Genomic DNA, 72,089 nt, shown 5'->3' on the forward strand with positions numbered 1-72,089 from the left:
CGTGCTTTGGAGATGAAGATCGAAGGCGCAAAGACTAAAGGGCCATATCATATCACATATGAATTGCATGTGATGTTAATCCTTTATGCATCTTATTTTGCTTAGATCGCGACGGTAGCATTATAAGATGATCCCTCACATTAATATCAAGATAATAAAGTGTTCTCCCCTCGTATGCACCGTTGTACAGTTCGTCGTTTCGAAACATCTCATGATGATCGGATGTGATAGATTCAACGTTCACATACAACGGGTGTAAGCCATGTTGCACACGCGGAATACTTGGGTTTGCTTGACGAGCCTAGCATGTACAGACATGGCCTCGGGACAACGGAAACCGAAAGGTTGAACACGAGTCATATGGATGATATGATCAACATGATTGATGTTCACCATTGAAGCTACATCATCTCACGTGATGATCGGTTTTGGTGTAGTGGATTTGGATCGTGTACCACTTAACAACTATGAGGGATGTTGTATTAAGTGGGAGTTTATCAGTAATTAGATTAAAACATGAACTAATTATCATAAACATAGTCTGAGTAGTATTTTGTATTAATTTTGTAGTATTGACATCCGCTTTCTACCATGCGCTAGTCTTGTTATTGAGATAGAAATACTGTTAAAATCTGACAAGAAACTTTACGGATTGGTACCGTATTGTTAAAGAATCAAGTATTGATTAAATCCTATTGCAAACTTTTAGGTAAACCTCACATTGTTGATTCAAAGAGCTATGGTTTCAATTAGTACCTAAAGTTATCTTGTCTCCGTGAAACTTGAAGTTCAAATTTGTTTGAAAAGTAAGGAGCTGAAAATTTAGTTTTCAGAAATAATCAAGGTATGAGATATATGTGATATCTAAGACCTTATTGCAAGATGATAGAATATAAATTTGGTGAGACTACATAAACTCATAAGTTTTATGGGAATGTATGAAGGTTGAAGACGCCAGGCGTCACAATCCTCCAACTATTGGGGCACTAATAATATTCGCATATCCATGAAGTTATCATCCTTAGTATGCACTGTTGCTAAGACTCGTCGTTTCGAAGCATCACGTGATGATCGGGTGTGATAGATTCTACGTGTGCATACAACGGGTGCAAGCCAGATTTGCACATGCGAATACCAAGGTTAAAACTTTACGAGCCTGGCATGTACAGACATGGTCTCGGAAAGTCGTCATGATATAATGGATAAAATTATGAGTGAAATTGTTCATCATATTACAAAGTTACTAATAGTGAAATCTAAAACACTTGTCATATGATGATCAACTTAAAGTAAGAACCTCAAGGTTATTGGTATTTGACCAACAAACCTAGAAGTTAATAATGTTAAAGTGTTTTTCTGAATAATGAGGAAAGCTAAAAGAGAAACTGCAAAAGATATTTTGGAAAAAATAAAAGAAAAGACTAGAAAGTCTAGCTCAGGTGTATATAAATGATATACATGTTATGGTTGTATTCCTAGTTAAGTCACACTATGAAATTCTTGGGTATTAGTACTATATTGGTTGGTATGAAATGTCATACAAAACAACGCAATACAAGAATACAATGGCCTAAGTGACTGACAAGGAATATGATAGGAATGCACGTCTGGAACAAAATAAAGTGTTATTATGTTCGTCGTTAGCATTCTATCTAGCCCTTAGAATTTATAATAAAGAACTTAATAATTGTTATTTTGCTCTGGTCAAATGAAAACAATGAGTTGTTCAAATTATGACATTAATCTATGTATGATGGATAAGTTAATATAAATCTTAATGGTGAAACACACATACATAACACTGACGCTAAAATGCCATAAGGCAAATGATTTGAATTCCACTTATTTGTGGAACCGCTATTTAGGTCATGTTAGAAAGGAACGCATGAAGGAACTCCATGTAAATGGATTTTTGGAGTCATTTGATTTTTGAATCATTTGGCGCTTGCAAATCTTTTCTAAAGAGAATGATTAAAATACCGTTCATAGGCCAAGAGTTGAACGGGCAACTAACTTAGTGGAAAAATACATGATGATGTATGTGGTTCACTAGACATAGTTGTGTGCGGGAGATTCTTCTACTTCATGAAAACTTTCAACAATGAATTGAGTATATGTGGATATATTCGATAAGGAAGAAGTTTGAAATTTTTGAATGGATTCAAATAAATTTCAATATGAAGTGGAAATCATCGTAATAGAAAAATCAAATATCTATGATTGGATCATGGTGGAAATATTTGAATTACGAGTTTTAGCAAACATCTAAGAGAGTCATGAAATTGTTTTACAACTCACGTTTCTTGGAGTATCATAATGATGATATAGTATCCGAGAGATGTATCCAAACCTTGTTGGATTAATGATGAGATAAAATATTATGACGCCATTATATTTTTGTGGATTATGCTTTAGTGACTACCGCTTTTACACTAAATAGAGCATCATCATGATCCGTAGAAATGACACCATACGAGTTATGGCATGGGTATAAACCCTAATAGTCCTTTCTTTAAATTTTGGTCTAAAAGTTTACAACCAAAATCGGATGAATGTCTTTGTTGGTTATCCCAGAGATTTAATTGGGAATTTTTTCCCACGAGACAAAGACAAAAGTGTTTGTCAATGTTTCTTATTTCCGAGAAATTGTTTCTAGTGAAGTATTTGAGTGGGAGGACAATATAATTTGATAAGGTTTATGAACCTGAGCATAATGATCAGAATAGCGCAGCATCGGAATTGGTTTCGGAAACGGCCACGACGATCATGGCTCCCATGACTACAAAGTGTTTTAGCCATGGAGATCAAAGCATATATTGAACCTTGTAGGTATGGTTTACTTTGTGATCAAATACATGATTTGTGGACAAAGCATTGATTTTGAACAATGATAAACCAACTACAAACAAAGAAGTTATGATGGGCCCTGACTCCGTTAAAATGGCTATACGCCATAAAATCCAAGATAGATGAATACTTTTTGAAAGTAAATAGATCTATAAAATTGATGGACTTGGATGAAATATCCTTGAAGAAGCTCGACTTGTTGAAAAGTTGTTTACAACAAAGTTCAAAGAGTTGACTACGATAAGATTATATCTTCCGTAGCGATGCTTATTGTCTATGTGGATTGTTCTAGAAATCGCTACATATTTCTTTATGAGATTTGCTAGTAGGATGGCAAAATACACTACTTAACAGAAGTGTGTATTAAAGGTGTATACAAGATACAACCAATTGTTTTGCTAGTCCGTAGAATACTAGATAGGTATACGAACTTCAATTGGATGAAGTGAGTATCACGGAGTTGGAATCTTCACCAGATGAAATAGTCAAAGAGTTTTTGATTTCATCAGAGACAATGAAGAGGCTTGCATTTGCAAGAAATTAAGTGGGAGCGCTGAGACATATTTATAATACTTTATGTAGATGACATATAGTTGGTTATAAATGATGTAATTGTATACTTGATTAAAAGATTTCATTGAGAATTAACTTCAATGAAAGGATATGGACTGAAACAAATTTAGTGTCAAGATCTATGAAGATAGATTGAAACACATAAATAAGTTTAAGTCAAAGTACATAGGATGGATATTGAAGTAGTTCAATATAGAAATATTAAGAAAATGTTCTTGTCATGTGAAGGTTTAACAAGACTTGAGTGTATCTGACACTCAATGAGTAAAAACACATGAGTGATTATAGATCACGAATAATATGTACACAATCAGATGTCCTATGCTCTAAAAGTGTTATGAGCATGTACCAGAATGATTCATGTGATGATCATTGAAAAACAGTAAGAATATTCTTGAGTACTTAAGAAGAACCAAGTATATATATATATATAATTTTGTATGGAGAAATGACAAACAAATCGCTGTAAGGTGTTACACCGATATTGGTTTTGTCACATATAAAATATAATTTCAATCTCAAATTTGACTAAGTGTTGTTTAAAAGGTAGCACAATGAGTTAGAAGTTGTCTATGTTAGATTTAGAAGAGTTCTAAATATTGTGACGGATTCTACAAACGAAAGGCAGAGTATGTCATTATTTTGACAATGATTGAGGATGTTAAGTCAAGAAGTTCTTTGAGGACTTGGTGTAGTTCCGATAGTGTCAGAACTTTGAAGCTATATTGTGTGTGACAATATTAGTGACATATTTCAGACCGCGGAATTAAGGTTCCACCAGAAGACCAAACATATTTAATGCCGACTCATTTGGAAATGAGTGATGCGTTGAGACGCAAATGAATTACAAAATACATACGGTTCTGAGCATGTCAGATCCGTTGACTAAAACCTCTCTCGTGAGAAAAACATGATAAAGCACCGAAAGGCCAAGGTGTTATATCTTTACAAATGTAAACTAGATTATTGACTCTAGTGCAAGTGGGAGACTGAAGGAGATATGCCCAAGAGGCAATAATAAAAGTGGTTATTATATATCTTTATGTTTATGATAAATGTTTATATATCATGCTATAATTGTATTAACCGAAACATTGATTCATGTGTGATATGTAAACAACAAAGAGTCCCTAGTATGCCTCTTAACTAGCTTGTTGATTAATGGATGATTAGTTTCATAATCATGAACATTGGATGTTATTAATAACAAGGTTATATCATTGTATGAATGATGTAATGGACACACCCAATTAAGCATAGCATAAGATCACGTTATTAAGTTATTTGCTGTAAGCTTTCGATACATAGTTACCTAGTCCTTATGACCATGAGATCATGTAAATCACTTATACCGGAAAGGTACTTTGATTACATCAAACGCCACTGCGTAAATGGGTGGTTATAAAGGTGGGATTAAGTATCCAGAAAGTATGAGTTGAGGCATATGGATCAACAGTGGGATTTGTCCATCCCGATGACGGATAGATATACTCTGGGCCCTCTCGGTGGAATGTCGTCTAATGTCTTGCAAGCATATGAATAAGTTCATAAGAGACCACATACCACGGTACGAGTAAAGAGTACTTGTCAGGAGACGAGGTTGAACAAGGTATAGAGTGATACCGATGATCAAACCTCGGACAAGTAAAATATCGCGTGACAAAGGGAATTGGTATCGTATGTGAATGGTTCATTCGATCACTAAGTCATCGTTGAATATGTGGGAGCCATTATGGATCTCCAGATCCCGCTATTGGTTATTGGTCAGAGAGAAGTCTCAACCATGTCTACATAGTTCACGAACCGTAGGGTGACACACTTAAGGTTTGATGTTGAAATGGTAGAACTTGAATATGGAATGGAGTTCGAAGTTTTGTTCGAAGTCCCGGATGAGATCCCGGACATCACGAGGAGTTCCGGAATGGTCCGGAGAATAAGATTCATATATAGGAAGTCATATTCCAAGTTTGGAAATGATCCGGTGCATTTATGGCAGGTTCTAGAAGGTTCTAGAAAAGTCCGGAAGAATAGCACTATGGAAGGTGGAGTCCCGGAGGAACTCCACTAGCATGGCCGGCCAGCCCTAAGGGGAAGGAATCCTAGGTGGATTCCACCTGAGGTGGCCGGCCACCCCACCTAAGGAAAAGGTGGGAGTCCCACCTTGGGTAGGACTCCCTCCTTGAGTAGGTTTCTCACCTTTGGGAAGTTTTGGTGTTGGGGTCTTATTCGAAGACTTGGACTACAACTCTTGGGGCTTCCACCTATATAATGAGGGGCATAGGAGAGGGGGCTGACCACCACAAGCCCATAGCTTGGCCGCACCCCTAGGTGGCCGGCCACCCCCTCTCCCAAACCCTAGCCGCCCACTCTCTCCTCCTCTTCTCCCGCACGCTTAGCGAAGCTCCGCCGGAGATCTCCACCGCCACCGCCACCATGCCGTCGTGCTGCCGGATTCAAGGAGGAGCTAATACTTCCGCTGCCCGCTGGAACGGGGAGAAGGACGTCGTCTTCATCAACACCGAACGTGTGACCGAGTACGGAGGTGCTGCCCGATCGTGGCACCGTGATCAAGATCTTCTACGCGCTTTTGCAAGCGGCAAGTGATCGTCTACCGCAGCAATAAGAGCTTACTCTTATAGGCTTTGGAAATCTTCAAGGGTTAGTCTTGATCATCCCCTCGTTGCTCCCGTCTTCTAGATTGCATCTTGGCTTGGATTGCGTTCTCGCGGTAGGAAAATTTTTGTTTTCTATGCAACGAATCCCTACAAAAATAACATTTGTCACCCCTGGAACATTTGGGTAGGAAGAAAAAAAATACAGATTCTTTTTACCAGATCAGAATGAGATCAGTGCAAATCTGTACAAACCCAGCACGACCAAGCGAAAACCAGCAGGAATAGGAATAGGCATTACGACCGGAAAATCAAGAGAAATCAAACACATCAGACGACTGCGGCGCGCTCGATCAGATAGATAGAAGTCGGCTTCTTGGGCACGGGACGGCACCGCCACCGTGGTGGTGATGGGTCTTGCTGGTGGGGCCGTAGGGCCTCTCGGAAGACGAAGACGGAGCCGGGGCTGCCCCCACGACGGCCAAGCGCCGCATCAGCTCATGCCAACCACGGCCAGTGCGTCCCGCTGAAGATCTTACCGGCCGAAGGTCTGGACGCGGGCCATGCGCCGGTTCGACTCACCGGCCGCTGCGCCCCGCGGAATCCCTCCACCACACGAGCTAGCTCGAGCTCAAGGGCGCATGCCCGCACGACCACGCCGGCAACATCGACGACAAGGCCCTAGCCGGCGCAGCCCGGTCACCCGCCACCGTTGGTGCCATGGCTGTGTCGGCGGCGAGCTTCTCTGGGGAGTTCGAGCTGCTGTTCGGCATGAGAATTAACCAATATGCACGAAATTGAGTTTATTGATGAAAAAATGTGTTTACTAATTTTGTGTTCCAAAATTATTGATTTTGACTATCCCATCATTGATTATTTTGGAGTACTCCCTGATACGTCTCCGACGTATCGATAATTTCTTATGTTCCATGCCACATTATTGATGATATCTACATGTTTTATGCATACTTTATGTCATTATTATGCGTTTTCCGGAACTAACCTATTGACGAGATGCCGAAGGGCCAGTTGCTATTTTCTGCTGTTTTTGGTTTCAGAAATCCTAGTAAGGAAATATTCTCGGAATTGGACGAAATCAACGCCCAGCATCTTAGAATCCCCGGAAGCATCCAGAACAGCCGAGAGTCGCCAGAGGGGGCCACAGGGGCCCCAGATGATAGGCCAGCGCGGCCCAGGCCCTGGCCGCGCCACCCTATGGTGTCGTCGCCTCGTTGACCTTCTGATGCCGCCTCTTCGCCTATATAAAGGTCCCAGACCTAAAACCTCGATACGGAAAAGCCACGGTACGAGAAACCTTCCAGAGCCACCGCCATCGCGAAGCCAAGATCTGGGGGACAGGACTCTCTGTTCCGGCACGCCGCCGGGACGGGGAAGTGCCCCCGGAAGGCTTCTCCATCGACACCACCGCCATCTTCATCACCGCTGCTGTCTCCCATGAGGAGGGAGTAGTTCTCCATCGAGGCTCGGGGCTGTACCGGTAGCTATGTGGTTCATCTATCTCCTATGTACTTCAATACAATAATCTCATGAGCTGCCTTATATGATTGAGATTCATATGATGATGCTTGTAATCTAGATGTCGTTATGCTAGTCAAGTGAGTTTTACTTATGTGATCTCCGGAGACTCCTTGTCCCACGTGTGTAAAGGTGACAGTGTGTGCACCGTGTGGGTCTCTTAGGCTATATTTCACAGAATACTTATTCACTGTTATGAATGGCATAGTGAAGTGCTTATTTATATCTCTTTATGATTGCAATGTGTTTTGTATCACAATTTATCTGTGTGCTACTCTAGTGATGTTATTAAAGTAGTTTATTCCTCCTGCACGGTGTAATGGTGACAGTGTGTGCATCCATGTTAGTACTTGGCGTAGGCTATGATTGTGATCTCTTGTAGATTATGAAGTTAACTATTGCTATGATGGTATTGATGTGATCTATTCCTCCTACATAGTGTGAAGGTGACAGTGTGCATGCTATGTTAGTACTTGGTTTAGTTGTGTTGATCTGTCATGCACTCTAAGGTTATTTAAATATGAACATTGAATTGTGGAGCTTGTTAACTCCGGCATTGAGGGTTCGTGTAATCCTACGCAATGGTGTTCATCATCCAACAAGAGGGTGTAGAGTATGCATTTTTCTATTCTGTTATGTGATCAAAGTTGAGAGTGTCCACTAGTGAAAGTCTAATCCCTAGGCCTTGTTCCTAAATACTGCTATCGCTTGTTTACTGTTTTACTGCGTTACTACTGCGTTACATTACCGCTTGTTTATCGTCCCGGGCAAAGCACTTTTCTGGTGCCGTTGCTACTGCTCATATATATATTCATACCACCTGTATTTCACTATCTCTTCGCCGAACTAGTGCACCTATTAGGTGTGTTGGGGACACAAGAGACTTCTTGCTTTGTGGTTGCAGGGTTGCATGAGAGGGATATCTTTGACCTCTTCCTCCCTGAGTTCGATAAACCTTGGGTGATCCACTTAAGGGAAACTTGCTGCGGTTCTACAAACCTCTGCTCTTGGAGGCCCAACACTGTCTACAAGAATAGAAGCACCCGTAGACATCAAGCTATTTTCTGGCGCCGTTGCCGGGGAGGAAAGGTAAAAGGCACTCATACTCCGGTTCCTGTGTAACAAGATTTTTTCAAGGCGTCATTGTGTTTGTGCTCGAAGCTATTTCCTTTTGATCCTGCAATTGCATCTTTTTGTTTCTTGTTTACACTAGTTTGGCATAATGGAAAACAACAAAAATATGAGAGATCTTTATGAACTTTATCTTGAATTAGGACATGATGTGTTTGAAGAGAGAATTAAAAAACCCATGGAACTTTATATGCATGCTAATGGGAATGTTATTAATATGAATGCTTTGAACACTATTGTTGCTAATGCTATGGAAAATTCTAAGCTTGGGGACGCTGGTTTTGATGAGCATGATCTTTTTAGTCCCCCAAGCATTGAGGAGGATATTTTCTTTGATGATACTTTACCTCCTATTTATGATGATTATAATGATTGTAGTCTTTTGGTACCACCTGTTATGGAGGATAAATTTGATTATGATTACAATATTCCTCCTATATTTGATGATGAGAATAATAATGATAGCTACTTTGTTGAATTTGCTCCCACTATTACTAATAAAATTGATTATGCTTATGGGAGTAGCAATAATTTTATGCATGAGACTCATGATAAGAATGCTTTATGTGATAGTTATATTGTTGAGTTTGCTCATGATGCTACTGAAAGTTATTATGAGAGAGGAAAATATGGTGGTAGAAATTTTCATGTTACTAAAACACCTCTCTATGTGCTGAAATTTTTGAAACTACACTTGTTTTATCTTCCTATGCTTGTTACTTTGCTCTTCATGAACTTGTTTATTTACAAGATTCCTATGCATAGGAAGCATGTTAGACTTAAATGTGTTTTGAATTTGCCTCTTGATGCTCTCTTTTTCTTCAAAAACTATTTCTTGCGAGTGCATCATTAAAACTGCTGAGCTCATCTTAATGGCTAAAAAGAAAGAACTTCTTGGGAGATAACCCATGTGTTTATTTTGCTACAGTGCTTTGTTTTTATTTTGTGTCTTGGAAGTTTTTTACTACTGTAGCAACCTCTCCTTATCTTAGTTTTGTGTTTTGTTGTGCCAAGTAAAGTCGTTGATAGAAAGGTTCATACTAGATTTGGATTACTGCGCAGAAACAGATTTCTTTGCTGTCACGAATCTGGGAAAAAATTCTCTGTAGGTAACTCAGAAAATTATGCCAATTTACGTGAGTGATCCTCAGATATGTACGCAACTTTCATTCAATTTGAGCATTTTCATTTGAGCAAGTCTGGTGCCTCAATAAAATTCGTCAATACGAACTGTTCTGTTTTGACAGATTCTGCCTTTTATTTCGCATTGCCTGTTTTGTTATGTTCGATGGATATTTCGATTCCATTGACTTTCAGTAGCTTTGTGAAATGTCCAGAAGTGTTAAGAATGATTATGTCACCTCTGAACATGTATATTTTTGATTGTGCACTAACCCTCTAATGAGTTGTTCTAAGTTTGGTGTGGAGGAAGTTTTCAAGGATCAAGAGAGGGAGATGATACAACATGATCAAGGAGAGTGAAAGCTCTAAGCTTGGGGATGTCCCGGTGGTTCACCCCTGCATATATCAAGAAGACTCAAGCGTCTAAGCTTTGGGATGCCCAAGGCATCCCCTTCTTCATCGACAACATTATCAGGTTCCTCCCCTGAAACTATATTTTTATTCCATCACATCTTATGTGCTTTTCTTGGAGCGTCGGTTTGTTTTTGTTTTTGTTTTGTTTGAATAAAATGGATCCTAGCATTCTTTGTGTGGGAGAGAGACACGCTCCGCTGTAGCATATGGACAAGTATGTCCTTAGGCTTTACTCATAGTATTCATGGCGAAGTTTCTTCTTCGTTAAATTGTTATATGGTTGGAATTGGAAAATGATACATGTAGTAAATTGTCTTGGATAATGTGATACTTGGCAATTGTTGTGCTCATGTTTAAGCTCTTGCATCATATACTTTGCACCTATTAATGAAGAAATACATAGAGCTTGCTAAAATTTGGTTTGCATAATTGGTCTCTCTAAGGTCTAGATAATTTCTAGTAAAGAGTTTGAACAACAAGGAAGACGGTGTAGAGTCTTATAATGTTTACAATATGTCTTTTATGTGAGTTTTGCTGCACCGGTTCATCCTTGTGTTTGTTTCAAATAGCCTTGCTAGCCTAAGCCTTGTATCGAGAGGGAATACTTCTCATGCATCCAAAATACTTGAGCCAACCACTATGCCATTTGTGTCCACCATACCTACCTACTACATGGTATTTCTCCGCCATTCCAAAGTAAATTGCTTGAGTGCTACCTTTAAAACAATTCAAAATTTATCACCTCTGATTTGTGTCAATGTTTTATAGCTCATGAGGAAGTATGTGGTGTTTATCTTTCAATCTTGTTGGGCAACTTTCACCAATGGACTAGTGGCTTCATCCGCTTATCCAATAGTTTTGCAAAAAGAGCTGGCAATGGGATTCCCAGTCCCAAATTAATTAACAAAAATAGACACTCCTCCATGGTATGTGATTGTTGGACGGCACCCGAAGGATTCGGTTAGCCATGGCTTGAGAAAGCAAAGGTGGGGAGGAGTGTCATCATAATAAAACTAAAATAAAAAGGCACTCCTTCATGGTATGAGATTGTTGGCAGGCACCCGAAGGATTCGGTTAGCCATGGTTTGTGAAAGAAAGGTTGGAAGGAGTGCCACCCAAAAATAAAATAAAATGGGAGCCTTTGAAGGTTTGTCTGGCAAGGGCGTTAGAGTGCCCACTACCATTCGTTGACAACAACAAACACCTCTCAAAACTTTACTTTTATGATCTCTATTTGTTTTCAAAAACCAAAGCTCTAGCACAAATATAGCAATCGATGCTTTCCTCTTTGAAGGACCTTTCTTTTCACTTTTATTGTTGAGTCAGTTCACCTATTTCTCTCCACCTCAAGAAGCAAACACTTGTGTGAACTGTGCATTGATTCCTACATACTTGCATATTGCACTTATTATATTACTCTATGTTGACAATATCCATGAGATATACATGTTACAAGTTGAAAGCAACTGCTGAAACTTAATCTTCCATTGTGTTGCTTCAATGCCTTTACTTTGAATTATTGCTTTATGAGTTAACTCTTATGCAAGACTTATTGATGCTTGTCTTGAAGTACTATTCATGAAAAGTCTTTGCTATATGATTCATTTGTTTACTCATGTCATATACATTGTTTTGATCGCTGCATTCACTACATATGCTTTACAATAGTATGATCAAGGTTATGATGGCATGTCACTCCAGAAATTATCTTTGTTTATCGTTTACCTGCTCGGGACGAGCAGAAACTAAGCTTGGGGATGCTGATACGTCTCCGACGTATCGATAATTTCTTATGTTCCATGCCACATTATTGATGATATCTACATATTTTATGCATACTTTATGTCATTATTATGCGTTTTCCGGAACTAACCTATTGACGAGATGCCGAAGGGCCGCTTGTCAAGTCATTGTTTTTGGTTTCAGAAATCCTAGTAAGGAAATATTCTCGGAATTGGACGAAATCAACGCCCAGCATCTTAGAATCCCCGGAAGCATCCAGAACAGCCGAGAGTCGCCAGAGGGGGGCCACAGGGGCCCCAGATGATAGGCCGGCGCGGCCCAGGCCCTGGCCGCGCCGCCCTATGGTGTCGTCGCCTCGTTGACCTTCTGACGCCGCCTCTTTGCCTATATAAAGGTCCCAGACCTAAAACCTCGATACGGAAAAGCCACGGTACGAGAAACCTTCCAGAGCCGCCGCCATCGCGAAGCCAGGATCTGGGGGACAGGACTCTCTGTTCCGGCACGCCGCCGGGACGGGGAAGTGCCCCCGGAAGGCTTCTCCATCGACACCACCGCCATCTTCATCACCGCTGCTGTCTCCCATGAGGAGGGAGTAGTTCTCCATCGAGGCTCGGGGCTGTACCGGTAGCTATGTGGTTCATCTCTCTCCTATGTACTTCAATACAATAATCTCATGAGCTGCCTTACATGATTGAGATTCATATGATGATGCTTGTAATCTAGATGTCGTTATGCTAGTCAAGTGAGTTTTACTTATGTGATCTCCGGAGACTCCTTGTCCCACGTGTGTAAAGGTGACAGTGTGTGCACCGTGTGGGTCTCTTAAGCTATATTTCACAGAATACTTATTCACTGTTATGAATGGCATAGTGAAGTGCTTATTTATATCTCTTTATGATTGCAATGTGTTTTGTATCACAATTTATCTGTGTGCTACTCTAGTGATGTTATTAAAGTAGTTTATTCCTCCTGCACGGTGTAATGGTGACAGTGTGTGCATCCGTGTTAGTACTTGGCGTAGGCTATGATTGTGATCTCTTGTAGATTATGAAGTTAACTATTGCTATGATGGTATTGATGTGATCTATTCCTCCTACATAGTGTGAAGGTGACAGTGTGCATGCTATGTTAGTACTTGTTTTAGTTGTGTTGATCTGTCATGCACTCTAAGGTTATTTAAATATGAACATTGAATTGTGGAGCTTGTTAACTCCGGCATTGAGGGTTCGTGTAATCCTACGCAATGGTGTTCATCATCCAACAAGAGGGTGTAGAGTATGCATTTATCTATTCTGTTATGTGATCAAAGTTGAGAGTGTCCACTAGTGAAAGTCTAATCCCTAGGCCTTGTTCCTAAATACTGCTATCGCTTGTTTACTGTTTTACTGCGTTACTACTGCTGCGTTACTACTGCTTGTTTACTGTCCTGGGCAAAGCACTTTTCTGGTGTCGTTGCTACTGCTCATATATATATTCATACCACCTGTATTTCACTATCTCTTCGCCGAACTAGTGCACCTATTAGGTGTGTTGGGGACACAAGAGACTTCTTGCTTTGTGGTTGCAGGGTTGCATGAGAGGGATATCTTTGACCTCTTCCTCCCTGAGTTCGAAAAACATTGGGTGATCCACTTAAGGGAAACTTGCTGCTGTTTTACAAACCTCTGCTCTTGGAGGCCCAACACTGTCTACAAGAATAGAAGCACCCGTAGACATCACTCCCTCCATACCGGATTAATGGGCAATTACGCACTTTGACAACATGTTTAACTACAAATTTGATCAATAAAATATGAGATATATGCCATAAAAATTATATCATTGGATTCGTATTCAAAAAATGTTTCTAATAATATAATTTTTTGATATATATTTTATATTTTGTTAACCAAATTAGTAATCAAATTTATTTCTCGAAGTGCGTATTTGCCCATTAATCCGGTATGGAGGGAGTGCCAATTGACTATTTCCATCCTCTCCCCTTGAGTATCGGTTGAAGTAGCATTAAAAACACGGATAATGCATGTTGTATTCCTATTCCAGAAATCAAACCAACCGTATTCATTGGGGGCTATATTAAATCCGAATTTCAGACAACCTATTCGACGCAGCTGATTACATCCTCGCGCGTTACCAGGTTTCAAAAGTGCGGGTCGGTCTCTAGGTGGGTTATGTTAGGGCATGTACAATGGTATGGAAGGCACATCTTCTCTTAGTAGTCCATGTCATCTAGAAAAGACGTTAATATTAGTGGTGCAATGCATTATCTCTTATTGTTATCCCTTACAATAAATGAGAATTAATTATTTCTAAAAAGAAATTGTGTGGCTAAGGGAATGCAAGTCGTACAATGGGGAAAATAGCTTTCTCTTATTTCATAAGAGATCATCCCTTAGCTAAGGGAAGACAACCTTCTCTTTCTTACTTCTCTCTCCTCCAACTAAGCAAAAATCTGATGTGGCAAGTCTAAGGGAAGGCTCACGTCACCGCATTGTACATGCCCTTAGGATAATTTGGCTTCCGCTACATTTATGAGATAAAGTAGTATCTATACTACCATATCTGTCGGATATCCGTTCAATTAATACCCTCATTTACATCCATAACTAGCAAAATTTTAAAAAATGACATACCATATCCTAAAAAGCAGACAAATTTGTGCTCAGGTGTTCTGCTCTTGTAACTAAGCCTTCTAGACAGGCATATTTTCTGCACCTTCTTCTCGAGAAAGAGATGAGAAAAAGAACAAGCATATTACGCGCACTGAAACTGGGAACGGATTGCTCGGCCGTGCAAAAACCGCAAGCTCGTGAATTTGACCGGCGCATGAAAGCGTGCTTGACCCACCGGTGAGCGGTGAAGAGCCCCGGATGGCGCCATGGCGGCTCACGTGCAAGGGAGCCGGGAGGAAGCCGCTGGGAAGCTTCATGGGCTGGGAGGTATCGCCGGCCGTGTCTGTGGCAACCACGGCGCCACCACCGACCACCTCGGCATGCTGCCCACAAGATCCAATCTCTCATCTGTGCTCGAGCCTAGTATATACTCCCCTTCCTCTTTGGACCACACTGCTCGAGGAACTTGGGCCTGTGTGAGTCCAGCTTGTGCCACTTACAGCCGGACCCACCAGGGCTTGACATGTGGACATCCATTACAGATTTGTTGTCCTACCCTAACAAATTTCTCTTCCGTACTCGAAGACGATTTATTTGAGGAAAGAACAGCCGTGCTCGTGCATACGGCCCGTACAGTCCGTGCTGTCTGGATCTCCATTAGTCCACTAGCACCTGTGTTCCATTTAGTTAAGCACGATTTCTGGACATTTTTCAGGTGGTCCGGGCGATGGCTGATGGAGTGGTGGGAGAGACAGCACATTTCGAGCTTACCAAATGCAGAACTGAATCTCAGGTTTGCATGGCCAGAACACGCATATGCACGTCAACAGCAGCATCGCCGGCGCAAGGCAATATTACCAAACCACTAACAACACGAAGCATGTAGGAGAAGAGCCAGGGGGAGACCCTAGCGCCGTTTTTATTTATCGTACACGACCATGTTTACAGAGCATGTAGGGAGCACGCTGATCCCTCCATGGCTCCATCAGTCCTCACTTCTTCAGCACCCATGCATTATTCAAGTCATGCCCACCTCTTCAACATCACAGGCTGCAGCACGCGAGCTCAGTTCTCGTGATCCCACACCTCCGATGCGCTCTTGTACGGCCCGTGGGTCTTGTTCACGAACAGCTCCTCTCCGGTCAGCACACGCTTCTGCAACACCAGGGATTATTCACGTTATCACATCAGACTGGAACGGATACTTGCTGCTAACTTGACAGGGTTTGTGTTGTGTAGTTTTTCCATAGTGCAGCAGGACTCCTACTGTACGAGTAGTTAAGAACTGACAACACTAAGCAGATCGAGTGATGCTCTATCTGAACACCACATTGTTTTTCACGCGTGAGCTGGCTTCCGCCTGCAAGATACCCTGAAGAAACGACTAACTAAACATAGTATGCAGCACATAAACTAGCTGATGGGCCAACTGCGGACTCTAGATCCGGCCTACTGCTTTGCATTACCATATTTAGTGTTACAGATTTCTAGGGAACATAGATCTCGTTTCACGTTCGGGTGGGTAGGCGCATCAAGTGTCTTCTGCTCTCCTCATTTTACCGATGGCTCAAACATTTTCAAATAATGTCAATCTTAGACAGAAAGTAAATGCGCAACAGTCGGAATGTACCAGCCTCACTCACCTCATCTTTGATGCCGCACAAGACCTGGAAGTCTTCTTCGGGGATCTCCCATCCAAACACCTGGATATTCTCCTTGATCCTCTCATCTTTACTTGATTTCGGGATAACACTCGTTCCCCTCTGCAGAGCCCACTTGATGAGCACCTGCCCTGGGGTCTTGTTTAGTTTGTTGGCTACCTGCAGTTTCAATAGTTGAATTAAGCTATACATTATTTGAATAGCTTGAACTGAACAAAAAAATGACTTCTGAATATACATACCTTTTCAACAACAGGGTCATGAGCAAGGTTCTTCTCTGAAGAACCCAATGGAGAGTAAGCCTGCAAACAAGAATACCATTAAGCGCTTTTGTTTCCGAAATGAAAAAAGCTGCTTAGGTATAATATCAGAGATGTCACATTATCATGTCCATTTTTCAGAGGAATAACTTACAGTAACATGGATTCCACGCTTCTTGCATGCCTCAAAAATCTTATCGTTCTTCCAACCAGGGTGCATTTCCATCTGCCAAGTTAAGCGAATAAAGGGTCAGAAAAATAATTCCGATATTTGGACTACTCATCAAGTTTGAGAGTTCACAACCTGGCATACTGCCGGTGCAATTTTTGCACATCGTAGCAGCCGGTCCAGCTTGGTCACTGTGTAATTGCAGACGCCAATGTTCTTAACTAGTCCATCTTTCACAAGGTTTTCCATTTCCTTCCATACTCCCTCCATGTCGAATTCTAACACTTCCCCAGCTTCCGGAGGCTGGTGTGCCCCATCTTTTAGTCGGAACGGCCAATGGATCTGCATCCATTAGGTAAAATTAAGAGTTTTCGCTATAAGCAGATTCTGTATAAAAATGCATGTGAAGTATTTTTAAAGAAGGCACATCGTATGAAATATTTAATCAGACCACATATATGTTCATCGGTGAAGTGCAAAACCGCGCTACGAACTATTTCTAGCATGTAATATGGACAAACATGCATTTGGGGTGCATGTGTAGTGGGCTCTAAGAAAAACTTAAAGTACTCCCTCGGTCTATAAAAGGATGTCGAAGATTCGTCTAAATTCGAATGCATCTATACACTAAAAAGTGTCTAGATGCATCTAAATTTAGACAAAACTTTCGACATCGATAGAGGTAGTATTATAAGATAACACATACCAGACATAAGCACTAATCAGGGTAAGTTAGTTGCAAACAAAATAAGGCATTTTTTTGCGGCAAGACAAAATAAGGCATTAGTTGTGATTTCTTACAAGGTAAAGATCAATATAATCCAACTGTAAATCCTTGAGTGTGTTCTCCAATGCTGGTCGCACCCTCTCAGGAGTCAAGTTTGTGCACCTAGAGCAGACAAATATTGATCAAAAGTCACATATTACAAACACACTATTATGTTACTGACAATTAATTTTACATCAAAGGACAATCTATGGTTGTGCACACAAGTACCATAGTTTTGACGTCACGAACAAATCTTTCCTGCCGATTCCATTTTGCATTGCAGCCTTAAGCCCTTTGCCGACCTGAAATCAACATAGGGTGTTCAAAGACATGTTTAACCGCTAGCCTAGTACAGAAACAGAGTGTCCCTTTAATGTATATACCTCCTTTTCTATGCCATATTGAGCAGCTGTGTCGACATGCCTGTATCCAGCCTGCAGTAACCATATATTCAGATTATTACAGAGTTCTACCGGTTTCTGTAACTGTGCCCACATGTCTAGACCAAGAAGCTGCAGTAACCATGAACAGAAATTTCCTAAGATGTTGCAGCTTCTTGGTCCAATAGTAGCACGATATCATGACTTTTCTGAATTCAGACACTGCCCCAAGAGCACGGAGTCACTGAACGTACTTCCCCAGAACAGACCAGGATAATGGCATGATGATGTTACCTCAGTGATGGCTGTTTGAACAGAGTGAGCAGTATCGGAGCCGGCTCTCCAAGTGCCTAATCCAACGGCCGGCATAGCATGCCCGCTCTTGAGAACAAAGTGATCTCTCTCTGCCTGCCCCATTGCCTTTGCACTCGCCATGATCTTGTCACTCTAAACCTCTTTTCTGACTGGTGTCTCTCCTTTCTTGTCTTCTTGGGCAACTTGTTTATTCCAGAGGGGATGTGGCTTCGCACCTCAATATATAGAGAGGAACTTCTAGGAAGAGATGCCACGTACATCTGTATCCATGGACAGATGGCGAGAGAACTCCACCTAAAGAACATCTGTGTCCCATGCAACGGTGCACGAAGCACGGATTGCACTGGAAGAACTTGCCAGAACCCACAGGTGTCCAGCAACACAACAAAAGTTAACAGTTAACCGATGGTACCAGAAATGAACATGCTTACCTACCTTATTTCTCTGGACGGTGACGAGGCTTGATTAGACTCTGGCAAATCTGGCCTTATATAGCAAGCAGAAAGGTTTGGCTGCAACAGGTCAGACCTTCCAAACTTTGTACTGTATCATCAACCCAACGTTCTTTCAAACTAAATCTGAATTTACGTCGTGGTTAAGTTACAAATGGCATCCCTTGCTGCTGCGAATCCACTAGATACTGATGGTGTCCTCCTTGAATATGTTCTTTCACACTAAATCTGAATTTACAGCATGGTTAAGTTACAACTGACAGCCCTTGCTGCTGTGAATCCACTAGATACTGATGGTGTCCTCCTTGAATATGTACAGAGTACAGATTACAACAATATATTTATATTTACTCTAGAGAAATGACTATTAGCTGACAACAACAACATCACAGCCTTTGTTCCAAGCAAGTTGGGTCGGCTAAAATGACTATACTTGAAAATATAGTAATTTCTGTTTTCTCCCAAATACAAAATTCCACTCCTTTTTGATTCAGGAGTGAGGCTCAACATTGTCTTGATCCTATCTGGTTATGGACTTTGAAGGCGCCGCAAAGTGACCAAATCACTTGGTCAGATCACTCGATTGGTCAATATTGCTGTTGTCATCCGAATTTTGTACTTCTGTTCTACCGCCCTCTAACTGGGACACTTCTAGCTGGGATGTTTCAGGTGGTGTGGGAACCTCTTCAGAAGGAAGCGGTTCCTTGATCTTTTGTAGCCCAGTGTACCGAGCCAGATCAACCCATTGCTGCAGAAAACAGAATTGTTAGTAAGGAGAAAGGCAGAGGTACCAATATGTGTTAGGGTTAGGGACCTTCATTGTTATTGTGTTTGCTTGAAAGATAAAAACCGATGTAGATTACTTCCTAAGATAGCATATAAGCAATAAATATTAAGGAAGTTCAGAAAATGCATAAACTAATAGAGAGAACTAACAAATAGTGAAAGGATGACTAATCTTTGTTACATCATAATTTGTCTCGTCTGAGTGCCGAGCTAGCAGCACTATGAAACAAAATAGGAATGGAAAATTTAAATGGACATTACTCTTCTCCAGTTTTTCTTTATGAAAATTATGTTGCATTGCACAACGAACTTGAGAGTGTTCTGTTTGTTTAGTGTAAACAGTTTAAGAGTAGTAGAGTACAATATGCTACCAGCAACTAAAGATGAAGAAGTGACCAACCTGAGTTCCCAAGTATGAGTTAACCGTCCTTGCAACAAAGGACAAGAGACCAGCAAGAAATGGCTGATTATAGCGAGTTGCCAAGCTCTCTCCTAGCCGATGCTCCAATAAGCCAGCAATGATCTTCAACATAAATATAAAAATATAGATAAATTGCCCTAGAACTGAAGTAGTAGATACACTTCATTTTTTTTAATTTAGTAGATATGGTCTCCTAGTACAGATAAGTATGTGACAGGAAAATCACTGAACAATAATACTTCCCCACTCGTAAGGCAGTAAAGCTTGGTTTAGGACTATTTTATATACAGACAAACAAACAAGAGCGGCGTTTTGGCTCTACGGTGCATATGCTCCCTTTATTTAAAATGTATTTTACACGTATTTTGAAATGTCAAAAAAAGTCCAAAAATATATGTCGAGTGGACATCTTCACAACCTATGTGCCGACCAAGTCGTTTCACAAAAAACCGACTTTATGCGTGGCGTATGTAAAAAAGACAAAGGTGAGGAAGGTTCAGGGGCTTACTGGCTAGCACATGTGATGGTGTGCTAGATAGCCTGAGTTCGACACTCACTTCTATCTTAATAATTTAGAACAACAGGTTTCCTCCCCTGTTGGTTCATTTTTTAAAAGGAAAAGACAAATTTCGGTGCTAAAATAAGGGTTTACACGAGACACTTTTCTTTTGTCTTTGTTACACATAGCACAAAAATTGTCGGTTTTTTTACGTGCGCACATAGAATGTGCATATGTACGCGTGAAATATATTTTCGGAATTTTTTTCACATTTTGAAATGTGTCTTTTTGGTAAAGGGAGCATATGCAGCTGAGATCAAAAGTGAATTTCGGCAAACATTACCAACATACTAAGATATATGCCGTTATTACCACATTCTGGAGCATGGTTACAAATAAACAAGATGTTTCAATTTCCGTTGAACTGAGACTTAAACGCAGAGAAGGTTATTTACAAGCAATACATTTAAATAGTGATCAGGGTTCATGATGGTTAGTTAGAGACTTTGGGTGCCACTCCGGTAGAAAGAGATTTGAAGTAGAGATTTCATACTTTCATAAGTAAACATAACCTAGGCCTTTCAACTGACAGCAATTAAGCTCATCAAATAATTTACCTGATACCGTAAATTTGCTGATGTTCCAAGAAAGCAACCATAAACAGCTGCTGACTTCAAAATAGGAGCTCTCTTTCGCCCTGTTTGCGCACTCACTGAAGGTTTCAGAACTCCTCGAACAGCATACAGGAGATCTGAGGAAACTCCAGCCCCAACACTAGAAACAAACCCGACACCAGCAAGTTTTAGACCGCCGATTATTACTGCTGCAACCCTCTGGTTCGTATTCCAATTCTGACCAAAGGCATTCTTCTGGAACGCATTATCTGGCAATGATCCCAAAAGGCCTTTGACAAAGTCCAAGCTCTGACCAGAGTCATTATCAGTATAAGAAAGCACTGAAATAGTTGGAGCAGGAAGCCACACTGTAAAGAAATCGACAACAGAGCCTCTGACAGTATCAGTGATGACATAGTCAATTTCTTCAAAAAATCGTCCTTTCCGTCTTTCGTACTGTGCTAACAGAGTGGTTGTAATTGATATAGCCTCTTCAATGGCTAGTCTTTGAAGGAATTTGGGGTCTGCCAGCAATCTTTCCCGGAAGCCCTGCAGAAGTTGACTGACTTAATGAATTTTTGTATAAGGGATTCATATTTTTTTATGAATAGCTTACAGCAGTTATTATGTTTCTAAATCGATAATGCATGTGCTTCAATGAGGCATTCCCAGAAACTAGATAAACTAACAAGATACATGGAAAGGACTAAGGAGCAAAACGAAATTAATGGCATAGTTTCTTTACTTGGAATCGGTGAATCAGTTCAGTCATAACGGGGTATTTCTCGAGGTCAAAGAAGTTCTGCAATATCTCAGGAGAAACAACTCCAAGATCTAATCCTTTCTGAAGATCCTGCGATAGTTCAGTAAAAGAGTAGCATTATCCAGCTGATAAGGAATATGATAGTGCCATAACATCAAAACGTTTTGGCTACAGAAAAGTTTTTACTAATACAGCTCTGACCATGGCTAGTTTCAACAAATACCTGAGGTAAAGCTTCCGGCCTCCTGCCAGCAGCATTCATAACTCTAGCAATTTCAGCACGGTCAAAGCAGTTTCTACTGCAAGGTTTAGCCGCTGAATACCATAAGAAATCAGCAACTGGAATTTCACCTTCCCTCCTTATACTTTGTCTTTCAGGATCAAGAAGTACCACAACTTGTTCTTTCTTTGCTATCTTTTTAGATATTCTGGCAGGTACACCAATACCTCGTGGCCCATATATAAGATGACTGGCGCCCGTCACAACAATTAGCATCCCTGAAGGACCTCTGTCTTTAAGTTCTTTCATAATTATCTGAGACATGGTATAGTCATCAACTACCCTTGCCTGTGCTGATAAATATGAGTCCGGACCAAAAGAAGAGTCGCGGGTTGATGTGATCTTGTCTATCAATGACCGACCCGAGATAGATGTAAAACCAGAAATGAAGCCAGAGCCTGCTGGAGGAGCATACGCCTTTCTTTCTGCTTTTGAAAGACCACTAATCCCCTCTGCTTGGACAGTTCTTTTCACCTACTCAGTATAGATAATTTAAATTATATATGGTGGACTAGGATGGAACTTGGAAGCATATATATTCATAACATAAAAAATACAGAAAAGAAAGTCATAGATCAAACAGAATGTACACCATAACAGTGTATATAAAATCGTACATCATGGTTTTGCATAACAGGACCATACAATATACTTTACGCCAAATTGTCTGGCACCTCGATAGCAACATGCCTGCTAAGAGGTTATGCAGAGAGACTGTTTCATGGGATGTGGCACAAGATTTAAAATGTATAGCATGGAATGTATATTCACGCGTATGCATTAAGGAAAAAAGTTTGCAGGTGAAAAATATTAAGACTTGGATAGGTGCTGCAGCATGGAGTTACTAAACAAATCTGTAAAAAAATTGTGCTATTGTATCGACGCTAAACAGAATATCTCAATCACCTGCAGTGGGGTTCCACAAGCAACAAGCTTAATTCCATTATCACGGCAGAAATTAAGAAGAGGTTCGTATTCCTGCCAGCGCTCTGCTGGCCAGTGCACCGTGTACAGCTTTAAGGTGCTGCCATCAATCCTACACAAAGCATAAGCTTGCAAGTGTTATAAAAATGAACTTAAGCCTTACTCAAGAATGCATTTTCATTTGTAGGCAATGAACTTATTTTCTGGAAGATGAAATCAATATTAGGACTTCAATGAAGTCCATGTGCATTAAAACCCTCTGGCTTAGATTGTGATAGGAATATTACGCTGTTAATTAGAAGCAGAGATTTAACTCACAGAAGTTGCATTATTCTTACAGTAACGGTTGGGCGTCAAGGAGCAAAAGATGCATAGCTTATCCATCTATGAAATGGACACCAAGTGTATTTCATCTAATGAAAAAAACTTTGGAACGAAAACAAATCAAATGGTAATAGATTAGCCCCGTAGATAGGGTTAACGATAATAGCTATTTAGTCCATTGCTCGTCTTACAACAAATAGGAAAGGTGCAGACAAGTCCACAGCCCCACATCACGAATCAGCACTCCAAGTTAAAGGTAGCTAAATCCCAAGCTCAATCTGTTACCCAAACCGATCTGAACCATCCATAATGCCATATGACTGTGATGGTTCCAGGTGATACAGTTGTTCGGGTATGATCCTCGCAATCTCTTGTTAGTCGCACATATGACATTATTATGTTCCTAAATGGTGATGGAAATTAGAGTGATCAGAGTTCATTTCTACCCACACCCATCTCCTGTCCTCAGACAACGATATGCCAAATTGCCAATGAATCATTACATGAACGCAATGTCAACAGAGCTGAAATTCTCCCTCCAAATTGTTTGGATATTATAGCTTAATTAAAAAAAAAGGTAGAGCATAAGAGCAGCGCACCTTCCGGTCATGAACTGGTCGAGCTGCTGCTGGAGGTCGCAGGGGAAGGCCTCGAGCGCGAGGGCGAGGCCCCTCTGGGCCTCCTTGCAGCGGCCCGCGAGCTTCTTGACGATCTCGAGCTCGAGCACGCGGTCGTCGGGGTCGGGCACGAGCTCGGCCTCGCCGAGGTACACGACCTTCGCGGCCGCCAGCTTGTCCCACACCCGGGGCCTGGCCTCCTTCCCCACCGCCTGCGGCTCCCCGATGACGGTCGCGTCGTACACCCTCGACATGGGCGACTCGTCGGGCTGCTTCGGCTCCGGTGGTGGAGGCGGCGGGGTGGGGGCCGGAGGATCGGCGGGAGGAGGTGGTGGGGACGCCACTTCATCGGCGGCGGCGGAGGGGAGCGGGCGGAGGATGGCCGAGGCGGCGGCGAGTGAGGGGACGAGGAGTAGGAAGTCGCGGCGGGAGGAGGCGGAGGCGGATACGCTGCGGCGGGGAGAGGTGGCGGCGACGGCGCCGGAGGTGAGGGGCTTGGCGCGGAGGCGGGAGCTCGGGGACGGGAGGAGCGGTTTGAAGGGGGCGGCGTTTCGGGACATGCTCGCGGCCGAGCTGCGGTTGTGCTTCTGCTTCGAGGTAGCAGAGCAGCGATCTCTGGCTCTGCACAACTTTCCTCGCTTATTTTTGTGTGATGGATAAACACGCTTATATTTTCTGACCGAAGAATTTCAAAAATAAGCAACAATTCAGAGGCTGAACTAGAGGCCACATCATGTAGCTAGGTATCAGGCCATCCACATCGATAAAGATTCCTACTGGACAAGAGGACGAGGCAAGCAAGGTGCAGATAACAACACGCTACTCATTCTGGCAATCCGATCCAGAGGCAAGATTCAACTTTCCTGACAAATAGTACAACGAAATGGCCAAATGGGCATACATGACAGAAGTGGACAACTAGGTTATGGGAAGCCTGTGTGGATAAGCAGACACCAGCCACTAGCTCGTCAGCCAGCCCAGTCAGCAAAGGTACGGAAAACGGATTAGTTGTTGTACCACTCGCCGCAATTAAATTTCACGCAATTGTACAGAACTCAGTTGTCATTACAATGAAACCAGGGTGGCAAAACTGTTGAGAACAAGAAAGGTTGTGTCGGTGTTAAAATCGGAGCAACATAGGTCGATCAAAATCCACTGCTATGCTATCACTGTACACAAATCCGCCGCATGCCTGAATGGCTGCATCAGTTAAAATCAGAGCAGCATCAGTTGCTCCTGTTTGCAAATACTTTAGTTTCCTCTGCTACCTTTCCCCACATAGTGGCAAAATGGTCCGAATACGAAACCTGCGAGTAAGTAAGTACATAAGAAGACAGTTAGTTTTCGTTAAACCAATGTTGTTAGATCTCTATGTTTTCTTCTGTCCATCAGCAACTATATATTGCAGTTTCTGCGATGAATTTCCTGCTCCTTTCATACCTGGTTTACTACAAATCCTTTCAGCATCTCGATAAGATCCCGGCGCCTATCATTGTCAAACCTTCTAATTTCAATCATGTTGTTTTCCTGCATTATAATATATAAGAAGTTAATAAGTGCAAGACAAAACAGAATTCGTTCGGATACAGCATGGATTCAAAGTTCAGTAACAAACACTCCTAGCATTCCCAAAGTTCTGCAAATCGATGTGCCAGCTCCACTCACGAAATCAGCCTGCAGACGTTTTCTAACTCAAAAAATGATCCTAAAGTTCGTAGCATGGTTTGCCAGCCCGAGACTACATGTTGAAAGTCCAAAGAAGAAGCATATCTGCTCCATTAGCAGAATCTTAGCAAACCCACAAAGACAAAGACCACCTTCTAGGGTCTCTTAAAGTGAAGTACTGATACATTATCATACAAAACCTAGTATTCATACTTAACATCCCTGAATAGCCATTAAAATTTTTGGGAAGCTCTAAAGGGTTGCTTCTAGAACTCAACTAACACATTACATCTGGATTAGCATGGATAGTTTCACTAGCTAAAACTCGTTATCCCCAGCTGTAGCTATGCTATGATAAAGAGGAGCATCAACAAGAATGACTATAAAACCATCCTTGGCTAAAATATTGTTTTACGAGTAGCTAAACTATATGCTTTCATAAGTATGTGGGTTGGTAGCTAAATTATTGCAATTGAACTATCAGAATAATCTAGCTACCAACCCACATCATGGTGACAGCAATCCTAAATTTTATTCTAATTTTCAAAGGCAGGACACAGAAAAATTCTGAATTAACTTGAACAAACTGCTTTCTAGTTGGTACTTTCTATGAACATAGACCAAAAGCCATGCAGTTGAACTAGTGTAAAGTGATGCCAGTATAAAAACAAGGGTGATTTATAGTTATGATGTTTACATCAAACTAAATGTTGCTCATACCTAATACTATTTGAAACCCTCACAAGAAAATAAACTTTTTTGCATAAGTATGTGCATGTACTGTCTTGGTCAACAGACTTGGTTGAGGAAATGCAGTTAGAGTAATTAAAAACTATAACCGTGAGCTGATTTTCATTAATAAGCAATGCCAAAAGAAAAATATTACTTCACATTTTTTGGCAATTACCTTGATACTTTCATATTCTCTAAGAGCGTTGTTTTTCGCTTCTTCTGTTGCGCTTATTGTTTCTTTTAATCCTTCTATCTTCTGATACCGGGTCCATTCCTGACCAATACCTCTTGATGATACAGATTCAAGTCTTCCTGCCCTGGTGTGCAAGAAAAATAGATCTGCGGACAGACTTTGCACATGTTGTAAAGCGTTTGAACGATCAGTAAATGCATGATGAACAGATATCATCATCTCCAAGTAATCGTGGATACTATCCTGCAAGTCATAAGTAATTCACTGTTATAATGAAATGCATAAGAAAATTCAAGATACGCTCCCTTTAAGTTTGTGGTATATGCACATACCAGGTGATGTACAATTTCAGAATTTAATTTTGCGTGAGATCTGCTGAACTTGACAACAGAATTTGCAAAATTGTGGATATAAACAGCTCGTCTTTTCTGGGAAATACATGTTGCCTGCTCCCTTTCAAACTTTGCCAGCTTAAGCAATGTCATTCCCAAATGAGCTGTAGTTGTTCGAAGATCATCCTGAGCTTTAACAAGTGATTCTGCCTACATAAAATGTAAAATTAGAAGATGATAATAGCACTTTTGTGGACCAATCTGAATAGTTTCACTTAAATGGTGAGCGAAATTCCAAGACTTGTTCAACAGATAATAAAAAGGAAGTGCCGAAGGTGGAACATAGTGCATTTCTATACCTAAGTTCTTATGTAAAATATCTATTCAGAGGCAACCATGCAATATGTCATGCTATCTACTAGGCATCATAAATTTCACAATGTTACTACTGTTTTGTTAATAGTTGCCAGACCCAGCTCAGCAGATGGCCAGACTGTAAAACCAGTCTCGACAGCGCAACCAGGCAAGGCTGGTCCAGCCCATTGGATTCTTACTATGTTTTACTTACAAAATTAGGTCTAAACAGGCCAGTTTTCAAGTGGCCCAGCGAGTTGAACAGAAACCCTAACAGACCATTCCCTCAGAAACCAAAAAAAAAGTGGAACCAGGCTTTGAGCCCAGCACATGGCAATGCAAAGGTAAACTACGCTACATGGAACATTGTTTGTTGTTGTGGACACGCAATATAAGTCATCAATACGAAGTACCAACAGCATGCATCTATATTCAAATACTCTTATAAACATACATAAATTATGTAGTCCGAAAAGTGAACTGAGAGACTAGACTAATTTCCAGGTCGGTGGAAAGGACGGTCTAGTAACGCCCCTTCTGATAGGCCAATTTGTCAACTCCACAGAAAACAAAACTTAATTATCATCCTTTTGCAAACCACGAAGAATTAGATAAATACCATTAGACTAGACTAAAGTAACCCTTTTTTTTTAGGTTTAAAGTAACCTAATTATCCATTAGAAAAATGAAGGTAAAACGGTCCACATAGGAATTTCGTTTGGTTGATGGAAGTGTGTTCATGTCTGTTGGCTGCAGCTGGTTCCTCTCAAAGTAAGTGAAGGCGGGAGCTGACATAACTCACAAAAAGAAGGACCGAAAGAGTGTAGCCTTCTCTACACAAATACATTATTAGATATTTAAAGATGAACCGGACGAACTGAGATCAGAAGTTATCAACAACAGATCACAGGATCTCGCATGATTCTGTGTCAGAATTTTCTGCTATGACTACATATGTTGGTAAAACCTAAAACTATCAAATGCCGATAATGTCAAAAAGTAGCCAAGGATTGTAACCAACACAAACAAATTGAAAAGATAGTCCCTACAATCACGGGCGGAAGCAGCGTCCCTATCACCCGGCGCTTGCCCGGGCTTGGTCGCTGCTCGCATGTTGCAATCGATCCTATTTCATGGAGTTTTTAGACTGTTCATGATTTTGCATACTTGAAAATCATCTCCAATTTCCACCGCAACGCGCCAGGAATCAACTAGTTCGAATGTGTTGTGAACTTGTGAAGATTGGAATGTCTTTGTGAACGTGTAATGTATTTTATTCGTATTTCCACATTAAACATATTATTAAAACATTATTTGCTCTCTGAGATTTTTTTAGTTGCCTTCCAGCGCGTCCAGGGCAAATTTCTGGGTCCGCCTCTACCTACGATAATGTTAAAAGTAGGTGTTGTATTCCTATCTGTGGTGGTGGTCCATGGTTCGACAGCGCTCAGACGGCCACGCGCCGTTCCGTACTTAGATCTGCCCTACGTGATTCAGTATGCAACAGATTCCTATGAGCATGAGGCTGGTTAATCTACTTGTTAGCTTTGGTATATGACCTAACATATATCGCAAATTGTATTTACACGACAGTGATGCTCCAATCAGAGAAGCAAGCAGATGGCAGTGCTCTGTACCTGCTGAGACGTTGTGGTGAGCTGCTGCTGCAAGTCCTGGAGCCTAGACTTGTGCAACAGGAATTCCGTATCAGTCTCCTCCTCGACCGGCGGCGGCTTGGTCGCGACCAACCCGTTCACCACGGTCTGCCTCAAATCCTTGAACATCCCAAACAGGTCCCTCCCGGCCTTGGCGGGGACCTGCTGGATCGCGGCGTTCACCGTGGTGGCCCAGTACCGCGGCGCCCCCTCGCCCTGGAAGGCGGGGGCGGCGCCGGGCTCGGTGAGGAAGGCGCGGAGGTCGGGGCTGGCGCCGACGGCGGGGTGCGCGGCGAGGCGGCGCAGGTAGCGCTGCAGCGCGGTGCAGCGCTGGATGACGAAGTCGTGGCGCTGCATGACCTGCCCCTCGACCAGGCTCTTGTCGGGCCGGGCCGGCACGAAGACGCCGCGGTGCGCCGCGGCCAGGCGGTCCGCGAGCGCCACCACGTCGCGGAAGCGGCGGCGCACGCGGAACTCGCTGCCGGCGCCGTCGGCGCCGTCGGCGCCGGCAGCGAGGCGGGTGGTGACGAGGTAGGAGAAGTAGCTCCCGGAGCCCGGGATCACGCCGGCGGGCCCCGCGACGGGCTCCGCGTGCTTCTTCGGGTCGGAGACGGTGATCAGGGCGTACTCGGAGGGCGAGTCGTTGGAGGCGGCGGATGGGGCGGCGCGCGCGCTGGGGGCCGGCGGCGCGGGGGCGTCGGCTTCGTCGGAGGAGGAATCGAGGAAGTCGTCGATGACGAAGGGCTCGTGGTGCTTGGCGGCGCCGTTGGAGGAGGAGGGCGGGCGGAGGAGCGGGTCGGTGGAGGGCGAGGAGGAGGCGGAGTCGAGGGCGAGAATCTCGAGGTCGTCCGCGGCGGTGGCCGGCGGCGAGGGCTCGGCGGCCATCATGGTGGGGGGCGGGTGGGGTTTGGGAGGATTTAGACGGCAAGATGGGGAGATCTGAACTGAGAGGAAGGAAAACAGGAACCGATCGGGGCAGTCGAGGAGCGGAGGCAGGCCGGACTCACGGAGCTGGGTGGTGGCGTGGCGTGGCGTGTTCCGCCGCGGGTATGCGTAAGGGAGGGGGCAGCCCGGCGAATCTCGAAGAGGCGGGGGACTGGGCAGTCAATGCCAGGTGGGGCCGGGCTATGAACAACCAACCAGGACCGTTTATCGACGTCGATATTGTGTTCGTATCTGATGCCACACCAACACGCGTATGATGGTGCTAGATGTCGATAACCTTTGCGAAGTCATCAAACAACTTTTTATCTGTCTGTTTCCCGTTTCAACACGTGCGACAGCCCCTTTGTGCCCTCCGTCCCGTCCCGGTCAAAGGCGAAATACACAAAGGTACTGTAGTACATTCTTCAACGGCAACCACTTGAAAATTAAGATTAAAATGCGTATGGTTGAATATATCCATTCCTTTATCAAACATACTCTGATCAACATGCGTATGGTTGCAACTGGAGTTTTTGCTCCATGTATTCATGTATGTAGACAGAAGTTTGCTGCCAAAAAATACTCCAGTTGCAAGAAGCAAGAATACTGCAGAACTCATCAATATGTACAGTTTTCAGTATCATCGAATCTGTATTCGGGGCACTCATTCTGTGAGCTCCAGTCTGGTTGTTGTCTATATAAACAAAAACGGATATACTAGATTACAGAAGCACGACAACCAACCTAGCCTGCTCAATCCACCAGGTAAGAGCTGGTAATGGAATCATCACAAAAGGCAAACCAGAAACATTATTCATGGCATCAATCAGATAAATCTATCTCTAATTCAAGGACCCCGGCAATCGTGTGGAAGTCCATGCTTCCAGTATAATCAGCTTTAGTACCAAATGTACGGTCATTTGGCACCTCAAGAGGCAATGCTGATGTAAACATATGTCAAGAACCAACACCTTTAACTAGGTGGATTTACTCCTTACAATAGAATCATTCTTTGCTTTTGTACCCCTGTCTAAAACTAGGTGTCTCAACGTTATCTAGATACAGATGTATCTTTAACTAAAATGCATCTAGATACAATGATACATCCATATCTAGATAAAAGTGAGACACCTATTTTTAGACGGAAGGAATATTAAAAATAAAAGCTTCATAAGACTAGGCAGGTGTGATTAAAAAATGCTCAATGATGTGCACATAGGAGTGCTTTAGCAGCTACACATGCAAAACCAGGCACTCTAATGCATCAACAATAATATTCTTGGTTCATAGGAAAAGCCTCGCGACAAAGGACCTTGTTCATTAGGAATTCAGCATTCTTAACAAAAATACAGATAAACTTTTAGATGGTTTGGCATGAATTTGAAGCTCCTCAGAGGCTTACCGTATCTGTTAAAACAAAGGAGACAGCAAGAGCCTCAAAACAGAAGGGAAAACCCAGAAAAGTCAGATGCAGAGCTCTAGTCTCATCCCAGAGATATAGCACTACCATGCTGTAATCTCAAAATAACATGAAGCCAAGTGCATGATGATGCCGCACACCATCATCTTATTCCACAAATCAGCTATTAAGTATTAACATACCACAACTATTGGGTACTATTAACATACCACATATATTGGTATTGACTGCAACACTACACCAGTGTAGTAATGCAACCAGTACACACTGATATCCAGCAAAAAATAGCTAGTACAATTATTTAATCAACAAAATCAGAAAAAACTAACATTCATTAATAATCACAAATAAACAGATAAATTAGGAATTCAGCATTCTTAAACAATAAACAGATAAATTTGGCAGGACTTGGCAAACTTAGAAAGAAAACCAATCGCTGGGCTCTAGTATAATCCAAGAGCAGTAGCACTACCGTACAGCAATCTCGAAATAACATAAACCCAAGTTCATGCTGATGCAGCACACCATTATCTTATTCCTCATATCAATCTATAAACATACCCCAGCTTGGAAAAATACAGATCGTCACACATCTTTGTTGACTACAACACTACTACACCAGTGCAGCATTGGAATATCAGCTAGAAAATACTCAGACATTCATCATTATAATCACAAAGTAAACAACAGATGCACCAAAGGATTGCAGTACTACATTTGTTTCATTACTCCAAAGAACATACCATCTACATAATTGATATAGTTAACCATCATACATTTCATGTCTTGAACGCTAAACTTCATCACAACGTGAAACTTACAAGGGATAGGTGTGCATATATTGGTAACAGTCGGCGCAATCAATCAAGTTCAACAATGGATCAATAGATCTGTAACTACAGAGCGATGAACCGGAGAGGAAATAGGGCACAGCAACAGCAGTATCAGATCTAGAGTAACTCCAGTGCAAGACGAACTTCTCGAGCCCAAAAAGCCTACCAGATCTTGTCGCCAGCCGTCTCAAACCCTAGATCCGGGTGCCCCGAGGAAGGATAGCAGACCCTGGGCCGCGCTGTTGGGGTTGGCCGCGTCGGCGTCGTCCAGGAACAGGTCCTCCGGCATGCGGAAGGCGCCGTGGGCGGCGACGATGGCGGCGCCGACGAGCATCCCGGAGATGATGAGGGAGGCGACGGGGGTGAAGAAGAAGGCGACGATGGAGGCGCCGACGAGCCCCAGCAGCGTCTCGCGGTCGGAGAAGGTGCGGCCGAAGAGCGCCACGGGCTGGTCGGAGGCGCGGAAGATGTAGAGGAAGCACCAGGCGGCGAGGACCCCGAGGAGGATGAGGAGCGAGAAGGGGTGCGCGAGGAGCGAGGCCCCGAGCGCGAAGGCCACGACGGCGGTGTAGTTGACGCGGAAGTAGGTGAGGTTGCGGCGCAGGCGGGAGGTGGCGTCGGAGAGGGAGTCCGGCCGCGAGAAGGCCGAGCGGTCGACCATCTCGGCCCACGGGCGCCGGTCGGAGAGCGAGCGCCGCGCCGAGTCGGAGATCCGGCTCAGGAAGAGGCGGAACGCCGGCGTGGCGATCGGCGCGTCGGAGCCGGCGGCGGCTGCCGAGCCCGCGGCCGTGGGGTTGGTGACCGGGAGGAGGGGCGGCGGTGTCGGCGCGGAAGCCATGGCTGAGCTCTCGGAGCAGATCTCGGCGTGCTCTCCAACAATCGGGAAGGGTTGCTGCAGAAGTGGTGGTTGCCTCTTTGCCTGGGTCCTTCCGCTTCGAGTTATTCTTCCTTGGTTTGCTCTGTAGGATCGACGGCACGTTAGGCTGTTACGAGGGTCCACATGTCAGTGTATACCTCGTTTTGCTCGATGGAGTGTTTTGAGCATTTCGTCGGCTGAAGGAATGAGGGTTTTTTTTCTTCAGAGTGGCTGAGAGAATGAGGGCATCTCCAAGTTTGCGTCGGCTCGTGGACGTCATGCGGCCTAGGACGATCGTTTGCGTTGGGGGTATCTCCAGCGGTGCGGACGTATTTTTTTAGCGGAGACAATGTCAAGGTCGTTAATGGCGTTTTACGTGGGACTTCCACCGGCGATTAACTGTTCTCGCGCGGCGACGATCGTTCTCGTGCGTGCCCAACACATTGGCAACTTTCGCCGGTGTTTCGCGTGCACGGAAAACGACCTGCGCGGCAACGCGGTTTCCCGCCCCGTCGTGGCTATATATGCTGGACACCGGCGGGGGTGACGGGCACACCTCAAGCTAAACCGTAGGATCCATCCATGGCCGAGCACAACTTTAGCTGGGATCAGGTAGTTCAGATGTGCCGCTACGCCCACCCGGAGGAGGACGAGGAGCTAGTCGCGCCGCCGTTCAGGCCGACCAGCTGGACCTGGAGGCGGCTGACACGCGTACAGCACGCGACCGTTGGGAACCCCAAGTGGAAGGTGTGATGCGTACGGCAGTAAGTTTCCCTCAGTAAGAAACCAAGGTTTATCGAACCAGTAGGAGTCAAGAAGCACGTTGAAGGTTGATGGCGGCGGAGTATAGTGCGGCGCAACACCAGGGATTTCGGCGCCAACGTGGAACCTGCACAACACAACCAAAGTACTTTGCCCCAACATAACAGTGAGGTTGTCAATCTCACCGGCTTGCTGTAACAAAGAATTAGATGTATAGTGTGGATGATGATTTTGCAGAAAACAGTAGAACGAGTATTGCAGTTGATTGTATTCGATGTTAAGAATGGACCGGGGTCCACAGTTCACTAGAGGCGTCTCTCCCATAAGAATAAGCATGTTGGGTGAACAAATTACAGTTGGGCAATTGACAAATAAAGAGGGCATGACCATGCACATACATGTTATGATGAGTATTGTGAGATTTAATTGGGCATTACGACAAAGTACATAGACCGCTATCCAGCATGCATCTATGCCTAAAAAGTCCACCTTCAGGTTATCATCCGAACCCCCTCCAGTATTAAGTTGCAAACAACAGACAATTGCATTAAGTATGGTGCGTAATGTAATCAACGAATATATCCTTAGATATAGCATTGATGTTTTATCCCTAGTGGCAACAGCATATCCACAATCTTAGAGGTTTCTGTCACTCCCCCAGATTTAAGGAGACATGAACCCACTATCGAGCATAAATACTCCCTCTTGGAGTTACAAGCATCTACTTGGCCAGAGCCTCTACTAGCAACGGAGAGCATGCAAGATCATAAACAACACATAGATGATATTGATAATCAACATAACATAGCATTCACTTATTCATCGGATCCCAACAAACACAACATATAACATTACAAATAGATGATCTTGATCATGTTAGGCAGCTCACAAGATCCAACAATGATAGCACAATTAGGAGAAGACGACCATCTAGCTACTGCTATGGACCCATAGTCCAGGGGTGAACTACTCACTCATCACTCCGGAGGCGACCATGGCGGTGAAGAGTCCTCCGGGAGATGATTCCCCTCTCCGGCAGGGTGCCGGAGGCGATCTCCTGAATCCCCCGAGATGGGATTGGCGGCGGCGGCGTCTCTGGAAGGTTTTCCGTATCGTGGCTCTCGGTACTGGAGTTATTATCGACGAAGGCTTAAATAGGCGGAGGAGGTAGGTTTAGGGGCGACGCGAGGGGCCCACACAACAGGCCGGCGCGGCCAGGGCTTGGGCCGCGCCGCCCTGGCGTGTCGCCGCCTCGTCGCCCCACTTCGTTTCCTCTCCGGACTTCTGGAAGCTTCGTGGAAAAATAAGATCCTGGGCGTTGATTTCGTCCAATTCCGAGAATATTTCCTTACTAGGATTTCTGAAACCAAAAACAGAAAACAAGAATCGACTCTTCGGCATCTCGTTAATAGGTTAGTGCCGGAAAATGCATAAATATGACATAAAGTATGCATAAAACATGTAGGTATCATCAATAAAGTGGCATGGAACATAAGAAATTATCGATATGTTGGAGACGTATCAGCATCCCCAAGCTTAGTTCCTGCTCGTCCCGAGTAGGTAAACGATAACAAAGATAATTTCTGAAGTGACATGCCATCATAATCTTGATCATACTATTGTAAGCACATGTAATGAATGCAGCGATCCAAGACAATGGTAAATGTAATGAGTAAACAACTGAATCATATAGCAAAGACTTTTCATGAATAGGACTTTCAAGACAAGCATCAATAAGTCTTGCATAAAAGTTAACTCATAAAGCAATAATTTCAAAGTAAAGGCATTGAAGCAACACAAAGGAAGATTAAGTTTCAGCGGTTGCTTTCAACTTGTAACATGTATATCTCATGGATATTGTCAACATAAAGTAATATAATAAGTGCAATATGCAAGTATGTAGGAATCAATGCACAGTTCACACAAGTGTTTGCTTCTTGAGATAGAGAGAAATAGGTGAACTGACTCAACATAAAAGTAGAAGAAAGGCCCTTCGCAGAGGGAAGCATCGATTGCTATATTTGTGCTAGAGCTTTGGTTTTGAAAACAAGAAACAATTTTGTCAACGGTAGTAATAAAGCATATGCATCATGTAAATTATATCCTACAAGTTGCAAGCCTCATGCATAGTGTACTAATAGTGCCCGCACCTTGTCCTAATTAGATCGGATTACCTGGATTATCACCGCAATACATATGTTTTAACCAAGTGTCACAAAGGGGTACCTCTATGCCGCCTGTACAAAGGTCTAAGGAGAAAGCTCGCATTGGATTTCTCGCTTTTGATTATTCTCAACTTAGACATCCATACCGGGACAACATAGACAACAGATAATGGACTCCTCTTTAATGCTTAAGCATTCAACAACAATTAATTTTCTCATATGAGATTGAGGATATTTGTCCAAAACTGAAACTTCCACCATGGATCATGGCTTTAGTTAGCGGCCCAATGTTCTTCTCTAATAATATGCATGCTCAAACCATTCAACTCATGGTAAATCGCCCTTACTTCAGACAAGACGGACATGCATAGCAACTCACATGATATTCAACAAAGAGTAGTTGATGGCGTCCCTAAAAGGATCGTATGCCGCACCTAGAGGGGGGGTGAATAGGTGCTAACCAATTTTTAGTTCTTTTTCAATTTAGGCTTGACACAAAAGGTAAATTCTCTAGATATGCAACTAAGTGAATTTACCTATATGACAAGGCTAACAACTAAGCAAGATATATCTAAGCAATATAGAGATAGAGTGGGATAGAGGTAACCGAGAGTGGAGCACGCGATGACACGGAGATGATTCCCGTAGTTCCCTTCCTTTGCAAGAAGGTACGTCTACGTTTGGAGGAGTGTGGTTGCTACGAAAGCCAAACCAACAGCCACGAAGGCTTCACTCAGATCTCCGGTGAGCAACGCCACGAAGGCCTAGCCCACTTCCACTAAGGGATTTCCTCGAGGCGGAAACCGGGCCTTTACAAGGTTCTTGGGGCACACATCCACAACCAAATTGGAGGCTCCCAAATCTGTTACAACACAACAAATCAACAAGCATACATCAACAACAACCACTAGGGATCCAAAGAGGAACACTAGCAAGGGGGGCCTCAAGCATAAGAGGGGGAAATGAAAAACGCTTCGGTGAGGATGTAGATCGGGGTCTTCTCCGTCGATTCTCCAAAGCACAAGGGATTTGGGTGGTTGAGGAAGGAGATCCGATGGATTTGATGTTCTTGGTGGCTCAACAATGGTGTATGTCTTTTTAGGAGGGGGAATGAGCAACCCTAGCACAATGGAGAAGAAGCCTTTAAGTAGAAGCGGCTGAACCAGTCGTTGGAGCCGTTGGAGAGGGGTGGCCGGTAGTACCGGCCAGTTTGGGCCGGTACTACCGGTCCTAGGCGCGCGCGAGGCCACCAGGAGGAGGCCACGTGGCCAAGGAGCTCGGTCCGGGAGGGGGGGCCGGAGCCTCCGGCCGGGGTACCGGCCGAGGTACCGCCGGGGCTCCAACCCCCCTGGATGTTTACTGAGACGCCCCCCGCTTCCCCGGTACCATGGGCGGTACCATGGCCGGAGCCTCCGGCCGTGGCCAGGCCGGCGGTACCGCCCAGGCACCCGCTCCCTCTTCTCTTTTCTTTGCTTTTCTCTTCTTCTTCTTATTTCTTTCTTTCTTCTTTCTCTTCTCCTTCTCATTTCTTTCTTTCTTCTTTTCTTTCTTTTCTCTTCCGATATCTTGCATACTCTTCACTCTTTAAGCATCTAGAGAATGTAATAACCTACAAATCTTATAAACCGAAATGTTCAAATATTATCATTGTCATCAACACCAAAACTATATATAAAATGAGATATGATCTTTCAATCTCCCCCTTTTTGGTTTCTTGATGACAATATAAGATTTGCAAAAGATGAGAGTATTTGAGCAGAGAAAATATAAGATTTGCATAAAAGGCTCCCCCTAGACATGTGCATCTAATAGAATTAACATTTGAATGAGAGGCACATAATCTAGAATCAAACTACTCAAGTAAATATGAATCACCAACAAGTGCAAAGATGCTTAGTAAGCAAATAAATTCATCACTTGTATAGAGAAGAGACAACCATATGTGAGTAAAGACAAGTGTTGAGTTTAGAGATCATACCACATGAAGTTCACTTAGTCTTTACCATAGATAGATAGATAGATAGTGTCTCATACATAAATAGATAGCCCCTATGTCTCACACACATAGATAAGGTGCATAAAATAAGATAAGTAGTTCTCAACAATAGATAACCATAAGTCACAAGCATAAAGAGTCAAAGAAAACGCAAGCTTGTGACTTCCCATGCAAATCCCGAACCTAGTAGAACTCTTCTCCCCCTTTGACATCAAGATGCCAAAAAGGTTGAAGAGCGATGCTACCGTCCCTAGTCATCAAGGAAGTCCTCGGCAACATCGGAGTCGACATCATAGGAGGGACCATCCTCGCCATCAGACCACTGGCTATGAGCAGAAATCCACTGAGGCTTCGGAAGGATATTCTCTTCAGATCCTGGAGGAGACACTTCCACACCAAGCTTTGCCATGATGCTCTTCTGACGGCGTCGAGCTTTCTTCTCTGCCACATAGGCGTCATACATGCGCTCCTGAATATCCAGCTGGAGGCAGAAGGTCTTCTTTACCTTGATCTTGAGTTTGGTGTACCAAGAGGGCTCGAGCATGGGATCATATGCGGAGTGAGCCGGAGGCCCCCCAAGGGCCATATGAGGAGTAAAACCATCAAGGAGTCTAATGCCAGCAAACCGGCGATCAGTGGGAGGATCTGCAGGACCTACTGAAGGAGGTGCTGAGGCAGAAGGTGCTGCTGAGGCAGAAGGAGCTGCTGGGGCTGAGGTAGAAGCTAGGAGCTCATGATCTTTGATAAGAAGGTTCTTGCGTTTATGAACAGTGAGTGAAGAGAATGGTTCCAGAATGGCACCCTCAAACTTCTGACGCCACACCTCAGAAATAAGCTTCATGATGAAGGGACCAAAGGCGGGAGACCTCTTCTCAACCATACGCAGGAAAATCTGGTTCCACAGGCAATCCATGACATCCATCTTCACACCCTTGCCCTTCCGGAGATGAGTTTGAAGCATCAAGTCAATGACAAAAGAATGGATCTCATCAACATTACCCACTTTGACGGCAACAGTCTCACGGTAGATGCGAAGCATAATATCATAGACGGGTTGGAGACCGGAAGTGAATCCAAGCTTGCATCGACCGGGCATATAGAGCGGCTCAAGAACATCTTTGGTGCTTGCATTAGACTGCCCATGAAACCTCCAACCACTATCAGTGTCATGTTCACAATCTTCCGGAAGAGGATAGCCAAGAATCTGTCCAAAGGTGCTCCAAGTGGTAGTGAGTACCTCATCACGAGTCATCCAAGTGATGGAGCGAGCATCATCCTCATGAAAATAGACTGTGGCAAAGAACTGAGTCACAAGGTAAGGATCATAGTTGCATTGGAAAGTCATAATGGGAAGCAAACCAAACTCCTCGCAAATACCAAGAGCTTCATGAAAGTAGGCATCCTTCTTCAAATGGTCAATGTTGATATACCGTTGATCAACTACCTTCACCTTGTTGGGAGGATAGACTTCATTGAATATGCGTTCTTGAACCTCGGTGTAGAAGTGGCGGTTGTGGGTGCGAGAAGACCGAGGCCCCAAATAGGGGTTAGCGGTGCGAATAGCCATGTATGCATGAAGGCGGACGCTGCCATAGGACTCAATAGCCTTTTTCCCTTTCTTCTTATTTGCCAAAGAAGCACCACGCGCAGTAGTGGCACGGGGTAACACTTCATCTTGTTCAACAAAATCATCCTCAAGGGGCGGATCCCCTCTCCTCTTCCGACTAGCACCTGTGAAATAGACGAACAGAGCCGAGGGAAATATGGGATAAGGGCACAAGCTCATCTCAACTAAACAAAATTTTGACCCAAAATACACATGCATGATGAGAAAAAAAAATAAGGCCACACACAATGGGTAGAAAAAAAATGCTACATAGTAGAGGTTAACGGTGCTACATACTAGAGGACATAGATCAGCAATAGATACAACCTCTTAGAGTAAGATTTAGCCAAAAATCTAAGCATGTAGAACCAATAACCAACACACATGTGAGCCAAAAATACGAGCAAAATACACGGGGGGAGAGGCTAATACCGGGAGCCATGGAGGAGGAGGGGTGGGGGAAGGCTCCCACGGAGCCGATCCGACCGGAGATGGCCGGAGAGTGGCCGGGGGAGCACGGGGAGGCGGCAGGGGCGGCCGGGCGGCTGGGTGTTTGGAGCCTGGGGAGGAAGGGCGAGTGAGGAGGGATTGGGGAGCAGGGCTCGACCCGCCCGTACTTGGGGGCACCGGCCCGAGGCCGGCGGTAGTACCGGCCAGGCCCCAGGCGGTACTACCGGCCTGGTCAGGCCCGGGTCGGCCAGCCCCCGCCCCTTGGGTTTTTTTTTTTTTTGTTAAGCAAAATCCCCCTTTTTTTTAAAAAAAAAAGACACCCTCTTAAAACAAACAATTTTGATATGCATTTTTTTGAGACGAGCTTGTGCAAGATATAGAATGTTTTAGAGGTGAGAGAATGGCTTAGGGTGGACACAAAGAGGGGTAAGGTAATATGAACTCAAGTTTGCAAGGAGCAAATCAATAGAAGCCAGACATTGAGCCAATTCCCCTAAAAACAAAAGATAGGCAAATGAAGTCCAACAAAGATCCAAATTACTCCAACTCTTCATAAAGAAGAGTGTGGTGGCCTAGGCCACCATATATGAGTGTTATGGCATGGCACCGCGAAGATATATCTTGGGCCCAAAAACCACTACTCATCATTGAAGCTCACATATCATCATATGATATAAAGAGAATGATTTCTTAATGTTGGCATTATGGGGGGAGGGATAGCTCAATAATTTAAACCGCACTCCCCCTATTTCCGTGCCTACATCTAAACCAAATAAAGTTTTGAGACGGAGGTGTGTTTGCAAGATGGTCAAGCTATACTCCTTGAATCAATGATATTTAGCTCATTCCTCAAATAAGAGAACCTTGCTTCATCAAGAGGCTTCGTGAATATATCGGCAAGTTGATCTTTGGTAGGAACATAGATAAGCTCAATATCACCACGGGCAACATGATCCCTAATGAAATGATTCCGGATCTCAATATGCTTCGTTCTTGAATGTTGCACCGGATTATAGGCAATCTTGATGGCACTTTCATTGTCACATAATAGAGGCACTTTGTCACAAATGACACCGTATTCCTTTAAAGTTTGCCTCATCCATAACAATTGAGTGCATCCACTTGCGGCGGCAACATATTCGGCTTCGGCGGTGGAGAGAGATATGCAATTTTGCTTCTTAGAAGACCAACACACCAAGGACCTACCAAGGAATTGGCAAGCCCCGTAAGTTGATTTCCTATCATCCTTGTCACCCGCCCAATCCGCATCGGTATATCCATTGAGAATAAAACTTGAGCCTTTGGGGTACCAAATACCATATCTTGGGGTATCAACCAAATATCGAAAGATTCTTTTGAGAGCCATCATGTGGCTCTCCTTAGGAGAAGCTTGATACCTTGCACACACACCAACACTCAACACTATGTCCGGTCTAGATGCGCAAAGGTAAAGCAAGGACCCAATCATGGAGCGATATACCTTTTGATCCACCTCTTTACCATTGGGATCTAGTGCAAGATGACATTTGGTAACCATAGGAGTGGCCACACCCTTCAACTCGGTCATCTTGAACCTCTTGAGCATGTCTTGGAGATATTTTGCTTGGTTGATGAAGGTTCCTTCTCTCAATTGCTTGATCTCAAAACCAAGGAAAAACTTCATCTCTCCCATCATAGACATCTCAAACCTATCGGTCATAAGCTTTGAGAATTCATCATTGAAAGCTTTGTTAGTAGAGCCAAAAATAATATCATCAACATATAATTGGCAAACGAAAAGCTCCCCATTGACCCTCTTAGTAAAAAGAGTGGGGTCGATTAGCCCAACATCAAACCCACGGTCTACCAACAATTCCTTAAGGTGCTCATACCAAGCTCTAGGAGCTTGTTTGAGACCATAAAGTGCTTTATCAAGCTTGTAGACATGGTTAGGAAAGTTGATATCCTCGAACCCCGGGGGTTGCTTAACATAAACCTCTTCATGCAAAGGACCATTAAGAAAAGCACTTTTCACATCCATTTGTTGTAACTTAAAGTTATGATGCGATGCATAAGCAAGAAGGATACGGATGGACTCAAGACGAGCCACGGGAGCATAGGTCTCTCCAAAGTCAATCCCTTCAACTTGAGAGAAACCTTGAGCCACCAATCTTGCCTTGTTCCTCACAATATTTCCAAACTCATCTTGCTTGTTCTTGAATATCCATTTAGTGCCTATAACATTGCGGCACTCCTTTGGCTTCTCTACTAAGGTCCACACTTTGTTGCGCTTGAAGTTGTTGAGTTCCTCATGCATAGCTTCCACCCAATCCGAATCTTCAAGGGCTTCAAAAACTTTCTTGGGTTCCACTACGGAGATATAAGCATGATGATTGCTAAAGTTAGCCAATTGCCTTCTTGTGGAGACTTTTGCTCGAACATCACCAAGGACCTTGTCATGAGTGTGTCCACGAATTTCAAGGGTCCTTTCTCTTCTTGCTAAACGACGGGCCTCGATCTCCTCCTTGGTTCTTCTAGGCCTTGGAGGTGTCACTTGATCAACTTGATCATTTGGGTCCCCGTCTTGACCTTCAACTTGAGCAACTACAATCTCTTGTGGGTGCTCAACATCATGTGCTTGATCTTGGACATCATTTGGTGCGGAGCAAATATCAAATGGATACTCGTCGGAACCATCATGAATTCTTGGTTGATCATGACCTTGATCTTGTCCTTGATCTTGTCCTTGATCTTGTCCTTGATCTTGCACACTAGAGGGAGGGTTTTGTTCTTGTTCTTGGGTTGGTGCATCATTTGCTTCACTTGATGGGGTTTGTTGATGTTGAGAAGATGAGGGCTCCACCGTGGTAGAGCATAGTCCTTCCCGAGACGCCACACCGTGTCCCTCAATGGGGCGGAAAAATCCCACACCCATTCTTACTATGGCATCTTGAGGTATTTCATCACCTGCACAAACATCAACTTGCCCCACTTGGGAGCCATCATTTTCTTCGAACTTCACACTACAAGATTCAATGATAATCCCGGAGGATACATCAAAGATTCTATAAGTGTGAGATTCGGCACCGTAACCAACAAATATACCCTCCAAAGCTTTAGGAGCAAATTTAGACAAACGAACCCCTTTGATTTTGTAGAAACACTTACACCCGAACACCTTGAAGTATGAGATATTAGGCTTGTTCCCGGTGAGTATTTCATATGGAGTCTTGTTCAAGCCCTTGCGGAGATAGAGCCGGTTGGAGGAGTGACAAGCGGTGGAGATGGCTTCGGCCCAAAAGTTATAGCGGGATTTATACTCCGCCATCATAGACCTTGCCATATCCATAAGAGTCCGGTTCTTCCTCTCCGCAACACCATTTTGTTGAGGGGTGTAAGCAGCGGAATATTGATGACGAATCCCCTCATCACTAAGAAAATCATTGAGTGTGTAGTTCTTGAACTCGGAGCCGTTGTCACTTCTTATTGCCATAATGAGGAGGTTGTGTTGGCGTTGCACCTCGGTAGCAAAGTCAATGAATATTTGTTGAGTCTCATCTTTCGTCTTGAGAAAGTAGACCCAAGTGTATCTTGAGTAATCATCAACAATCACCAAGCAATGTTTCTTCGCACCAAGACTTGCATGAGTAACGGGACCAAAGAGATCCACATGAAGGAGCTCCAAGATCCTCTTGGAAGAGATGATGGTCTTGCTGTTCGACGTGATTTTGTACCTAGCAAATGAAAATCACGTAGCATTTTGGGTGTGCAATACACGTATAAATACACATGACAGGGCGGCCGTACAAGCTACCTATGGCTGCTTATGCTGCTCTCTTATTTAAATATGTTGGCTATATACAGGCACATCGATCAATCCATTGCTAGCTCTCTATGCACGCAGGGCTTTCACAGCACATGGGTCATGTATCTACTCGTGCATGTACATGGGGGTGTACAAATTACGTATTCTACCCAGGCTGAAGGATGGAAATGGCCGAAGCGTCTAGTGCACGATCGAGCATGTTCGTGCCTTGCACCAGGGTCGTGTCATGCGCACCTGGAACCACCCTCGTGATGATCAATATCGGTTCGGTTTAGCTGATGGATATGGTTGGGCGAGCGACGGAAGAGATAAACATGTCTCCCGCAGCCAAGCCATAAAAAAAGCAACGGCTCAACAACTTGAACGACGCCCGCCGCGCGGCGCGTTCCTTTCAGTTCGGCCTAGTGCTCGTCTATAAAACGGATGGACCAGCAGCTAAGCAAAAGGGGGGGAGGATACACACAAGAAACAAGCGGCAGCGGACCACGCGCCTAAGAAGAGAAGAACGCAGGGATCTGACGAGCCTCACGACGTGAAGTCGTAGGTTGCCGATCACTGGAGGTCGAAGACGTCGGCGACGCGTCGTGACTGGCAGGGATCCCACGCCACGCCATGATGCGCATCAAGCTGGAAAGGTAGCCGAAGGAGCTTGCTGCGACACCAACAGTGAACCGATCGTCATAAACTTGGCGTCGGGCCAAGACGAGGCTGCCGGCCCGTAGCATGGCGCTATCAACACCACACCCGCGAGGCGCGACGACGACATCCGCGACGAGGCTGCCGAGCGGCGCGGCGCCATCATCTCCATGGCACCGGCGAGGCGCGACGACGACGTCCGCGACGAGGCTGCCGGCTGCTGCGCGGCGCCATCAACACCGCACACACGAGGCGCGGCGACGACGTCCGTGACGAGGCTGCCGGCGAGCAGCACGGCGCCATCAACACCACTCCAGCGAGTCACGACGACGACGACCTTGACGGGGCTGTCGGCGTGCAGCGCGGCGCCATCTCCACCACTGGCGAGACCCGGCGACGACGTATATGCCAAGGCTGCCGGCGTGTAGTGCGGCGCCATCAACACGGCACCCGCGAGGCGTGGCGACGACGTCCGTGCCGGGGCTGCCGGCGTGCAGCGCGGCGCCATCTTCAACTCTACACCATGCCACCGACGACGACGTCCGTGCCGGGGCTGCCGGCGTGCATCGCGGCGCCATCTTCAACTCTACACCATGCCACCGATGACGACGTCCGTGCCGAGGCTGCCGGCGTGCAGCGCGGCGCCATCAGCACCACACTTATGGGGCGCGACGACAACGCCCGGGGTTGCCGGCGTACAGCGCGACGCCATCTTCAACTCCACACCATGCCACCGACGACGACGTCGAGGCTGCCGGCGTACAGCCCGGCGCCATCACACCGATGATGCTGACAAGACCAATGGAGGCCCTCTTCATCCGGGACAAACAAGATCAGCTCTGTCGACGCGAATGGTCTCACCGGAGCTGTCTACAGGTAGCCCATGGCATGCACCGGTGATGCCAGCCGTTGCAGAAATGCACGCTGTGCCGCCGAGATGCAACACCAGCAAGACCACTGGCAGCGGACGACGCGCCAAGTTGGTACACGGCGGCGGCGAACTATTACACGCGCCCAAACGGCGTCGGCTGCGCCACTCATATCCGGAGGCCGGAGGCGGCGGATGATGCGTCGAGTACACGCCACTGGAGCCATAACGCGGAGATCTGGTGCAGGAGAACGGACGCCTAACTTGAAGACGGAGGTTGCCGATCGGCAGATGTCAAGGATGACGTCGGCGACATGGCGTGTCTGGCAGCGACCCGACGCCACGCTGTGATGCACATCAAGCGAAGCTCTCCGCGACGCTGACAAGGCAAGCTAGCCATCGCGCCAACGACGCCGACCGTGACCATGAAGGTCCTGCTCCTCGACGCCACCACAGGCCGATGCGAACAAGATTGCCTCCATCGACGAGGACGCCGCCGCTGGAGCTTCAATCTGCAGCCCATCGGCGTGCACCCGGTGATGGTGAACTTGGCCTTCATCGAGTCCATCGACGCCCATAAACGCACGTGCGCCACCAATGTGGTGCCAAGACCTCGCCATCATGATCACCACAGAAACCTCCTTCGTCATTAGGGAGCCGACGATGGGGCGGCGACACACCATGCGCGCCAGGAGCTAGGTGGACATCATCATTGTCGCCAACACGCTGATATTACACATCGTCAACACTGATGCACACGGCTGGCCCGGCGCCGATGCTAGTGGGCAGCCGAGCGCTCGTATTCATCTCCAGTGCAGTACAACGCCCACCCATTGCGAGCGCGGTACGAAGGCATCTCATCTAGCTACAGATGCCCACGTGACATACGAGAAGGAGCCATGCATAAAGCCCATGGCCCTTTGATCCTAATAACAAGGTATATATGGATACATTGATTAATTGATTTACCACATGCAAGCCGTGTTGTGTTATCAGGTACAAATAGCTGAACTCAAGCGGACGTGTGCATCACCGTACGAGGTCCCTGTGCCGATGTCCGGAGATCGCTTCATCATGGACGCCGAGGATTCGGCTCCGTCCCACCCGCTGCAAGCTACATGTCCATACGCGCCGTCGCCTTCAACGAAGCTCCCGTCAAGGACTACACCGACCCCAGCTCGAACCCAACAAGTCAAGATGACCATCAGCCAATGCACATCTTTATCAACCCGTACCACACACGGACGCCAACTACATCGACACAAAGATCGTCTTCATCGACTCCGTGACAAGGCGGCGAGAGCGCCAACTACATCGGCACGCTACCCTTCTTCTAGCCGAGTCACACGACCACGACATATCAAGCCTCATGGGCCCATGCACACCTCCGGCATTACAAGATCTACATCGCCAAGTTCATACATCATCGTCATCAAGCCACGTTGCCACGCAACGACGTTTAAGTCTACTCCGACAACCACATCAACCCTCTTCCCCAACATCGGCCTAGCACCGACGAGGCGAAGCCACTCCACCAACATGTCTTTTCTCCGATGAAGCAAGCCATTTCTTGCCGGGCACCGACGAGGCGAAGGCAAGACATCAAGTCCGACACCGACGAGGCGGACACCACCAGGCCTGGCACCGACGAGGCGAAGGCCGCCCATCTGTCTGAGCTGACGAGGCCAGACATCTTCATCATCGGACATCGACAAGCCGGAGAGTATGGCTAAACATCGCCGGGGAGACGGACGTACCGTCTCGCTTTCCACTTCACCATCCCATCATCATCGTCTACGCCAAGTGCATGGAGAAGACGAGACTTGAAGACGACGACCATTGCAGCAGCTTAATCGGAGGTGGTCCGCGGCGTTGACTCGCGGACGTAATTAATCGGGAGCCTTCCGAGGCCCCGTGAACCAGAACACACAATCGCCCAAGTCATATCGGCCGCGCTAGCAGGCCACGGAGCGCATATGTAAAGGGATCTTGTAATTTCGTTTCTCCATTGAGAGATTAATAAAAATACATGTTTCCCTATATTTTATTTGTGTACTTATGTACACTGGCACGCCCGCATATTCATTTTCCCCTGGCGCGTAGAGAGATAATATTTAGTCCAATCTTTTTATTATTTCTCGTGTCAAACAAAATGGCACGCCCGGTGGGACGTGGTTCTCCTCCCATCTTTGCTGCGCAACAATGGTCGTCGAATTCGTCTTCATGAGCTTCTCCATAATACAAGACGGTGTGTGAAGTTATTTACCTTTGGGTATTCTAGCCGGGGCCTTATGTTGCAAAATGGCCCGGATAACTCCCTCACAATTCAAGATCCAACTGTGATCACTTTTTCTGGTGGGAATCCACGGGTGCATGTCCAACATGCCTTGATACATGGGTTCTATCCGAATTACGGCGGCCATTTAATAAGGCGTTGTGCATTATGTAAGGGCTATAAGGTGTTTTACTCTCCCCAAGACTTTCTTTGGTGGACCATGTCATCGTCCACCTTTTATGGCAAAAACCAAGCTTCGTCAATCTTGACTAGAAGCCTCGTACACCGGCGACTGAACCTATCCTAGGTCGCCCCATGAAGACGACGGCTCTAATTGATGGAAGGGTGGCATACTCCTTTAATGAAGAAGCGAATGGCCCGTCTTCTCTAACCTACTGGGCTCTGGCCCGTCTTCTCCGACCTACTGGGCTCGGATGCGAGGGCGATGTACTGAGCGGATATCTTCACCAAGCGCAGGTTCTACCAGAAGAGCTATGGAATCTTTAGCCTTCACATGTTGCACTTTGGTTTTGCACCACATGCATCACATTATTCCACCTTTTTCCATGATCTGAGGCAATTACTAAGTATAAATAATGGTTTTTTCTACAAATATAAACTAGTGTTTGAAGAATTGGCTACCTTGGGACTTGTCAGAGGGCATCAGAACATGCCGTGCTGCAGAGGAGCTGCTCTCACATTCGTAATGCACGACACATGTCAATTGCATGCTTCTGGAGGCGGTGAAGAAGAATATTTGGGCACTTTTGACACTGAGACTCCATGCTCATCATTCTTCCTGGCGTTTCTCAGGTTCACAGAGGCTCGCGTCCCGGGGAGACTATAGGAAAAGATCAAGGAAATGCTACCCGGCCCAACACAAGTTGAGGTTCGGTGCGTAGCCCCTTGGCAACCCCGGGGCGTGCCACCATAAGCTCCAGATAAAGTGCCAGAGGGTTTTCTTAGTCCACCAAGGTGAATGACTGTTTTCCAAGTTCTCAAGGTGGGTCCCTGTCCAAAATAGAAGAATACTCCCAAAGAAGTTCCAGCAATCCTGAGAAGAACAAAAAAAAATCTTCAGAAGTTCAAGTGATCTTATAAAGTCCAGGGCTGTAAAAATAGCTCGTGCAAAGCAATTCGCACAGGAATAAATATCTTCAAGAGTTCAAAGAAGCAAGTCAAGCAATCCTGAGCAGTAAGGGAACCACTCGAAAGAAGGCGGGAGCAGTCATTCACCACCCCTCAACCAAGGCATGGATTATTTTCGGCCATTTGTCCTAAAACCATTTACCCCAATTGACCTCACCTAAGTCTTTGTGTTCTTGAGGCTCAGTCCGGGGGCATGTTTGAGTTGTGGGGTTCCACTCGGTACGATGATGGGCTAGAATATGATTTTTTGCTGCCTCTCGGAAGCATCCATGAAGCATGTCGTCTCCACACACACACTCTAAAGGAAACTCAATATTGAGTTGCGACGGTCATGGTCCTCTGACGTTTCCCCAATGACGAGTCCTTTGGTAGCCTTTTCCGATTACACCACTATGCCTCATGGTTTAAAGATTTTTTTTTATAAAAAAAAAACATGTTACAAAACATACCTGCTTGCATATTCTTTGCATTCACGCTTGGTGCAGCTATAATCATCATGGCGCACACGTTGAACCTGCGATAAGAAGATGGCTACTGGACCACCATATCAGTGTGTCCATGATACCACCTATGACCTCACGACGTCTAGTGGCTTACGCCAACAGCGAATAAACATTGGCGGCTGGGGCAGGCGACATCCATGCTCACAAGGTGGCCCGATGGCTCCCTGTCATCCGTACATCTACATCAACCTACGTCACGGTGCAGGGGCAGCAACTTCCATGCGCCGTGACATCGCCGACGACTTCTCGGCGCTCCATCTTCTACATCGACCTACGTCATGGTGCTGGGGCAGCAACTTCCATGCGCCGTGACATCGCCGGCGATTTCTCGGCGCTCCATCTTCTACATCGACCTACATCATGGTACAGGGGCAACAACTTCCATGCGCCGTGACATCGCCGACGACTTCTCGACGCTCCATCTTCTACATCGACCTACGTCATGGTGCTGGGCAGCAACTTCCATGCGCCGTGACATCGCCGGCGACTTCTCGGCGCTCCATCTTCTACATCGACCTACGTCATGGTGCTGGGGCAGCAACTTACATGCGTCGTGACATCGCCGGCGACTTCTCGGCGCTCCATCTTCTACATCGACCTACGTCATGGTACTCGGGCAGTAACACCCATGCGCCATGACATCGCCGTCTTCTTCTCGGCGTCAGACCTTCTGCATCGACCTACATCATGGCGCTGGGGGCAATAACGCCCATGCACCATGACATCGCCAACGACTTGTCGGCGCTTGATCTGCTACATCGACCTACATCACGGCACTGGGGGCAGTAATGCCCATGCGCCATGACGCCGCCGGTGACTTCTCGGCGCTCGATCATCCACACCAACCTACACCACGGCACTGGGGGCAGTAACACCCATACGCCATGACATCGCCGACGACCTTTCGGCGCTCGGTCATCGACACCAATCTACGTATCGGCACTGGTGCAGCAATACCCATGCGCTGTGACATCTCCGACGACTTCACGACACCTTTATAATCTACATCAGCGATATCCTGAGCACACGGGTTGGCAACACCTGTGTTTCTGTGTTTCTATGATGCTGATGGCGCCCCAGTGCCTAGTCTACAATTACAATAATGCCAGGGGCAACACCGCCCCTCGGTCATCAACACAGCCGATGGCTACCCCGGCATACTACTGGTTGACTTAAATGTGAGCGGTCGATGGCTTTCCGATGCTTCTTCTTTGCATAAGACCACGACAAGGCGGAGGGCTTCTACCGTTTTGTTCGTGTGTCTCTACCAAGTTTATGGGAGCAGTGTAGCGCGCCAGTGCGGCCAGCGTGAATCTGTGAAACCCTTCGACCTAGTCGGCTGACACTGCAACTGCTAAGCGGTCGCGACTAGATTGATAAAAAATTCTTCAAGACATGGCATGATATTTCGCCGTCGAATGAAGGCAATGTGAGGTTGTCTTATTGCCTGGCACCGCGGATCAAGCTTTCATGGTCTCAACAAGCCTCCTCACGTCCAATGCAAGTGCGGATGAACTTACCTGCACTAGACTATAACGGTCTCTTCTCAAGGAAAATTCACACTATCGGCGTATCTATTAATGTTGTTCTATACAAGATGTTTATGCGGCTGCGCATGAAGGTCTGCGGTCGTGACCACGTCGTTACAGCTATGGAGCCCGCGTCGGTCAGCCGGTAGATCACCCGCGGCACGACCCTAAAATTTCCTCGCGACGTTTTGGCTTGCGACGTTGCGCCCACAGCCTTAATCAACTGGGCGTGTGGTATTCTCATCTTTATATAAAAATGCTTCTGAGCAAATGGATAAAAATGATAGGCGCATGTATAGAAATGCCCTCTATGGCCGGCAGTGCATCATATGCACGCCTGCTTCTCTTATTCTTTGCACTTGGTGCTCAAGCATGCAACGTGAAGGATAAAAAGAAGGCCATGTATTTATATTGATGGTATCGCAGAGCAGGTGACTTATAATCTCGTCAACCGTGTCCAGATTTAATCGTATTTATCTGCTGTTTCTCGCCTTTATGCTGAAACAAGTAACACGAAGTACAAAATAATGTCAAACACCACAGCAGTGCTTACGGCTGATCGATTACTTGATCGTTGGACAGCACGCGTATGGAATATATGAATATATATACTCACAGATTTTCCTCTCGCCTTAGCACTTCACATTGGAGCAGGCCAAAATAATGAGCTTGCCCGATGGAGCTATGGCCGAGCCGCTAGTGCTGAGCTCAACAGCGAAGGAACAATCCTGTACGAACACTGAAAAGATCTCGGCACCCGTCGTCCAGGGCGCTGCCGTGTTCGATGACCAGGCAAAGCTGATAAAGACCTTTGCAACTAATGGTGAAATATTCCCTCAACGTCAAGGCAACTAATGGTGTCAGGCTGCATGCTTCTATTTTGTGCGCCACTTATTTCTTCTTTTATTAACCTAACTCGAATCCAATTAGCTTCGCGCTCGAATTTGACTCGGTGCGCGTCGTCATTTGGGATTAGACCTTGCCAAGGCGGTGCCCTCAGACCTCACGGCAATCATCATGTTCTAGCAATGGGACACATGCGTGTTTTAGTCGAGCAAACTGCAAAGAAAGGCTGCAAACAAAATGCGCCGCTTAAGTTTGTTTTCTCACCAAGTCGAGTTTGATCTGCTTCGCGCTCGAACTCAACTTGGTGAGGGGGCATTTGTTCGACGTGATTTTGTACCTAGCAAATGAAAATCACGTAGCATTTTGGGTGTGCAATACACGTATAAATACACATGACAGGGCGGCCGTACAAGCTACCTATGGCTGCTTATGCTGCTCTCTTATTTAAATATGTTGGCTATATACAGGCACATCGATCAATCCATTGCTAGCTCTCTATGCACGCAGGGCTTTCACAGCACATGGGTCATGTATCTACTCGTGCATGTACATGGGGGTGTACAAATTACGTATTCTACCCAGGCTGAAGGATGGAAATGGCCGAAGCGTCTAGTGCACGATCGAGCATGTTCGTGCCTTGCACCAGGGTCGTGTCATGCGCACCTGGAACCACCCTCGTGATGATCAATATCGGTTCGGTTTAGCTGATGGATATGGTTGGGCGAGCGACGGAAGAGATAAACATGTCTCCCGCAGCCAAGCCATAAAAAAAGCAACGGCTCAACAACTTGAACGACGCCCGCCGCGCGGCGCGTTCCTTTCAGTTCGGCCTAGTGCTCGTCTATAAAACGGATGGACCAGCAGCTAAGCAAAAGGGGGGGAGGATACACACAAGAAACAAGCGGCAGCGGACCACGCGCCTAAGAAGAGAAGAACGCAGGGATCTGACGAGCCTCACGACGTGAAGTCGTAGGTTGCCGATCACTGGAGGTCGAAGACGTCGGCGACGCGTCGTGACTGGCAGGGATCCCACGCCACGCCATGATGCGCATCAAGCTGGAAAGGTAGCCGAAGGAGCTTGCTGCGACACCAACAGTGAACCGATCGTCATAAACTTGGCGTCGGGCCAAGACGAGGCTGCCGGCCCGTAGCATGGCGCTATCAACACCACACCCGCGAGGCGCGACGACGACATCCGCGACGAGGCTGCCGGCGCGGCGCGGCGCCATCATCTCCATGGCACCGGCGAGGCGCGACGACGACGTCCGCGACGAGGCTGCCGGCTGCTGCGCGGCGCCATCAACACCGCACACACGAGGCGCGGCGACGACGTCCGTGACGAGGCTGCCGGCGAGCAGCACGGCGCCATCAACACCACTCCAGCGAGTCACGACGACGACGACCTTGACGGGGCTGTCGGCGTGCAGCGCGGCGCCATCTCCACCACTGGCGAGACCCGGCGACGACGTATATGCCAAGGCTGCCGGCGTGTAGTGCGGCGCCATCAACACGGCACCCGCGAGGCGTGGCGACGACGTCCGTGCCGGGGCTGCCGGCGTGCAGCGCGGCGCCATCTTCAACTCTACACCATGCCACCGACGACGACGTCCGTGCCGGGGCTGCCGGCGTGCATCGCGGCGCCATCTTCAACTCTACACCATGCCACCGATGACGACGTCCGTGCCGAGGCTGCCGGCGTGCAGCGCGGCGCCATCAGCACCACACTTATGGGGCGCGACGACAACGCCCGGGGTTGCCGGCGTACAGCGCGACGCCATCTTCAACTCCACACCATGCCACCGACGACGACGTCGAGGCTGCCGGCGTACAGCCCGGCGCCATCACACCGATGATGCTGACAAGACCAATGGAGGCCGTCTTCATCCGGGACAAACAAGATCAGCTCTGTCGACGCGAATGGTCTCACCGGAGCTGTCTACAGGTAGCCCATGGCATGCACCGGTGATGCCAGCCGTTGCAGAAATGCACGCTGTGCCGCCGAGATGCAACACCAGCAAGACCACTGGCAGCGGACGACGCGCCAAGTTGGTACACGGCGGCGGCGAACTATTACACGCGCCCAAACGGCGTCAGCTGCGCCACTCATATCCGGAGGCCGGAGGCGGCGGATGATGCGTCGAGTACACGCCCTGGAGCCATAACGCGGAGATCTGGTGCAGGAGAACGGACGCCTAACTTGAAGACGGAGGTTGCCGATCGGCAGATGTCAAGGATGACGTCGGCGACATGGCGTGTCTGGCAGCGACCCGACGCCACGCTGTGATGCACATCAAGCGAAGCTCTCCGCGACGCTGACAAGGCAAGCTAGCCATCGCGCCAACGACGCCGACCGTGACCATGAAGGTCCTGCTCCTCGACGCCACCACAGGCCGATGCGAACAAGATTGCCTCCATCGACGAGGACGCCGCCGCTGGAGCTTCAATCTGCAGCCCATCGGCGTGCACCCGGTGATGGTGAACTTGGCCTTCATCGAGTCCATCGACGCCCATAAACGCACGTGCGCCACCAATGTGGTGCCAAGACCTCGCCATCATGATCACCACAGAAACCTCCTTCGTCATTAGGGAGCCGACGATGGGGCGGCGACACACCATGCGCGCCAGGAGCTAGGTGGACATCATCATTGTCGCCAACACGCTGATATTACACATCGTCAACACTGATGCACACGGCTGGCCCGGCGCCGATGCTAGTGGGCAGCCGAGCGCTCGTATTCATCTCCAGTGCAGTACAACGCCCACCCATTGCGAGCGCGGTACGAAGGCATCTCATCTAGCTACAGATGCCCACGTGACATACGAGAAGGAGCCATGCATAAAGCCCATGGCCCTTTGATCCTAATAACAAGGTATATATGGATACATTGATTAATTGATTTACCACATGCAAGCCGTGTTGTGTTATCAGGTACAAATAGCTGAACTCAAGCGGACGTGTGCATCACCGTACGAGGTCCCTGTGCCGATGTCCGGAGATCGCTTCATCATGGACGCCGAGGATTCGGCTCCGTCCCACCCGCTGCAAGCTACATGTCCATACGCGCCGTCGCCTTCAACGAAGCTCCCGTCAAGGACTACACCGACCCCAGCTCGAACCCAACAAGTCAAGATGACCATCAGCCAATGCACATCTTTATCAACCCGTACCACACACGGACGCCAACTACATCGACACAAAGATCGTCTTCATCGACTCCGTGACAAGGCGGCGAGAGCGCCAACTACATCGGCACGCTACCCTTCTTCTAGCCGAGTCACACGACCACGACATATCAAGCCTCATGGGCCCATGCACACCTCCGGCATTACAAGATCTACATCGCCAAGTTCATACATCATCGTCATCAAGCCACGTTGCCACGCAACGACGTTTAAGTCTACTCCGACAACCACATCAACCCTCTTCCCCAACATCGGCCTAGCACCGACGAGGCGAAGCCACTCCACCAACATGTCTTTTCTCCGATGAAGCAAGCCATTTCTTGCCGGGCACCGACGAGGCGAAGGCAAGACATCAAGTCCGACACCGACGAGGCGGACACCACCAGGCCTGGCACCGACGAGGCGAAGGCCGCCCATCTGTCTGAGCTGACGAGGCCAGACATCTTCATCATCGGACATCGACAAGCCGGAGAGTATGGCTAAACATCGCCGGGGAGACGGACGTACCGTCTCGCTTTCCACTTCACCATCCCATCATCATCGTCTACGCCAAGTGCATGGAGAAGACGAGACTTGAAGACGACGACCATTGCAGCAGCTTAATCGGAGGTGGTCCGCGGCGTTGACTCGCGGACGTAATTAATCGGGAGCCTTCCGAGGCCCCGTGAACCAGAACACACAATCGCCCAAGTCATATCGGCCGCGCTAGCAGGCCACGGAGCGCATATGTAAAGGGATCTTGTAATTTCGTTTCTCCATTGAGAGATTAATAAAAATACATGTTTCCCTATATTTTATTTGTGTACTTATGTACACTGGCACGCCCGCATATTCATTTTCCCCTGGCGCGTAGAGAGATAATATTTAGTCCAATCTTTTTATTATTTCTCGTGTCAAACACTTGCTTGGATGCGGAGAGTCATGCATTTTGCTTTCAACACAAGCCCTACAAACACGATCTTTGGCAAAAGACACATTTTCCATTAGTCCCACAATATGGTTCCCCTTGTGAAGACTTTGCAAAGTTCTCATGTTGACATGGGCTAGGCGGCGATGCCACAACCAACCCACGTCCGCCTTTCCGAATAGGCACATCGCACTCGACGTGGTGGTCCCCGAAAAGTCCACCACATACAAGTTGTGTTCGCGATACCCAACGAATGCGACTTTTAGAGTCTTGCTCCACAAGAGGACCACAATATCATTATCAATAAAGACGGCGAAACCCATCTTGCCAAGGGCGGAAACGGAAAGCAAATTGTAACCAAGGGTTTTGACAAGCATGACATCCACAAGAGTAATGTTGTGTGCAACCACAACCTTGCCAAAACCCAATACCTCGGATGTAGAATTATCGCCAAAGGAGACGGTGATATCATTTATGTTAGGCCTCAACTCCTTGACGAGGTTCTTGCCGCCGGTCATATGACTTGTACATCCACTATCAAGTACCCATTTTAAACCTCCGGCGGCATAGTCCTACATGAGATCAATTCTTGGATTTAGGTACCCATTTTTCAATGGGTCCTCTTTTGTTAGCAACAAGGGTCTTTGGAACCCAAATAGACCAAGCAACATAACCATCATATGGACCAACATATTTAGCATAAACATCACCATAATAATCTTTAAAGAGAACATAGTGAGGATTATCTATTCCCGCACCATCATCATTAATGGTGTTGCCCTTTCGGGGTTCACCATTAGCTTTCTCATGTGCGGGCTTGGTCTTTTTCTTGTTTGCCTTTTTAGCCTTGGAATTAAAACCAAGTCCCTCCTTCCCATTGTTTGACCTTTGCTTACTCAAAAGATCATCCAAGGAAAGTTTACTATGGGGAGAGGAGGTCCTAGCAAGTTCATCTTTCAACCTAGCATTTTCCTCAATAACATTTGCATGATCACATGAAGGACTAGAGGAGCTAGGCACATCATATGAGGCAAGCCTAATTTGAAGTTGCTCATAAGACTTGGATAAGAGAGTGTATTCACTCTTCAAAGCTTTGTGAGCTTTGTCTAGTTCATCTAGACCTTTCACAAGTTTCTCATGATCAACCTCAAATTGGGCCTTTTCCTTTTTAAGCACTTTAGACTTAGCCCTAGCAAGATCTCTAGCTTTTGTGAGCTTGTTAATTTTATCTTGAGGCTCTTCAAGAGTTTCTAGCCTCTCCTCAAGGGAGGCTATAGTTTCTTGACTTTCCTCAAGAGCATTTTTAAGAGCATGGATTTCAAGAGAGTCTTTTCTCTCTATTCGACCCTTTTTCTCAAGCATATCACTTTGTTGAGCTATACGAACCATGAGGCTAGAAACATGCTTCTTAGTGTTACCTTGTAGGTTAAGAATGAAATCATCAAACTCTAGCATTTCTTGTTTCACTTTTAGACTAGCATCATCAACCCCTAGATCACTAGATAAGTTAGGCATAGAGGGGTTAGGGGATGATACCTCGGAGGATTTAGCCATAAGGCAACTTTCTTCCTCCACATGAATGACCTCATTGGGGGATTCACTTAGTGATGAAGAGTTAGTGGAGAGGGAGGCAAGAGCGACCAATCCATTAGAGGTTGCATCTTCTTCATCATCAACATCATCATCTCCGGAGGTATACTCTTCTTGAGTTGATAGCACAATAGGTGTGTCCAAGGAGGACCTTGCCATGAAGCAATGTGCATTCTTGATATGAGGGTTCTCATTGGGAGATTCAAAGAGAGATGAAGAGGGTGTGTTGGTGGTGACGATGGCGGCCAATTCCTTTGAGCTTTCTTCATCTTCATCACCACTAGAACTTTCAACTTCATCGGTAGAATATTCTTCCCTTGTTACTAGCACAACTCTTGAGGGCCTCTTGCCCTTCTTGGTCTTGTTGTTGTAGAACTTCTTGTTGAGGGGCTTTGAATATTTGCCCTTTGAATCTTTGCTCTTGTCCTTGGGAATGAGCCTCCCATTATGAAGCTCTCTATTCTCATAGGGGCATTCGGCAATGAAGTGGCGCTTGTCATCACAATTGTAGCATGATCTTGTCTTTGGACCAAAGCTAGTGAACCCATTTTTGTTGTTCCTCTTGATGTTGTCTTCCTTTGCCTTGGAGGGATCAACCCAAAAGGATTTTGCATGGAAGGCCATGTGATCATGGTAGTGGCATTGCAAATCTTCCGGATAGGTCATACTCCAAGATGCCCTATAAGATTCTTGAGGAATCACTTCTTCAACGGAGTTGACCACCAAGGCAAGGTTGGAACCTTTTGCCATCCCAATAGCACGATTGCGAGAATCATGAGAGGTTTCCTCAAGCACCTTGAGAGCTTGCAACTCGTGCACGACTTGTTGAGAGGTGAGAGAGGAATAGCATTCCCTTCCCACAAGAGTCTTGACATCAATGGGTACAAATGGCATCATGCATTCAATGTACTTCTCCTTGATCCAAGAATCATTGATGTGGGTGGCACCAACAAGCCGGAAGGCATCGGCAATGGTGAGAAGCCTTCCATACATGTCTTCATGATCTTCATCCGGTAGCCTCATGAACCCTTCGGCTTTATTCTTGAGAGCATTATACTTGTTCCTCCTTGTGCTCTCACTTCCAATGCAACTCGAGGTCAAACCATCCCAAGCTTCCTTGGCGGTGGTGTAGTTCCAGACACGATGCAATTCCTTTGTCCCCACACTAGTTTGAATCATGTACAAGGCGGTGACGTTGAGTTGACTATCAACCGCTTCTCTTCTAGTCAACTTGTCGGGGTTGTATGGCTTGAAGCCCTCCATGATGATTCTCCATAATTCATTGGAGGCACTACAAACATGAGAGTGGAACTCAAATCGCCAAGTATCGAAATTTTCAATAGAAAACTTAGGTGGGTCGCCCCGAATGTTCAAATGGGGATGGGGAACCGGTATATCGGGTGATTGGAAAGGTGGAGGTACTCGATTGTAGCTCTCACTTTCACTTGTTCCCTTGGGAGATGCAATGGGGGATTTGATAGTGTTTAAGTTATCACCTTCCACGGGTTTGGTAGATGAGGGTAAGTCCGACGCCTCTCCCTCATCTAACACACCCGTGTCTTTTACCTCTGCACTAGGAGCCTTGGGAAGGGCCGGAGCCAAAAGCTCGGCAATCATCTTTTTCATGCTTTCCATTTGGGCTTCCATGGAGGACTTCAACGAATTGAAGTCTTCCACGGAGACCATCTTGGCGGCCCCTTCCGAGGACTCCTCGTCCGGCATACTCTTAGGCGGTTAAGCCCGAAATAAGAGCCGAGGCTCTGATACCAATTGAAAGGATCGTATGCCGCACCTAGAGGGGGGGTGAATAGGTGCTAACCAATTTTTAGTTCTTTTTCAATTTAGGCTTGACACAAAAGGTAAATTCTCTAGATATGCAACTAAGTGAATTTACCTATATGACAAGGCTAACAACTAAGCAAGATATATCTAAGCAATATAGAGATAGAGTGGGATAGAGGTAACCGAGAGTGGAGCACGCGATGACACGGAGATGATTCCCGTAGTTCCCTTCCTTTGCAAGAAGGTACGTCTACGTTTGGAGGAGTGTGGTTGCTACGAAAGCCAAACCAACAGCCACGAAGGCTTCACTCAGATCTCCGGTGAGCAACGCCACGAAGGCCTAGCCCACTTCCACTAAGGGATTTCCTCGAGGCGGAAACCGGGCCTTTACAAGGTTCTTGGGGCACACATCCACAACCAAATTGGAGGCTCCCAAATCTATTACAACACAACAAATCAACAAGCATACATCAACAACAACCACTAGGGATCCAAAGAGGAACACTAGCAAGGGGGCCCTCAAGCATAAGAGGGGGAAATGAAAAACGCTTCGGTGAGGATGTAGATCGGGGTCTTCTCCGTCGATTCTCCAAAGCACAAGGGATTTGGGTGGTTGAGGAAGGAGATCCGATGGATTTGATGTTCTTGGTGGCTCAACAATGGTGTATGTCTTTTTAGGAGGGGGAATGAGCAACCCTAGCACAATGGAGAAGAAGCCTTTAAGTAGAAGCGGCTGAACCAGTCGTTGGAGCCGTTGGAGAGGGGTGGCCGGTAGTACCGGCCAGTTTGGGCCGGTACTACCGGTCCTAGGCGCGCGCGCGAGGCCACCAGGAGGAGGCCACGTGGCCAAGGAGCTCGGTCCGGGAGGGGGGGCCGGAGCCTCCGGCCGGGGTACCGGCCGAGGTACCGCCGGGGCTCCAACCCCCCTGGATGTTTACTGAGACGCCCCCCGCTTCCCCGGTACCATGGGCGGTACCATGGCCGGAGCCTCCGGCCGTGGCCAGGCCGGCGGTACCGCCCAGGCACCCGCTCCCTCTTCTCTTTTCTTTGCTTTTCTCTTCTTCTTCTTATTTCTTTCTTTCTTCTTTCTCTTCTCCTTCTCATTTCTTTCTTTCTTCTTTTCTTTCTTTTCTCTTCCGATATCTTGCATACTCTTCACTCTTTAAGCATCTAGAGAATGTAATAACCTACAAATCTTATAAACCGAAATGTTCAAATATTATCATTGTCATCAACACCAAAACTACATATAAAATGAGATATGATCTTTCAGTCCCCAGGAACATGGTTATCGCTCAACAAGCAACTTATAAGAAATAAAATGCATAAGTACATATTCAATACCACAATAGTTTTTAGGCTATTTGTCCCATGAGCTATATATTGCAAATATAGAGGATAGAAATTTAAAGGTAGCACTCGAGCAATTTACTTTGGAATGGCGGAGAAATACCATGTAGTAGGTAGGTATGGTGGACACTGATACGCGTACAGCACGTGTCCGTTGGGAAAACCCCAAGAGGAAGGTGTGATGCGTACAGCGGCAAGTTTTCCCTCAGTATGAAACCAAGGTTTAATCGAACCAGTAGGAGCCAAGAAGCACGTTGAAGGTTGATGGCGGCGAGATGTAGTGCGGCGCAACACCAGGGATTCCGGCGCCAACGTGGAACCTGCACAACACAAACCAAGTACTTTGTCCCAACGAAACAGTGAGGTTGTCAATCTCACCGGCTTGCTGTAACAAATGATTAGATGTATAGTGTGGATGATGATTGTTTGCAGAAAACAGTAAAACAATTGCAGTAGATTGTATTTCGGATGTAAAGAATAGGACCGGGGTCCACAGTTCACTAGAGGTGTCTCTCCCATAAGATAAATAGCATGTTGGGTGAACAAATTACAGTTGGGCAATTGACAAATAGAGAGATCATGACCATGCACATACATGATATGATGAGTATTGTGAGATTTAATTGGGCATTACGACAAAGTACATAGACCGCTATCCAGCATGCATCTATGCCTAAAAAGTCCACCTTCAGGTTATCATCCGAACCCCTTCCAGTATTAAGTTGAAAACAACAGACAATTGCATTAAGTATGGTGCGTAATGTAATCAATAACTACGTCCTCGGACATAGCATCAATGTTTTATCCCTAGTGGCAACAGCACATCCATAACCTTAGAGGTTTCTGTCACTCCCCCAGATTCACGGAGACATGAACCCACTATCGAGCATAAATACTCCCTCTTGGAGTTACTAGCAAAAACTTGGCCAGAGCCTCTACTAATAACGGAGAGCATGCAAGATCATAAACAATACATAGGTATAAATTGATAATCAACATAACATAGTATTCTCTATCCATCGGATCCCAACAAACACAACATATAGCATTACAGATAGATGATCTTGATCATGTTAGGCAGCTCACAAGATCCGACAATGAAGCATAATGAGGAGAAGACAACCATCTAGCTACTGCTATGGACCCATAGTCCAGGGGTGAACTACTCACTCATCACTCCGGAGGCGACCATGGCGGTGTAGAGTCCTCCGGGAGATGAATCCCCTCTCCGGCAGGGTGCCGGAGGCGATCTCCTGAATCCCCCGAGATGGGATTGGCGGCGGCGGCGTCTCTGGAAGGTTTTCCGTATCGTGGCTCTCGATGCGGGGGTTTCGCGACGAAGGCTATTTGTAGGCGGAAGGGCAGGTCGGGGGCCACACGAGGGCCCGGAGACGGTGGCGCGGCCAAGACCTGGGCCGCGCCGCCTACCTTCTGGCCGCCTCGTGGCCCCACTTCGTTGACTCTTCGGTCTTACGGAAGCTTCGTGTGAAAATAGGCCCTGGGCGTTGATTTCGTCCAATTCGAGAATATTTCCTTACTAGGATTTCGAAACCAAAAACAGCAGAAACAAGAATCGGCTCTTCGGCATCTTGTTAATAGGTTAGTTCCAGAAGCATAAATATGATGTAAAGTATGCATAAAACATGTAGATATCATCAATAATGTGGCATGGAACATAAGAAATTATCGATACGTCGGAGACGTATCAGCATCCCCAAGCTTAGTTTCTGCTCGTCCCGAGCAGGTAAACGATAACAAAGATAATTTACGAGTGACATGCCATCATAACCTTGATCATACTATTGTAAAGCATATGAGCTGAGATCAAATCATTCAAAGCAAGTATCTATATTGATATAAGAGATGATAATGCAAGAGTTAGACAAGCTAGAAGTTTTCATGAACTATTGCTTTAAAGACATGCAACCGTACAAAGTTCATTAAAGATGTATTAAGTATTCAGCATAGAAGTTCTATCCTTCATTCCAAGCATCAAGTAAATTTTCACAACATAAGAAGGATTCAGTCAAGTAAACATAAACATGAACGTCATGAATCAACTGTTTCGAAGTCTACTCAACCGGTGAGCGCAAGCATTTGGTATTAGCACCAGGATGTTATGGCATAAAGAACGTTAATGGGGGTTTGGAAGGCCAAATGGAAGAAAGGCTTGCAAAGCTGTAAATGACCATTAGACAAGAGGAAGCCTTATGATCGAAGCTATGCAAGGAGTAGTGATTGCCATGCAACGGATGCACATAGAGCTATATGTGTATGAAAGCTCTCCAATGGAACTAGTGGGGGTGCATCCAACTTGGTTGCTCACGAAGACCTAGAGCACTTTTGAGGAGGCTCATCATTGGAATATACAACCCAAGTTCTATAGTGTAAATTCCCCACATAGTTATACTAGTAAAACATGAAAACTCTCTCATATGAATGTAGGTGCTAAACATGAGCACAAATGATGACTATGAATAATGCGGGTGCTAAAACATGAGTACAAGTGTGGATAAAAGATAGTAATGTTGCCCCCTTTTTCTTTATTCTCTTTTTTCCTTTTTTTCTTTTTTTTCTTTTTTCTTTCTTTTCATTTTTTTTCTTTCTTCTTTTTTTTCTTTTTTTCTTTTTGATGGCCTCCACGGCTGTTTTCATTTTTAGGGGCAACATCCTAATATGACAACACACTTTTTGGTACAAATAACTCATAATGAATGAAACATGATGTATGAAACTGTATGCCTCTGCCAGTGTAGCAGGATGTGCAATGATCTAGCGTAACATGGGTAAACCACACATCAGCTGTATATGATCATGCAAAGCAATATATAAATAATAAATGACAACATGGCATGTAATGTAAAATGGATGTTGCATGGCAATATATCTCGGAACAGCTATGGAAATGCTGTGGTAGGTAGGTATGGTGGCTATTTTGAGGAGATGTATGGGCTTATGTGTAGGAGAACAAGAGAAAGTTCTCCCACGGGTTTGGATGTACCGGCGAAGTATGCACAATTCTCAATGTGAGCAAAAGGCAATGGACAGTACCGAAGAGGCTAGCAAATTTGGATGGTGGAAATGCCAAAAACCGTAGCTTAACATTAGTCAAAAAGAACTCACAAGCTTATTGCAAACAACTAGCAGGTTCATCATTAAGAGCATGATTAAAATTTACTCCAAGAAGGGCCGTACACGGTGGCACAAGTACCCCGCTAGCTCCCTCGACCTTCACCACAACTTAGTTATTACGATGAACTCTCAGACATGGAAAGCTATCAAGTCCAACTACGCCTTCAACTATTTAAATAGAGTTTGTAGTACGGCACAAGCTTAAAGACAACAATCCACTACTAATTTTAACTTATTTATCCAGCAAGCCTTACCATCTAAATATCTCAAAACATTTGCAAAGAATCAAGTTATCAAAGCTCAATGTTCTACAAGTATTTTATTATACACTACCACATGCAACATTTCCCGTTTCCAACCATACAACAATTTAACGAAGAAGAAACTTTCGCCATGAATATTATGAGTAAAGCCTAAGGACATACTTGTCCATATGCAACAGCGGAGCGTGTCTCTCTCCCACACAATGAATGCTAGGATCCATTTTATTCAAACAAAACAAAAACAAAAACAAACCGACGCTCCAAGCAAAGCACATAAGATGTGACGGAATAAAAATATAGTTTCAGGGGAGGAACCTGATAATGTTGTCGATGAAGAAGGGGATGCCTTGGGCATCCCCAAGCTTAGACGCTTGAGTCTTCTTGAAATATGCAGGGGTGAACCACCGGGGCATCCCCAAGCTTAGAGCTTTCACTCTCCTTGATCATGTTGTATCATCTCCCTCTCTTGATCCTTGAAAACTTCCTCCACACCAAACTCAAAACAACTCATTAGAGGGTTAGTGCACAATCAAAATATTCATGTTCAGAGGTGATATAATCATTCTTAACACTTCTGGACATTGCTCAAAGCTACTGAAAGTCAATGGAATCGAAAAATCCATCGAACATATCAAAACAGGCAATGCGAAATAAAAGGCAGAATCTGTCAAAACAGAACAGTTCGTAAAGACGAATTTTATTGAGGCACCAGACTTGCTCAAATGAAAATGCTCAAATTGAATGAAAGTTGCGTACATATCTGAGGATCACTCACGTAAATTGGCATAATATTCTGAGTTACCTACAGAGAATTTTGCCCAGATTCGTGACAGCAAAGAAATCTGTTTCTGCGCAGTAATCCAAATCTAGTATGAACCTTACTATCAACGACTTTACTTGGCACAACAAAGCACAAAACTAAGATAAGGAGAGGTTGCTACAGTAGTAACAACTTCCAAGACACAAAATAAAAACAAAGGTACTGTAGTAAAAACATGTGTTGTCTCCCATAAGCGCTTTTCTTTAACGCCTTTCAGCTAGGCGCAGAAAGTGTGTATCAAGTATTATCAAGAGATGGTGCATCTACAGCGGGGTGTGGAGTTTTCTCAACCATGCATAGTATATTGGATACATAAGTTTCAGCGGCTCCCTTTTCATTAGTCTTGGGCTTGCTACTTTCATCAAACAAATTTTCAGGAACAAGCCAAGCATAGTTATTTTCTAATGCTTCATGCATTGCTAGGAGCTTACATGGTATTGGTGCTTTAATCTCCCCACCATTATTAACATTATTAGTATACTTAATTCTATCCATATCCATCTTTTCAAGGATACTAACAAAATTGGTATAAGAACCAAGCATCTTATATTTAATAAAGACCTTTCTAGCTTCTCTTGCTATACCACCAAATTCTCTAAGAAGGGTTTCTAAAACAAAATCTTTCTTTTCCCCTTCTTCCATATCACCGAGTGTAAGAAACATGTGTTAGATTATAGGATTGAGATTAACAAATTTAGTTTCCAACATGCGAACTAAAGAAGCAGCAGCAATTTCATAAGTAGGAGCAAGTTCTACCAAGTGTCTATCTTCAAAATCTTCAACGGTACTAACATGATTGAAAAATTCTTCTATATTATTGCTCCCAATTATAGACCCACGTCCTACCGGTATGTCTTTTACGGTAAAATTAAAAGGAAACATGTTGAAATAAGTAAAGCAAATATAAGTAACTAATTTTTTGTTTTGTTTTTGATATAGTGAACAAGACGGTAAATAAAGTAAAGCTAGCAACTAATTTTTTTGTGTTTTGATTTAGTGCAGCAAACAAAGTAGTAAATAAAGTAAAGCAAGACAAAAACAAAGTAAAGAGATTGGGATGTAGAGGCTCCCCTTGCAGCGTGTCTTGATCTCCCCGGCAATGGCGCCAGAAAACAGTCTTGATACGCGTACATCACGCGTCCGTTGGGAACCCCAAGAGGAAGGTGTGATGCGTACAGCGGCAAGTTTTCCCTCAGTATGAAACCAAGGTTTAATCGAACCAGTAGGAGCCAAGAAGCACGTTGAAGGTTGATGGCGGCGAGATGTAGTGCGGCGCAACACCAGGGATTCCGGCGCCAACGTGGAACCTGCACAACACAAACCAAGTACTTTGTCCCAACGAAACAGTGAGGTTGTCAATCTCACCGGCTTGCTGTAACAAATGATTAGATGTATAGTGTGGATGATGATTGTTTGCAGAAAACAGTAAAACAATTGCAGTAGATTGTATTTCGGATGTAAAGAATAGGACCGGGGTCCACAGTTCACTAGAGGTGTCTCTCCCATAAGATAAATAGCATGTTGGGTGAACAAATTACAGTTGGGCAATTGACAAATAGAGAGGGCATGACCATGCACATACATGATATGATGAGTATTGTGAGATTTAATTGGGCATTACTACAAAGTACATAGACCGCTATCCAGCATGCATCTATGCCTAAAAAGTCCACCTTCAGGTTATCATCCGAACCCCTTCCAGTATTAAGTTGAAAACAACAGACAATTGCATTAAGTATGGTGCGTAATGTAATCAATAACTACGTCCTCGGACATAGCATCAATGTTTTATCCCTAGTGGCAACAGCACATCCATAACCTTAGAGGTTTCTGTCACTCCCCCAGATTCACGGAGACATGAACCCACTATCGAGCATAAATACTCCCTCTTGGAGTTACTAGCAAAAACTTGGCCAGAGTCTCTACTAATAACGGAGAGCATGCAAGATCATAAACAACACATAGGTATAAATTGATAATCAACATAACATAGTATTCTCTATCCATCGGATCCCAACAAACACAACATATAGCATTACAGATAGATGATCTTGATCATGTTAGGCAGCTCACAAGATCCGACAATGAAGCATAATGAGGAGAAGACAACCATCTAGCTACTGCTATGGACCCATAGTCCAGGGGTGAACTACTCACTCATCACTCCGGAGGCGACCATGGCGGTGTAGAGTCCTCCGGGAGATGAATCCCCTCTCCGGCAGGGTGCCGGAGGCGATCTCCTGAATCCCCCGAGATGGGATTGGCGACGGTGGCGTCTCTGGAAGGTTTTCCGTATCGTGGCTCTTGGTACTGGGGGTTTCGCGACGAAGGCTATTTGTAGGCGGAAGGGCAGGTCAGGGGGCCACACGAGGGGCCCAGGAGACAGGGTGGCGCGGCCAAGACCTGGGCCGCGCCGCCCTACCTTCTGGCCGCCTCGTGGCCCCACTGCGTTGACTCTTCGGTCTTCTGGAAGCTTCGTGTGAAAATAGGCCCCTGGGCGTTGATTTCGTCCAATTCCGAGAATATTTCCTTACTAGGATTTCTGAAACCAAAAACAGCAGAAACAAAGAATCGGCTCTTCGGCATCTTGTTAATAGGTTAGTTCCAGAAAATGCATAAATATGATGTAAAGTATGCATAAAACATGTAGATATCATCAATAATGTGGCATGGAACATAAGAAATTATCGATACGTCGAAGACGTATCAGACACAAATGGCATAGTGTTTGGCTCAAGGATTTTGGATGCATGAGAACTATTACCTCTCGATACAAGGTTTAGGCTAGCAAGGTTATTTGAAACAAACACAAGTATGAACCGGTACAGCAAAACTCACATAAAAGACATATTGTAAGCATTATAAGACTCTATACCGTCTTCCTTGTTGTTCGACCCTTACTAGAAATTATCTAGACCTTAGAGAGACCAATTATGCAAACCAAATTTTAGCAAGCTCTATGTATTTTTTCATTAATAGGTGCAAAGAATATGATGCAAGAGCTTAAACATGAGCACAACAATTGCCAAGTATCAAATTATTCAAGACATTCTACCAATTTCTACATGTAGCATTTCCCGTTTCCAACCATATAACAATTAAACGAATCAGATTCAACCTTCGCCATGAACATTATGAGTAAAGCCTAAGGACATATTTGTCCATATGCAACAGCGGAGCGTGTCTCTCTCCCACACAATGAATGCTAGGATCCATTTTATTCAAACAAAACAAAAACAAAAATAAACAGACGCTCCAAGCAAAGTACATAAGATGTGATGGAATAAAAATATAGTTTCACTAGAGGAACCTGATAATGTTGTCGATGAAGAAGGGGATGCCTTGGGCATCCCCAAGCTTAGAAGCTTGAGTCTTCTTGAAATATGCAGGGGTGAACCACCGGGGCATCCCCAAGCTTAGAGCTTTCACTCTCCTTGATCATATTGTATCATCTCCCTCTCTTGATCCTTGAAAACTTCCTCCACACCAAACTCAAAACAACTCATTAGAGGGTTAGTGCACAATCAAAATTCACATGTTCAGAGGTGACATAATCATTGTTAACACTTCTGGACATTGCACAAAGCTACTGAAAGTTAATGGAATAGAAAAATCCATCAAGCATAGCAAAACAGGCAATGCGAAATAAAAGGCAGAATCTGTCAAAACAGAACAGTCCGTAAAGATGAATTTCTAAGAGGCACCAGACTTGCTCAAATGAAAATACTCAAATTTAATGAAAGTTGCGTACATATCTGAGGATCACTCACGTAAATTGGCATAATTTTTTGAGTTACCTACAGAGAACTAGGCCCAGATTCGTTACAGCAAGAAATCTGTTTCTGCGCAGTAATCCAAATCTAGTATGAACCTTACTATCAAAGACTTTACTTGGCACAACAATGCAACAAAACTAAGATAAGGAGAGGTTGCTACAGTAGTAAAAACTTCCAAGACTCAAATATAAAACAAAAAGTGCAGTACTAAAATCATGGGTTGTCTCCCATAAGCGCTTTTCTTTAACGCCTTTCAGCTAGGCGCAGAAAGTGTGTATCAAGTATTATCAAGAGACGAAGCATCAACATCATAATTTGTTCTAATGATAGAATCAAAAGGTAACTTCCTTCTCTTTCTAGGGAAGTGTTCCATACCTTTCTTGAGAGGAAATTGATATTTAATATTACCTTCTTTCATATCAATAATAGCACCAACAGTTCGAAGCAAAGGTCTTCCCAATATAATGGGACAAGATGCATTGCATTCAATATCCAAGATAACAAAATCAACGTGGACAAGGTTATTGTTAACGGTAATGCGAACATTATCAACTCTCTCCAAAGGTTTCTTTGTAGAATCATCAGCAATATTAACATCCAAATAACAATTTTTCAATGGTGGCAAGTCAAGCATATTATAGATCTTTCTAGGCATAACAGAAATACTTGCACCAAGATCACATAAAGCATTACAATCAAAGTCATTGACCTTCATCTTAATGATGGGCTCCCAACCATCCTCTAGCTTCCTAGGAATAGAAGCTTCGCGATTTAATTTCTCTTCTCTAGCTTTTATGAGAGCATTTGTAATATGTTTCGTAAAGGCCAAATTTATAGCACTAGCATTAGGACTCTTAGCAAGTTTTTGTAAGAACTTTATAACTTCAGAGATGTGGCAATCATCAAAATCCAAACCATTATAATCTAAAGCAATGGGATCATTGTCCCCAATGTTAGAAAAAAATTCAGCAGTTTATCACAGGCAGTTTCAGCAGTTTTAGCGATTTCAGGCAGTTTTTCACGCTTTGCATTAGAAGTGGAAACATTGCCAACACCAATTATTTTACCATTAATAGTAGGAGGTGCAGCAACATGTGGAGCATTAGCATTACTAGTGGTGGTAATAGTCCAAACTTTAGCTATATTATCTTCTTTAGCATTTTCTTCTTTTTCCCACCTAGCACGCAATTCGGCCATCAATCTTATATTCTCATTAATTCTAACTTGGATGGCATTTGCTGTAGTAACAATCTTATTATTATTATTATTTTCATTAGGCATAACTTTCGATTTCGAAAGATCAACATCAGCAGCAAGACTATCGACTTTAGAAGCAAGTATATCAATTTTCCCAAGCTTTTCTTCAACAGATTTGTTAAAAGCAGTTTGTGTACTAATAAATTCTTTAAGCATGGCTTCAAGTCCAGGGGGTGTATTCCTATTATTGTTGTAAGAATTCCCATAAGAATTACCATAGCCGTTGCCATTATTATAAGGATATGGCCTATAGTTGTTACTAGAATTGTTCCGGTAAGCATTGTTGTTGAAATTATTATTTTTAATGAAGTTTACATCAACATGTTCTTCTTGGGCAACCAATGAAGCTAACAGAACATTATTAGGATCAATATTTGTCCTACCATTCACAAGCATAGACATAATAGCATCAATCTTTTCACTCAAGGAAGAGGTTTCTTCGACAGAATTTACCTTCTTACCTTGTGGAGCTCTTTCCGTGTGCCATTCAGAGTAATTAATCATCATATTATCAAGAAGCTTTGTTGCGTCGCCTAGAGTGATGGACATAAAGGTACCTCCAGCAGCTGAATCCAATAGGTTCCGCAAAGAAAAATTCAGTCCTGCATAAAAGGTTTGGATGATCATCCAAGTAGTCAGTCCATGGGTTGGGCAATTTTTAACCAAAGATTTCATTCTTTCCCATGCTTGTGCAACATGCTCATTATCCAATTGTTTAAAATTCATTATGCTACTTCTCAAAGATATAATTTTAGCAGGAGGATAATATCTACCAATAAAAGCATCCTTGCATTTAGTCCATGAATCAATACTATTCTTAGGCAGAGATAGCAACCAATCTTTAGCTCTTCCTCTTAATGAGAAAGGAAACAATTTTAATTTTATAATGTCACCATCTACATCCTTATACTTTTGCATTTCACATAATTCAACAAAATTATTAAGATGGGCAACAGCATCATCAGAGCTAACACCGGAAAATTGCTCTCGCATAACAAGATTCAGTAAAGCAGGTTTAATTTCAAAGAATTCCGCTGTAGTAGCAGGTGGAGCAATAGGTGTGCATAAGAAATCATTATTATTTGTGGTTGTGAAGTCACACAACTTAGTATTTTCAGGAGTACCCATTTTAGAACCAGTAAATAAAGCAAACTAGATAAAGTAAATGCAAGTAACTAATTTTTTCGTGTTTTTAATATAGCAAACAAGACAGTAAATAAAGTAAAACTAGCGACTAATTTTTTGTGTGTTTTGATTTAGTGCAGCAAACAAAGTACTAAATAAAGTAAAGCAAGACAAAAACAAAGTAAAGAGATTGGAGGTGGAGACTCCCCTTGCAGCGTGTCTTGATCTCCCCGGCAACGGCGCCAGAAAAAGAGCTTGATACGCGTACAACACGCGTCCGTTGGGAACCCCAAGAGGAAGGTGTGATGCGTACAACGGCAAGTTTTCCCTCAGTAAGAAACCAAGGTTTATCGAACCAGTAGGAGCCAAGAAGCACGTTGAAGGTTGATGGCAGCGGAGTGTAGTGCGGCGCAACACCAGGGATTCTGGCGCCAACGTGGAACCTGCACAACACAACCAAATTACTTTGCCCCAACGTGACAGCGAGGTTGTCAATCTCACCGGCTTGCTGTAACAAAGGATTAGATGTATAGTGTGGATGATGATTGTTTGCAGAAAATAGTAGAACAAGTATTGCAGTAGATTGTATTCGATTAAAAGAATGGACCGGGGTCCACAGTTCACTAGTGGTGTCTCTCCCATAAGATAATTAGCATGTTGGGTGAACAAATTACAGTTGGGCAATTGACAAATAAAGAGGGCATGACCATGCACATACATGATATGATGAGTATTGTGAGATTTAATTGGGCATTACGACAAAGTACATAGACCGCTATCCAGCATGCATCTATGTCTAAAAAGTCCACCTTCAGGTTATCATCCGAACCCCTTCCAGTATTAAGTTGCAAACAACAGACAATTGCATTAAGTATGGTGCGTAATGTAATCAATAACTATATCCTTAGACATAGCATCGATGTTTTATCCCTAGTGGCAACAGCACATCCACAACCTTAGAACTTTCGGTCACTGTCCCAGATTTAATGGAGGCATGAACCCACTATCGAGCATAAATACTCCCTCTTGGAGTTACATGCAAAAACTTGGCCAGAGCCTCTACTAGTAACGGATAGCATGCAAGATCATAAACAACACATAGATAATAGATTGATAATAAACATAGCACAGTATTCTCTATTCATCGGATCCCAACAAACACAACATATAGCATTACAGATAGATGATCTTGATCATGTTAGGCAGCTCACAAGATCCAACAATGATAGCACAATTAGGAGAAGACGACCATCTAGCTACTGCTATGGACCCATAGTCCAGGGGTGAACTACTCACTCATCACTCCGGAGGCAACCATGGCGGTGAAGAGTCCTCCGGGAGATGATTCCCCTCTCCGGCAGGGTGCCGGAGGCGGGATTGGCGGCGGCGTCTCTGGAAGGTTTTCCTTATCGTGGCTCTCGGTACTGGGGGTTTCGCGACGAAGGCTTTAAGTAGACGGAAGGGCAGGTCAAGAGGCGTCACGGGGGCCCCACACAGCAGGGCCGCGCGGGCCCCCGTAGGCCGCG

General features: G+C 45.0%; 4 protein-coding genes and 2 long non-coding RNA genes across 6 annotated transcripts; 2 read left to right on the forward strand and 4 right to left on the reverse strand.

Moving 5' to 3' along the window:
• Positions 1-15,427: 15,427 nt before the first annotated feature.
• On the reverse strand, positions 15,428-18,514 carry LOC127319396 (aldose reductase). Its single transcript, XM_051349476.2, has 9 exons — positions 18,124-18,514; positions 17,833-17,883; positions 17,678-17,751; positions 17,482-17,569; positions 16,816-17,022; positions 16,666-16,737; positions 16,494-16,553; positions 16,234-16,410; positions 15,428-15,745 (listed from the first exon to the last, which is right to left on the reverse strand). Exons 1-9 carry the CDS (start codon positions 18,262-18,264, stop codon positions 15,656-15,658), a joined length of 960 nt encoding a protein of 319 aa, XP_051205436.1. The 5' UTR covers positions 18,265-18,514; the 3' UTR covers positions 15,428-15,655.
• Positions 18,515-18,778: 264 nt separating this feature from the next.
• LOC127319364 (protein RETICULATA-RELATED 5, chloroplastic) lies at positions 18,779-24,465 on the reverse strand. The gene is made up of 7 exons (XM_051349474.2): positions 23,807-24,465; positions 22,866-22,995; positions 21,903-22,433; positions 21,662-21,769; positions 20,920-21,465; positions 19,783-19,905; positions 18,779-19,344 (listed from the first exon to the last, which is right to left on the reverse strand). The coding sequence occupies exons 1-7, from the start codon at positions 24,382-24,384 to the stop codon at positions 19,159-19,161; spliced, it is 2,202 nt and encodes a 733-aa protein (XP_051205434.1). The 5' UTR covers positions 24,385-24,465; the 3' UTR covers positions 18,779-19,158.
• Positions 24,466-24,832: 367 nt separating this feature from the next.
• On the reverse strand, positions 24,833-29,798 carry LOC127319380 (sorting nexin 2B). Its single transcript, XM_051349475.2, has 5 exons — positions 28,738-29,798; positions 26,747-26,956; positions 26,397-26,657; positions 25,265-25,351; positions 24,833-25,131 (listed from the first exon to the last, which is right to left on the reverse strand). The coding sequence occupies exons 1-5, from the start codon at positions 29,641-29,643 to the stop codon at positions 25,051-25,053; spliced, it is 1,545 nt and encodes a 514-aa protein (XP_051205435.1). The 5' UTR covers positions 29,644-29,798; the 3' UTR covers positions 24,833-25,050.
• Positions 29,799-31,802: 2,004 nt separating this feature from the next.
• LOC127319412 (PRA1 family protein B2) lies at positions 31,803-32,888 on the reverse strand. The gene has a single exon (XM_051349477.2). The coding sequence runs from the start codon at positions 32,768-32,770 to the stop codon at positions 32,120-32,122; it is 651 nt and encodes a 216-aa protein (XP_051205437.1). The 5' UTR covers positions 32,771-32,888; the 3' UTR covers positions 31,803-32,119.
• A 12,413-nt stretch (positions 32,889-45,301) lies between these two features.
• LOC127319428 (uncharacterized) lies at positions 45,302-47,118 on the forward strand. The gene is made up of 2 exons (XR_007862505.2): positions 45,302-45,920; positions 46,073-47,118. It is a non-coding gene; the product is annotated as an uncharacterized lncRNA (long non-coding RNA).
• A 5,142-nt stretch (positions 47,119-52,260) lies between these two features.
• Positions 52,261-55,353, forward strand: LOC127319439 (uncharacterized). Its single transcript, XR_007862507.2, has 2 exons — positions 52,261-54,155; positions 54,308-55,353. It is a non-coding gene; the product is annotated as an uncharacterized lncRNA (long non-coding RNA).
• The last annotated feature ends 16,736 nt before the right edge of the window (positions 55,354-72,089 follow it).

This window comes from Lolium perenne, chromosome 1, assembly GCF_019359855.2.
Source record: "Lolium perenne isolate Kyuss_39 chromosome 1, Kyuss_2.0, whole genome shotgun sequence".
Lineage (NCBI taxonomy): Eukaryota > Viridiplantae > Streptophyta > Magnoliopsida > Poales > Poaceae > Lolium > Lolium perenne.

Coding starts and splice junctions, on each gene's coding strand:
- LOC127319396 (XM_051349476.2), bottom strand. CDS start 18,264: ATGGCGAGTGCAAAGGCAATGGGGCAGGCAGAGAGAGATCACTTTGTT. Junction 16,554..16,665: donor AGCGTGGAATCCATGTTACT/GTAAGTTATTCC, acceptor TCTTGTTTGCAG/GCTTACTCTCCATTGGGTTC. Junction 16,411..16,493: donor ATGACCCTGTTGTTGAAAAG/GTATGTATATTC, acceptor TTGAAACTGCAG/GTAGCCAACAAACTAAACAA.
- LOC127319412 (XM_051349477.2), bottom strand. CDS start 32,770: ATGGCTTCCGCGCCGACACCGCCGCCCCTCCTCCCGGTCACCAACCCC.
- LOC127319380 (XM_051349475.2), bottom strand. CDS start 29,643: ATGATGGCCGCCGAGCCCTCGCCGCCGGCCACCGCCGCGGACGACCTC. Junction 26,658..26,746: donor CTGAAATTGTACATCACCTG/GTATGTGCATAT, acceptor TATGACTTGCAG/GATAGTATCCACGATTACTT. Junction 25,132..25,264: donor AAGGATTTGTAGTAAACCAG/GTATGAAAGGAG, acceptor ACTTACTCGCAG/GTTTCGTATTCGGACCATTT.
- LOC127319364 (XM_051349474.2), bottom strand. CDS start 24,384: ATGTCCCGAAACGCCGCCCCCTTCAAACCGCTCCTCCCGTCCCCGAGC. Junction 22,434..22,865: donor CTTGTGGAACCCCACTGCAG/GTGATTGAGATA, acceptor TATACTGAGTAG/GTGAAAAGAACTGTCCAAGC. Junction 19,345..19,782: donor ACTCATACTTGGGAACTCAG/GTTGGTCACTTC, acceptor TGTTTTCTGCAG/CAATGGGTTGATCTGGCTCG.